At 39.9% G+C, this 72,089-nt stretch overlaps 1 protein-coding gene and 1 pseudogene across 2 annotated transcripts; both read left to right on the plus strand.

Moving 5' to 3' along the window:
* Window positions 1–17,397: 17,397 nt before the first annotated feature.
* On the plus strand, window positions 17,398–48,985 carry LOC148010070 (polyadenylate-binding protein 2-like). 2 transcript variants are annotated; one of them, XM_087672427.1, is made up of 10 exons: window positions 17,398–17,821; window positions 45,460–45,709; window positions 45,901–46,019; window positions 46,095–46,751; window positions 46,834–46,911; window positions 47,098–47,187; window positions 47,340–47,483; window positions 48,010–48,210; window positions 48,291–48,476; window positions 48,568–48,985. In XM_087672427.1, the coding sequence occupies exons 2-10, from the start codon at window positions 45,472–45,474 to the stop codon at window positions 48,802–48,804; spliced, it is 1,950 nt and encodes a 649-aa protein (XP_087528553.1). In that variant the 5' UTR covers window positions 17,398–17,821; window positions 45,460–45,471; the 3' UTR covers window positions 48,805–48,985. The 2 variants fall into 2 exon arrangements, with proteins under 2 accessions (XP_087528553.1, XP_087528554.1); XM_087672428.1 differs by having other exon boundaries at window positions 17,399–17,821; window positions 48,294–48,476.
* Window positions 24,280–27,420, plus strand: LOC148010071 (uncharacterized; annotated as a pseudogene).
* Window positions 48,986–72,089: the final 23,104 nt, after the last annotated feature.

Consider the following 72,089-nt stretch of genomic DNA (forward strand, 5'->3'; position numbering starts at 1 on the left):
TGAACAACTATAAGAATGTAGGACACAGATGTACTAAGAACAATAGAGTAGTCCATAGCCAATCTAACTACAAGAGTGATGTCCAATCTAGCATCTACTTCAATTTTATAGTAGACCAAATGGAGAGGGTCTACACCTCATATTGTACAGCAAGTACCAATGAATATTTTGTTGCCAGTTATGGAAGAAAATAAATCTAATACCAAACATGTTTTAACATGATTCATGTCCTTTCGGTGTTAAGAATTGCTAGCATACTGCAAAATAATGTTTAGATAATTGTAAATTGTAGTGGTCTTTTTTTCTCTAATCATTGGACACTTGCTTATGAAAATGTTTGCTCGAACTATGTACCATTTCCTCATGCATATATGCAATTTCACATGGAGAAAAAACTCTAAATGTACAAGTCCAGTTCTTGAATCACTTTAAGAATGCATAAAAGATGTAATGCATATTCTAAATTACAAGAATGCTATTGCCACCAAAATAGGTATTAGAATCTGGACCTACATTTATGGTATTTACTCTATGGAATTTAGCAAAAACCACAAATGAATTCTATTGATTATATAAAAAAAGCATAAGCCTCAATCTGCAAAGCACTGGCACATTGTTGTCTAGGAATATCTTCAAAGGACTATTGTGGAATGATTACGACAATGAGCTCAAGAGTTGGCCAAGCATGGAGAGTAGAGGAGGAAGGGCATCTGGATTGAGGAGGGGGCACCCTTTGTTTCTCCATCGTGTTCGTGTGTGTGTGTGTGTGTGTGTGTGTGTGTGTGTGTGTGTGTGTGTGTGTGTGTGTGTGTGTGTGTGTGTGTGTGTGTGTGTGTGTGTGTGTGTGTGTGTGTGTGTGTGTGTGTGTGTGTGTGTGTGTGTGTGTGTGTGTGTGTGTGTGTGTGTGTGTGTGTGTGTGTGTGTGTGTGTGTGTGTGTGTGTGTGTGTGTGTGTGTGTGTGTGTGTGTGTGCACGCATGTGTGCGTGCGTGCGTGCGTGCCTGTGTTTGTGTTCCTCTGAGGATCAACCTACTCTCATTGTAAAATTATGCAATCTAACTATGCAAAAGTTGAGTTATCTTGTATAAGTATTGTGGTCTTGACATAGGCTTGGATGATCTAATGAAGATATTGAAGTCCTTGTTCAAACCCATAGTAAGTAGCCTTGATAGTGCACTGTCACTTCAATGCATGAAATTCATTAATTTATCAAAAATATCTTAAAGATAATGCCCATTAGCTCTTCTTATACCTTGTGACTAATTGCATCTCCAACCAATATTTGAAGGAGTCTAGAAGTTAAATATAAGAGAGTAGAGTAATCCATGACGTGAATGAGGAGAGGCATAGCTCCCTGCTAAAACATACTCATGCCACAAAATGTATTATTAATGGAAGTTGATAAACCCATGTCGCTTACCAAGAAATATTCCATAAAATTGTTTTATTTTTTATGATTTGGAGTCACTTAGGCAACCCATTAACACTCCACATAGCTGCTAATAGCCACCTTTATGTTTCTTCGCTCCATTGCTTGCATCATATCACGTTCTGACACTCATTTCTTCCTCATCCTCTTAGCCCATATGAACAACAATTATGGTGAGAGAGAAAGACAAAACCGAACTTTTGATAAAATGCATCATTTCGCACAATTTTTGTGGCAATTGAAGCAAAGAAAATCAGCACCTCATGGTCAAGAGGGTTTCTAATGATTCAAACTGCAAACAGAACATGATTTTTGTGGTATCAAGGGGTATGCTAAAAAAATGCCCCTCTCCCCTCTCAAATTGTGAGTTTTTGGTTCTTGATAAGCTTAATTACAAAATAAGTTATTCATGTACTTTGCATTCACATTGCCAGCAAAGTGACAAGTGGTTTGGCTAAAATCGGAGGACTAAACGAACTCAAATTCAAGATCTAACAACACAGTTGCATTCTTGGTGTCCTTTTCTACTAACTTGGCCTCTTGGACACTATTTCCTACTTTCGGATCAAGTAGCTGGTTTATAACATGAGAGTTGTGTCTCTTTAAATGGGATGTCTAATAAACTCTGATTGACAAATCGATGCTTCCAATGCATTTTGGGCCACCTACCTTTGCTTAAGAAATTTTGATGCCTCTTTATTTTTACCACAAATGCTTCATTTTTCACTTCAATTTTAGTGCCTAGTCGCATCTCTCAATCATCTATCTAAATTGCCATCTAAGCTTCATAGCGGTAGCAATGGGTGGATAGAGCCATCTTTCTATTGTTTTGTTTGGAAATAAAGAAATTTTTGTTCTTCTTTTATTTGCTATATATTCTCTATTCCTTGTTTAGATCTTGTACACTATTGTGTAATTTTTTACAAAAGATAGGTTCAAAGAGTAGCGAATGCATGGATGTATGAGCTTTTTTCTCCTTCTTAACCTTACCATAATCAACTACCCTCCCTCTCTACTCATTTTGCAAGAAGAAGAGAAACGAGACATATACAGCCATGGGGTGTGGTCGGTCGACACCTAGCATTAGCACTAGTAGGGGTGACACAAGGTTACGCCCAACAATTGTAGAGCAACACCTAATTTTAGGTGACACTACAACCATTTGATCCATGCTAGAACTCATCTAGCAAATTGATTTGAGTCTAACTTTTTCTCAATAAATTGGTGTAGGATGTGCACATGATAGGGTTATGTCAAACAAGGCATATCATGTGCACATGTAGAATGCACACATGATAGGGTTGTGTGAAAGAAGCCACGCAAAGTTAGCAGTTGTGAGAGAGAAAGAGATAAAATATTATTTGCATGATGGAGCTATGTGGAAGAAGATGTTGGATCAATAACCCTCTTATCATGTAGGCAATGAAATTGGTAATCACTCACACACACACACACACACATGAATGTGATGATGTATAAACTTTCCATGAGCATAGAGGATGGATTGGAACTTTAGGTATCGTGCAAGACTCTTACTAATAGAGGAGTATTTCATTAGCAAGAGTATGGACTGAGATTCGATTCATTATAGTCCTTGAAGAGATGGTGGAGGGAGTGTTAGGTAGTTGAGGGATCCATAAATATGTGCAATATTGTAAGGGTTAGGGTATGTGAAGCATAGGGGGGAGGGGGGTGAAGTAGTATTAATAGTTGGTTTTGGCAATGAATAGGAGTTGTAGTCCTATGCAAGAAAACAACCGGAGAAGCTAAACTATATACCCTAGTATAGTAATGTATGTTGGTGTACCAAGAGGGGTGTGTGTGTGTGTGTGTGTGTGTGTGTGTGTGTGTGTGTGTGTGTGTGTGTGTGTGTGTGTGTGTGTGTGTGTGTGTGTGTGTGTGTGTGTGTGTGTGTGTGTGTGTGTGTGTGTGTGTGTGTGTGTGTGTGTGTGTGTGTGTGTGTGTGTGTGTGTGTGTGTGTGTGTGTGTGTGTGTGTTCGTGTGTGTGTGTGTGTGTGTGTGTGTGTGTGTGTGTGTGTGTGTGTGTGTGTGATCCTCTAAGGATCAACCTACTCTTATTGTAAATTTATGCAATCTGACTATGCAAAATTTTGAGTTATCTTGTGTAAGTATTGTGGTCTTGACATAGGCTTGGATGATCTAATGAAGATATTGAAGTCCTTGTTCAAACCCATAGTAAGTATGCTGAAAAAATGTCCCCCTCCCCTCTCAAATTGTGAATTTTTGGTTCTTGTTAAGCTTAATTATAGAATAAGTGATTCATGTACTTTGCATTCACATTGTCAACAAAGTGACAAGTGGTTTGGCTAAAATCAGAGGCCTAAACAAACTCAAATTCAACACAACTACATTCTTGGTGTCCTTTTCTTGTGACCTGGCCTCTTGGACACTATTTCCTACTTTTGGATCAAGTAGCTGGTTTGTAACATGAAAGTTGTGTCTCTTTTAATGGGATGTCTGATAAACTCTCATTGACAAATTGACACTTCCAATGCATTTCGGGCCACCTACTTTTTCTTAAGAAACTTCGATGTCTCTTTATTTTTACCACAAATGCTTCATTTTTCACTTCTTGACATCTCTCAATCATCTATCTAAATCGCCATCTACGAAGGCTATCATCATGAGCCTTCTTCATGTATAAACACATATCCATATCACAATGATATATCCTTGTGAATGCATGAAAGCATCAAACTTATGGTACCATTTCTTAAGCATCTACTTAAGGCCATAGAGGCTCTTTCTCAACTTACACAGTTGGTGTTCCCTACCTTCTTTCGAACATCAAGAATAAGGGAGGAAGATTGTCCTTAAATTCAATTCCCTATAAAAACAAGTAGCTGAAAATAAAATGAAAGTCATTTAACTAGGTGGACATGAAAGTCTCCTCCTTTATACAAAGTTCCATGAGTTGTTTCAGCCAATATATCTGACAGACAAGGCTCTGCTTATCATAGACATAGGGAATCTTGTCTCATAACTTCCATGCTTCATAGTGGTAGCGACGGGTGGACAGATCCATCTTTCTATTGTTTTTTTTTGAAAATAAAGAAATTTTTGTTCTTCTTTTATTTGCTATATACTCTCTATTCCTTGTTTAGATCTTGTACACTATTGTGTAAATTTTTACAGAAGATAGGTTCAAAGAGTAGCGAATGCATGGATGTATGAGCTTTTTTCTCCTTCTTAATCTTACCATAATCAACTACCCCCTCTCTCTGCTCATTTTGAAGGAAGAAGAGGAAGGAGATATATACAGCCATGGTCAGCCCCCAAATAATGAGCTTGAAGGGGAGGAGGAGGATCACAATTGATGTTACACATATTCATGGTTGTAGCACTACCAAAGAAGCCACTATTGCTTGTATCAGCATTAGCCATATGGATCCCTTTATGACTAAAATGAGACTAGCTAGTCAAGCTAGAGGTTGCTATCATCACAAATCTCCATAGCGATGGACATAAACAAATGGAAAAGCTAAATCGATAGAATATTGCAGCAAATAAGTCATCCAGTGCATTGCACACTAGAGGCAGGTCTCAAAAAAATGAGAAATCTGACAATAAAGGACATAGTAAATCTCGTGGGAAAGATGTTGAGTGTCATTATTATGGCAAGAAAAGACACTTTAAGTGGGAATGCTACAAGTGGAAGAAAGAGAAAGGCAAGGGTAAGAAGACTGATGATACCAAGGATGAGAAGAAGGACAACTAGCCTGCAAAGAAGAGAAATGTCAAGATAGAGGAAGTCAATGCAATTGGCCCATGAGAGTGGTAGGGGCAACAGTGATGCACTCTTTATCTCTTCTTGCTTTAGTGCATACTTGTTGATCACAGATTTTGATGATGACATGCACACTTGGATCTTGGATTCAGGTGCTTCTTTTCATGTCACACCCCATGGTGAGTGGTTTTCTAACTACAATGGTAGGCATGCATGGTGTTATCCACTTAGGGGACAACTATGCATGTGATATTGTAGGCATTGGCAATGTGTAGCTGACATTTCAGTATGGTTCAATGTTTATCCTTCATCATGTGAGGCATGTACCCTAGCTCAAGAAGAGCTTGGTAAGCACAGGGTAGCTAGATGATGAAGACTATCACACTAATTTTGGAGATGACAAATGGAAGATATGTAAGGGATCTAGAATAGTTGCTCATGGTTCTAAGAGTGATACCCTCTATTCATTGCATGTATCTAGTGTGCATGACCATGTTGTTGCCATTATGGACTAGCCAAGTGTTTCCTTATGGCATGGCTAGTTAGGACACATGAGTCAAATTGGAATGAAAGTGCTTTCTTGTTTGGGTTATTTGTCGTGTTTGAGGTATGCTGATTTTGACCATTGTGATCATTGTGTCTATGGTAAACATGCCCAAACATCACATAAGAAGTCTCTTTTATTGAAATCTTCTCCTCTAGAGTTGGTACATTCAAATGTATATCAAATGTCAGGGTTGTCTCTAAGGGAAAAGAAGTACTTTATCACTTTTATTGATGATGCTACACACAAAGTCTGGGTGTATCCTACTCGTCCTAAGGATGAGGCTTTGGATAAATTCAAGAAATTCGTGGCGTTGGCCGATATGACAGGTAAGACACTCAAGTGTCTACGCTCTAACAATGGTAGGGAATATGTCTCTAAGGTATTTCAAGACTTTTGTGACAATAAAGGGATAAAGAGGGAGCTCACTACCCCTCATATTCCACCCCAAAATAAAGTCACAAAGCATATGAATAAAACCATTTAGGAAAAGCTCCGCACTATACTATCTTATGCTGCATTACCCCATGATTTTTGGGTAGAAGCTATTATGACAACTGCTCATTTGATTAATCGGTCAACACTAAATAGGTCTTTGGGGGGAAGAGTCCCTCAAGAAGTGTGGTTGGGGCAAGCCACCTTCGTATGCTCATCTGAGAGTGTTTGGCTATGAGGCATTTGTGCATATCCGTAACAAAGAACGCAACAAACTTGAGCAAAAGTCCTATGAATGTATTTTCTTAGGATATGGCGATGAGGATGAAATGGGGTATCGATTATGGGATCCCAAGAAAAGAAAACTAGTACATAGCAATGATGTTATCTTTCAGGAAGATTGCATGCACAAAAAGCCCGAAAAGATAAAGGAGGTCAAAAGGGTTGTATTCTGGGAAGATGTACCGATTGGACAGTAGAGAATTCCCACTAGACAATAGCAAATATCTACTATGGATAGCCCTGAAAATATAAGGAATAATGTTGAAAATGATTAGCAAACAGCTAATTTCCCATGATGTCCCACAATCTCAATAAGATAACGCGCAATTAGGACAACTAGAATTGACATGACAACATATTGAAATTTCAAGACAGTAAGTTGTAATGCAGATTTGCAGGCCCAATAGCCAACAAATGCAAAATCTTTGCTCCATAGGTTAACCGAACCTTCAAGGCAGCCTGATAGGTTTTGTTCCTGGTGCTCAATATATTGCAGTTTATATCATGTTGACTGATTGTGGTGAACCCTCATGCTTTAAGGAAGCAATGGACAGGAAGGACAGCCAGAAATGGCATAAGGCTATGCTATCAAAGATGGAATCTCTTAAGAAGAATGGTACTCGGGACTTGGTGCATTTGCCTAAAGGGCAGAAGATACTACCATGGAAATGGGTTTATAAGATGAAAGTCATTTATGGTTCCTTGCCAAAGTACAAAGCATGGCTTGTTGCAAAGGGGTACAAGCAAGAATATGGAGCTGATTTTGATGAAATATTTTCTCATGTAGTCAAAATGACTACTTTGCGAGCCATTGGTTGAATCTGAGGATATGGAACTCATGTAGATGGATGTAATGATTGCGTTCTTACATGGTGATCTACATGAGGACATCTATATGTAGTAGCCAGAGGGTTTTGTGGCAAAGGGGAAAGAGAAAACCGTATGTAAACTCAAAAGGAGTTTTTATGGGCTGAAACAAGCACCTCGAGAGTGTTATCATAAGTTTGATACATTCATGCAGTCTCAAGGCTACAACATGAGTCAAGTGGATCGTTGCTTATACACCAAGAAGGCAACAGATGGCAACCTAATACTGTTGGTTTTGTATGTGGATGACATGCTGATTGCAAGGAGAGATGTTCATGCCTTGGACACCTTGAAGAAAAGTCTACATAGGAGCTTTGACATGAAGAATCTTGGTGAGGCAAATCATATACTTGGGATGTGGATAATCAAGGACAAGTTAAAGGGTCTTCTTTATCTATCACAGTAGGAGTATGTATCCAATATTTTGTAGTGTTTCCATATGGAGGGGGGGAAAGCCATTGGTATTCCATTGCCTCCATATGTGAAACTCAGTGTAGAGGACAACTTTGCATTTGATGATGAAAAGGCTGAAATGGCCAATATTTCGTATGCTTTGGCTATTGGTAGCTTGATATATGTTATGATTGCTACAAGTCATGACATTCCGTTTTGAAGTGGGAGTGGTTAACAGGTACATTACAAACCCTAGCAAAAAGTATTGGGAAGCAATGAAGGGTATATTGAGATACCTTAAGGGCACAAGGGATTTGTGCATCTGCTTTGGGAAGTAGAAGGCATCTACGATTGGCTTTATGGATGCAAACTATGCTGGTCATTCAAACTGTAGGAAGTCTACTTTAGGGTATGTATTCACCTTTACAGGAGGAGCAGTCTTGTGGATATCTAGGCTATAGAAGTGTGTTGCATTGTCTACTACAGAGGCAAAGTATGTGGTTGCTCCACTGAGGCATGAAAGGAGGCTTTATAACTCTCATGTCTGGTGGGTGAGCTTGGCATTACAGAGGTTCCTATCCTCCATTGTGATAGTCAGAGTGCTATCATGTTAGAATATAATCCTATATTTCATGCAAAGACAAAACACATACATGTGAAGTATCATTTCATTAGAGAGATACTTGACATCAAGCATTGAGTCAAGGTAGAGTCAAGGTACATGCAGATGATAACCCTACAGATCTTCTCATGAATGGTCTTCTAGCAGAGTGGTTTGCTCATTGTCACTAGATGATGGGAGTTGGATAGGTTTAGGTTTTCATCTTTGTACATACTTACACTTAGTTGATTCTTTCACTACCTTCAAGCACACTGCCTTTAGGTGGGACGTAGTTGGGAATAAAGGGCCATTGTGCCCGCACCCACAGTGGGTGTGAATGTCCCTTTACCAAATGTTGTACTATATACCTATCTAAAATGAATAAGTGGTACACATTGAAGTACCTAAGAAGATAATTGTGTCTCTATATATATATATATATATATATATATATATATATATATATCTCTCTCTCTCAATCTGCATCTCCATTGACACACCCTTGAACCTCCATCGAAGATTAGTCTACAACATGGCCAAGTTACTTGCCCTCAAAATCAAAGATGTCCTTGGCTGGTATGTGCATAGCATGCAATATGGGTTTGTCCATGGTAGGCATATTCAAGATGCAATCCTCAATATTATACTAGGCATCGATCATGCCTTGGCCTCTAAAGATGACTATCTAATGCTACTAAACATGAATTTTGAAAAGACATATGACATAGTTAGTTGGGAGTTTGTCTTAGCAGTCCTCTAGAAGGCAAGATTTGACAATCGGTTCTGTAATATGATACATGCTTTATTCTCTAATGCAACTACCATTATTGCCATCAATGGCTACACCTCAAGCAACTTCACTCTGCATAGAAGCATTAGGCAAGGATGCTCGATCACCCCTCTACTCTTTGCAATAGTCACACATTCCCTCTTGTGCTATATTGATCATGTCATAAGGGTATCGACACTATGCCCCTTACCTCTCCCCGATGGTAACTACATCTATTCTCAAATGTTTGTTGATGATAATTCTAATATTGTTCATGTGGACGCTCTTTAAATAGATACTCTACTTAGCATCTATGATGAATTCTCTTCCCTATCATGATCTAAGATAAGCAATCAGAAGTCTAAGCTCTTATTTCTCTCTTAGGAAGACTCCCCCCTTTGGATAGTATGGTTTCAGGGAAATTTCGAAAGGGCAAGCAATTGGATTAACTCTTAAAGCTTGTTTTGACTAGTTCCTCAATAGGCTTCAAGGGAAGACAAACTCTAGGCTCCCTCTTACAGCTGGTCTTGCTAGAAGATTGGTGTTGCTCAAGAATGTCATATCCCCCCATCATGACCTTTGTTGCCTCTATTCTCCCCTTTTCCAAGGCAACTAGAACAGAATTGAAGGGCTTCTTGGGAAAGTGATGGTGTTATGGTGACTCTAAAGGCTAGCCTACTATATTGTGGGAACAAGTAACCTCCCCCATAAGTGAAGGGGGACTTGGGCTAGAGCCCCTCAAAGAATGGGCTCAAAGGCTTCTTGTCTCACAACTCCAAAGGGTTGAGATGTCTCAATCTTGGTTTTTGTCCTAGTTAGCAATTGGATCACTATGGCTAAAATCTATGGTAAAGTCTGGCCCAATGTTAAGTGGTTTGATGTTTTACTTGCTAGTCCACATATTGTCTTTTGGCAATCCAAGACTACTAGCAAAATCATTGTTGCATGGTAGGACACTTGCTCTCAAGGCTCATGGAAGGGTGGATATGCCCATAAGGAAGGTGTATCTCTAGCCTCAAACATTTGGATTGCATCTCTTGGTTATGAAGATGGCTTTATCTCGGCAATACAAAATTCTCATCTCTATCACAAGATGCAATGTAAAGGGTTAGGATATTGGTATGATATTTGGGATTATCTCGGCAATACAAAATTCTCATCTCTATCACAAGATGCAATGTAAAGGGCTAGGACATTGGTATGATATTTGGTATTAGAGTAGTGTAGGTACTTTTATGACCCATGAACAAGCTGCCACTCATTTTGGGTTGAGTGTAGGAAAGAAGTGGCCTGGCTACAAGAGGTGTTGGAAAAAAAAAAGGGGGATGGCCCACCTCTCCTTGCATGACCAACTAATCATTCTTGAAGTACTTGAATATTTCTCATGGCAAGCCTTTGTTTGTTGCCAAAAGAATGAATGAAAGATTTCAAAGAACTCAATGCAAGGTGGTTAATAAGGACAATGGAGTCTCGACGAAAGGAGGACCTTGGGGGGGCTTTAGAACATGGAAAAGGAGACTCAAAAATGCTTAGAAGGCACCTCCCTCTTATAGGATCAACACCCTATTGTGGAGAGTTACAGCTAACAAACTAGCCACTAAGGATAGACTATCTAAGGTTGTTCATGTCTCACCCACATGCACCCTTTGTAGGAGGAGGAAAGAGACAACTAAACATGCTTTTTGGGATTGCCATGAGGCTCAAGCCCTATGGAGGTAGATTAAGAGTACCATGAAGGAAATGAACATGCATTATACAATTGGATGGAAGTAGATACTGTTAGGGGACTGAGGCAATCTAAATGAGGTCTCTGAAAAGATCTGGAGCACCTTAAGAGGAACCACCTTGCTTAGTATATGGAACCTCAATAATGATATTGTTTTTGGTAGATCCAAGCCAATGTATGTCTCCATTGATAGTCCCAGCAGTAACATCTTTGTTGATGTTGATATTTTGTTAAAAAAGATGGCCAAGTTGGATGAGGCTCTTAAGCCTGCGATCAAGCTTTTTAGAAAAGCACATCTTAATGCTTATCCCCAATACCCAATACTAGGATAGAGGGGCTAATCATAGAGCACTTAACTTACTACATGATTCTCTCTCTCTCTCTCTCTCTCTCTCTCTCTCTCTCTCTCTCTCTCTAATTTTGTAGCCCTCTTGCTTCAAATATGTTCGCAATATGAAGGAGAAATAGCAAAATAGTTATTTGTTCTCATGATGAACCATGGCATTGTGCCTAAGGCCAAACGTGAAATCACATTGCAAAAAGTGAGCCTTCTAACAAAGAACATAGAATGGTGAAATGTACTACACAATGGATCCAATGACAAAACAAGGGTTTGAACCCCCATCATGGTGTGCAAATCGGATGATGTATGCATATGTAGCAAGCGTCGAAAGGTCCCCAAGAACAAAGAACTCTACTTTAAGCTCAAAAATCAAGAGAATAGACTTGCACGACATGAGGCAAAAAGACCAATTGGAGACAATCTCTCCCCATGCATTGTGTGAGTGCTCCACAAAGCATGTATTTATTGATTTATTCATCTCAAAGCTCAAAAATAGCCTAATTTTAGAATTAGCATGTTTTAGCTTTTGTGTTTGCTCTTGTCCAAATAAAGAATAAAGTGGTTGGGCGGCCCAAGTGTCGGGCAGTGCCCAAATACAATGTCTAATAATGGATATTTAAACCGTGCGCCCATGCATAAACAAAATAAATAGATATATGTCAAGCGCTTCAATAAATAAGTGCGTCTAAATAAATATTAGCGCCACGCCTTTAATGATAAAATGCATGCCCATAAAAAATGATAATTTCTTCTAAGTAACTTGAATACATGCTATCGCCCAGTACTTCCTAATGCCAATGCCGCCTGCTCTACACATCAACTGAAGCATTCACAATTGTTAGAAAATAATATAATTAAATAGACAAAAGTGAATGCCTAGCAGTCTTCAACTACAAAATAAATAAATAGGTTGGAACTTTGTCCTAACCTTAATTTAATACGAGTAAGCACTCTAAACTCATAAATGTCCATTAATTTAAATATGTATTTTGCAAAGTCACCCATTATGGAATCACCCACTTGCACATTAAATTAACGTGACACTCGAAAAGGACAAGCGTCCCCGTCAACTTTTTGCACAAGGAATCCACATTGTGTATGAGCCCCATCAAATAAATATAGTTTTACGGAATCCACTGCAAAACCTCTCGGAATCCACCGTGGAATATGCCTCCTCGTATCATAGATAGCAATTGTCCTCAATTGCTATTAGCTCAATGTGGAGCGAGTAGTGAGGGGTAAGCACTTAGGTCTTGAGCGTGAATCCATTGGGCCTCTTCAACATGATGATTTTTAAACTTTACCAAATATCTAGAATATCTACGGCCAGTTCTAGTGGTCATATAATCAGTGTCTAGAATAGTTTTGGGTTCAAGGATTTCGGTTTCTTCTTCTAACAAAGAACGGTTTTCATAGACAGGGTAGATAGGTAGTTAGCCTTTAAAAGGTCATAACACAAACAAATATGAAAAGTATTGTGGATTTTCTAGTGTTGGGGTAATTCTAATTTAAATGCATTGTCATTGATTTTGTGAATGATTTTGAAATGTCCATAAAATCTATGAGCTAACTTCACAACAGGGTGTTTCTCAACACTTCGTAATCTTCTCTTTTCAATGCATAACCAAACATAATCATCAACTGTGAAACTCATAGTTTTTCTTGTCTGATTAGCTTGTTTTGTATATGATTGTTGTGCTTTCGCAATCATGTCTTTGACTTCAACAAAAATAGTAGTATGCATATTGGCAATATCATCAGCAGCTTTAACTTTATTTAACAAGGAGGTAATAGGTGTTGGCAATCTATATCCATAAATGATTTCAAAATGTGCTTTCCGTGTAGATGTATGTGGGGTGTTATTGTATGCAAATTGAAGTAAATGCTAGTGTGTATCCCATGTTTGTGGTTTTGAAATTGTGTATGCACACAAAATATCCAAAATTGTACTGTTTGTAGCTTTTGTTTGCCCATTTGTTTTAGGATGAAATGCAGATGAAAAATCAATATTTATACCTAAATTAGCAAACAAAGTAGTCCAAAAATTATTGCAAAATCTAGAATCACGATAAAAAATAATAACTTTTGGCAAACTATGGTTAGTGAAAACAGTTTTAAAAAACAATTGAGCAGCTTGAGATGCAGTTAACGTTTTCTTGCATGGAATGAAATATGCTTGTTTTCTAAATCGATCTACAATAGTCTAAATCATATCATGATTATCTTGGGTGTTAGGCAAACCAATAATAAAATCCATTGAAATATGTTCCCATGGTCATTTTGGAATTGGTAAAGGCATTAATAAACCATATTACTTACCATAGTGTCACTTAACTCTTTGACAAATTAAGCATTCAGATACAAAGTTAGAAACATCAGATTCCATCTATGGCCAGTAAAAATCTTCAACCAATATATGTAAATTAGAAATAATACCTCTATGGCCTTGATATGGGGAACAATGAATTTCGTGCAACACAAATGATCTAAATGGAACAGTTACACATAACCTTTTTTCATAAAACATAAATCCATCAGAATAAGACAATGAATCTATTGGAATCCAGTTATTTACAACTATTTTATTCTAATCAACTTGAAAACTGGGATCTTGATCATAGGTATTTTTCATAGGAATAAGGGAATCAAAAGATATCACAGAGATATTATGAATAGTTTGTCTTCTACTCAAGGCATCTGCAACAACATTTTCTTTTTCGGGTTGATATTGGATAAGTGGGTGAAAACTTTGAATAAAAGCAACCCATTTAATATGACGGTCAGAGATTTGTGGCGTCATGTACTTCTTATGTTTCATTGTATCTAGTGCCTAAGAATGTAGCCTTGATGCAATAATGAGTCGAAATAGTATGTAAATTCAATTCTTTGACCAATTTTGTAGAAATAAAATCGTGTATGCTCCCGTCATCATGTAAAACAATCTTTTCTCTACCATGCACATGACATTTCATCGTTAATAAATAATGATGATTTGGCATACCTGGTAAAGTATCTGAAGTAGTACCGATATCATCATTGTCTTCTGTGAATTTTGGCATTTCTTCATGGTCTTCACGTTCAGTTGCTCCCAAGTAGTTGATGTGAACAGTTGGCTTTTTGGATTGATAATTCACCGCTAGATGTCCAGGTTGATAGCACTTATAGCAGACTATGGATTTGGCTTTGGAAACATTATTGGTAATAGCGGGAAGTTTAGGAATGTTGGAATTTGGCTGGAAAGATGGCTTAAGATTTGGATTTGTGTTTGTTGGTAAAGCAAGGGGTCGTGTCCAAGATTTACGGAATGAAGATGGAACGAAGTGGTTTTGATTGAATCTTTGAAAGTTAGAATCGAATTGCTTTGTACCAAAGTTACCGTTAGTTGGGAATTATTGTGATTGCTTCTCTCGTCCTCAAATTTTGTCTTCAGTATCATGGGCCAAGGAAATTGCATCCTCAAGAGTCATTGGGTTGAATATGTTCACTTCCGCATACAAGTGACCAAGCAAACCAGACATAAACTTGTGCTTATGGATCGTCTCAGGTACATCTTCAAGCATTCGAAGTTGCAATAAGGCATTCCAAAAACGTTCAGTATATTGTGAAATAGGCTTGCGATCTCTTTGTTGCAGAAGATCCCATTGTTTGATTGCTTTTTCGTGGAATTGAGGCGGAAGAAAATTCTGCAAAAATTTCTGTTGAAATGTCCCTCAAGTAGTAGGACAATCAATGCTTTTGTGGACAACAGTCCACCATAGCAATGCTCTGTCCACTAAATGATTCGTGACACACTTGAGTTTGTTTTTTTCGACATACTGTTCTTCATGGAAATAATCATCAAATTGACTGATAAAAGCGAGAATTGTCTTTCCATCGCGTAACTCATTAAAAGTACGGAATTTAAAATTTCTTTTACTTATCTTGGCTTCTTTCCGGATAGATTGTATTTCGAGTGTCGCATCGATCGTGTGTCGTATAACATCTTCGGGTTGCAGTCCATCTTGATTGGCAGTAGATCGTTGAAGAGTGGTTCATTGAGCTTGCAAAGTTTGACATGCTCTTTCGTTCCTCTTGAAGCTGCATCATAATTAGGTCCAATTTTTGTTCCATCATTAGTTCTGGTAAATCACATTCAGCCATAAAATCTTCCATATTTTGATCGGTTATCCTGCAAAATTTCAAATAACCTCACACACTCGAAATCTTATTAACAGGATGAGTGTAGCTCAAAGTCGGGCTTATAAGGCTTGCTCTTTTTTTTTTTGGCTTTTTGCGATATTTCTTCTTTGCGGATACGGAAGTTGATGAAATACTTCTTCGATAAATACTTTGCCCGTGTAGACTGCGTATAGCAATCTACTTGTTGGAAATTATCTCTGTCACAGCATGGATGTGAATAGAGGCTTGCAGGGAGGTTGAAAACGAGTTCGGGATGACTCAGTGTGAACATCGGCTATGGAGAAGATTTAAGCTTGAAATTTTGAAACTTTAGTAATAGCTTAAAACCTTAAGCTTTAGCTTTTAGAGAAAAAATCTTTAACTAATTATTTGGTTTGTGTTGGGATGAGAGGATGTTGACATCGACATCGTTGCCAAAGAGTGCATGTTGTCGTTGTCGATGTCGAATTCTTGAAAAGCTTAAGCTTTTCTTAAGCTTTTGAAGCTTAATCAACTTAAACTTAATAAAGCTTCTTCTATGTTCTCTGTTATGTCCAAGAGACTTACAAAGGATCTTCTTGGGTGGTCCTCCGCTACTAGTAGAGACTGGTCCTTCGCAATCCAATAGCGTAGCAAGGGGTTCTTCACCGCCAGGAGCACGCTGGTATTGACAGATTGTTGCAAGACTGACTGTAGAGCACGCTCGTTCCAGGAGCTTTGCCTTTGCGTAAAATGGTAAGCGATTGGAAGCCCTTAATCTCAGCTTTGCTCTAATACAATTGGTGCGCAAATCAGATGCCATATGCGTACGTAATGAGCGCCGGAATGTCCCCACGAATAAAGAACTCTACTTTAAGCTTAAAAATCAAGAGAGCAGACTTGCACGATATGAGACAAAAATACTAAATGGGTACAATCTCCCCCCATGCCTTGTGTGAGCGCTCCACAAAGCATGTATTTAGTAATTTATTCATCTTAAAGCTAAAAAATAGCTCAATTTTATAATTACCATGCTTTAGCTTTTATATTTGCTTTTGTTCACATAAAGAATAAAGCGGTTGGGCAGCCCAAGGGTCGAGCAGTGTCCAAATACAATGTTAAATAATGAATATTTAAACCGTGCACCCATGCACATACAAAATAATAGATATATGTTAAGTGCTTCAATAAATAAGTGCACCTAAATAAATATTAGTGGCATGCTTTTAATGATAAGACGCGCGCCCATAAAAAATGATAATTTCTTCTAAGTAACTTCAATACACACTATCGCCCAGTGCTTCCTAATGCCAATGCCGCTTGCTCTATACATCAACTGAAGCATTTACAATTGTTAAAAAAATAATAAAATTAAACCAACAAAAGTGAATACCTAGTAGTCTTCAGCTACAAAATAAATAAATAGGTTGGAACTTTGTCATAACCTTAATTTAATACGAGTGAGCACTCTAAACTTATAAACGTCCATTAATTTAAATATATATTTTGTGGAATCACCCACTTGCACATTAAATTAACGTGACGCCCAAAAAAGACATGCGTTTCCGTCAACTTTTTGCACAAAGAATCCACCTTGTGCACGAGCCCTGATAAATAAATATAGTTTTACGTGCTATGAAATCACCCACTTGCACATTAAATTAACGCGACGCCCGAAAAAAATAGACGTCCCTGTCAACTTTTTGTACAAGGAATTCACATTGTATATGAGCCCCGATAAATAAATATAATTTTACAAAATCCACTGCAAAACCTCACGAAATCCACTCTGAAATATGCCTCCTTGCATCACATTCCTACCTAGTATATCCACCTTGCCATAAGCCAAATATCTCTTAGACATGTTTGTATAGTTGAAGTGCACAAAATGTTTTATAACATAGCCCCACCATACCATGAATATGTTTCATTATTGGCACCCGTTCTCCAATCGACCCCTTTACCCTTGGGGTGATGTAAATGAAATATAATATCTCGCATTTGAAAAAAAGCCCTACCACCCATGGCTTGAATTAAATTGCCGTAAGTCGGGAACATGGTTGTGGAAAACCGGCTAATTTTTTATTATTACTAGCTTAAATGTGGTATAAAAGGGCGAAGAAAGTTGGACGAAGGTGGAGTAGCCAGGGCACGCTGACCTCCCCTCAAAACCCCCCCGTCCTCTGTTCTTGCTTCCGTCCCCCGCAGGTTCTTCTGCCTCTGAAGGCCTGTGCTCCTTCTCTCTCTCTCTCTCTCTCTTCTTCTACTTCCCCTTCATTCCCTAAGAAAAAAGAAAAAAAAAGAAGAAAATAACAGAGAAAAGGATAACACGCAGATCTCTTTCTTTTCTAGTTTGCCTCTTCCATAGCCATTTCTCTCCTTGCATTCCATTCTCATCTCGAAAAACAAGAAAAATTTCACGAAATATTCAGAACGCAGGCCTTGGCTTCTTCGTGCACGGAGTTCGGGGGTGAAAAACCATAAAATCTACTCAATAATTCGGCCGCCAAGCCTCGGATTTTTGGGTTTCTCATTCTACACTTTCCAGGTACTCATGAGTTTCTAACAGGTTGCTCTTGTGATCTGTGCTAACTTGCTTTATATGTGTAGCGACTGTGAATGTTAATTTCAAGTTGTGTTAGCGTTTTTAGGGTTTTGAAAATCTTAAGACTTACACGCATCGTGTCTGCAAGCGTTCGAAGCATAATTCATGAGCGGTTTTTGTAAGCATTCGTAGGGCTTCTAGTTTGCCGTGTCTTTACAGCGGAGCTTGCATACCTTACTCCCACAATTGATTAGGTATAGGGTAGTTGTCTTTTTTTACTTCTACAATAAGTGTTAGTGTTTGAGTTCGTTGTTAGGATGGCAGTGGAAGCATGTGGGAACCAGTGTGCAAAACCAGAAAGCAACGAGCACAACTGTAAACTAAGAGATGCAATGGCAGTGGAATAACTGCACAAAGACATGAGAAAATGAGCGAAGCTGTGCATATAGAAACTTAATGGCAGCCCTTAAGAGTGGAGCATGAAGCAGTGCCATCAAGGGCAGAGGAGGGAAGGAATTGAAGTGTGAGAGCAGAATAGAGTTACATCCTAAGGTGAAAAGCTGTGGATGATACAGGTGGCAACACTAATAGCTAGCTAGGGTAAAGGGGCCAACTATAGAACACGTCTGGAAAAATATATATGTTTGAGGGGATTGCATATTTTGCAGTTTTTTTGAGATTTGAATATATGAGCATGTAGGGGATGTCAAGAGAAATTGAACAAGTCCAATATTAAATTTTTTATTTGCAAAATATCTTAATTTAAAAATACAATTTTGAGAGGTAAGGGTACTTGAGAGCTAGTAATGTAACACTTCTGGGCAAACATTGAGTGACACTTAAGCAAGATTCTCGGCATACACCTTTTTTTTGTAACATCATTGGCCCCAAGGTGTTTGCTTTTTGATACCCATTCCATAATTGCCCCCCTTCCCATAGGTATTCTTTTCTTGTGGATTCAATGTTCCTTGTTGGATTTTGATTTGGACAATTTTTAGGATGTTTTTCTTGAAACACCTTTACTTGTTTAGGATGTCAAGTTGGTGTTTCCTGTGGATTATAAGTTTGAATGGAAGAAATATGGATTTCTTTTAGTTGTGTATTCAAGTTGTTATTTGGCCTTAGTTGGTCTTAGAAGCAACACATTCAGGCACGACTCATGAATGGACAGCCTCTCTCATGGCTTTATTGCTTGTTTGTCAAAAAAAAAAAAAACCATTGGGAGATTACCTGGAGTCTTAGTAGAGAACCTTGATCCAAAAGATTGCCCTTGAGGTTATGCAAGCCTCTATTGCATGCAACTTATGATCTTCTGGTAGGCTTTATTTCAAGTCTTTTGCGAGACCTTTTGCTCAATTTCTTAGACGACCTTTTAATTTTCTTGAAAGCTAGACTCTTAGTTTTCATGGGATGATTCCATTGTTGAGGAGTCTAAGTGTCAGTAGAATTGTGTTTTCTTTGTTTTCCTTTGTGCTTATCTATTGTTTGTGAGCATCAACCAAAGTTTGGTGAGGATGTTTGAAGCTTTGACACTCTTTGTCTATCGATGTCTTTCTTGTGGTAGTAGCCTTCATCATTGGCACATTAGGTGGAGACTAGAGTTTTCTAACCTTGCACATATTGGTCCTTGATAGCCCATGGTACAATGACATTTGTTTTTGTGAGAGTGCACAATGGAAAAGAGAATCACGAATGCGGGGAGAAAAGGAGTGAAGAAGAGAAAGTAGGAGAAGAAGAATGATTTCCCTTGAACAAAGAAAAAAACCGAATACAATGAGGATTGATCAGTCATTGCACATAGCCCAGGGTGTCAATGAGGGCATCAGACGAGGTTGAATAATGATGATAGCATGTGTGATAGTGATTGAGACAAGGAATGTGTAGGTTGCCCTTCAAGAGAGAGATGGAGAAGACTACAACCACTGGACGGAGTGTGTTCTAGATAGAGAATGAAGTGATATACCCACTGACTGTGGTCGATATAAATAGTAGCATATCGACAAAATCTTAAATGTAGTTTGACTGCATTTGATGTGGTTGCAAAGATACTGATGTGGCACTTAGGTAGTTTGGGAAAAATAGCAGGCACTTTGGGGGTTTGAAATTATCCAGTAGGGCAGCACAACTGACAAACATTGAAATGCACGCAAAAATGAGAAGAGAACACAATCAGATCTTCAAATATCCTTGTCAAACTTTGATTAGGGCTCACAACTAGGAGATGACAAATTGACAATAAAGGTAGGCTAGCGCTCCCTCTGAGATTCTGGGAGTATTTGAAGACCTAACAATCTCATGGGATGAAGCATAAGCCTTGGGTAAGGGCTTCGTGAAGAAATCTGCCGCATTATCTGTTGTAGGATAGTAGACTATTGCTAACTTGGAATCCACGATCCACTCACATATGTAATGATGTTGAACCTTGAAAGTTGATGTGCTTCATGCAAGCATGAAACATGGGGTTCTTTACTTGATCTAAGGCACTTTGATTATCCACACTTAGCTAAGTGGGACCTGTTTGTATGACAGAAAACCAATCTTTGCCAACATCCAATGGAGCCAAATTGCCGCCATAGCTACAGAACAAAGGGCATGGTACTCGGCCTTTGTAGAAGAAAGCATCATAGTAGATTGCTTCTTGTGGCTCCATGAGATGGCTCTCGAGTCAAGGGAGAAAGTATAGCCTATAGCGGTATACTTGCCCAAGGATTCATCTACAAGGTACTTGAGCATATAGACCCACCTCACAGTAATCACTTTCCTCTTCTTTGGATGTGGAACGAACTTCTAGTTTGGTTTCACTCTATAGAATTGAGCTCCTTGTACATAGCATGTCGCCAAGTATCTTGTGTAAGAGCCTCATCAATAGTGGTAGGCTTGCGATCCTAAAGAATCTGTGACATAAGGGTGTAGTTTATGCAGAGTGAACTATCTTATTGGGCTTGCAATTTGGTTGATCTATGTGAGCTTATAGAGATAGTAGGAGAGTTCAAAACACTTGAGTCTTGCATAAGCTGGTGATACCGTTGTGGAATGTTGATAGGCTTTTATCCTATTGCGGAGATTGAGTAGCCCGTGGTATTTGCAATGCACTTGTTTGGTATGGAGGCTCCCCTACACTAGGTGAAGATAAATGCCCCTCATCCGAAGAGGAAGGCTTCTCTTTTGACAGTTCAATGTCTCCAGAAGAAACATGGGGGGGGTGGGAATGGAGTAGAAATACTCGAAGATGAAGAAGTAGAAGAAGGAGCCATCAAAGGAAGAAGGAAAGTAGTGGGAGAGGGAGGAGCCCAGACGAAGAAGTGTGGATAGGTAACTTGGAAGGAAGGGGAGGGTTTGATGGTTTGGGGGAGGGCGATAAGTCGAAGATGAAGAACCACAAGTAGAGGAACCATCAATAGGATCATTGGAGACCAAAGCCTCATCAAAGGTCATATTCCTACTCACCTCAGTATTTCTTTTCTTTGGGTTGTAGAGTCAATGGCCCTTTGTAGTTATATTGTAGTCTACAAAGATAAGCTTCTTCAACTTGGAGTTGAATTTGCTCCCTCTCTTCTTGTCCACATGGACAAAGGCTTCGCACTTGAAGATGCGAAAGTGGAAAATTGAAGCTTCTTTTCAAAGAAAGCATCATCAGAGGTAGAAGATTGGTGGCGGATGTGAATTGGAGTAGCCATTGCCTCCCCCCCATAGAGAGTGAGGAAGATCCCTATGCTTTCATATTGATCGGGCCATCTTTAGCATGGTTCAATTAGCATACTCCACGACACCCTTCTCGGATGGTGTGTTAGGATGCAAGTACTTTGTTTGAATGCTGTTATCCATGTAAAACTTAGAAAAAAAGTTAGAATAAAACTTGCCATCATGGTCTACTCGAATGCCTCAAACTTTGAAAGACGTTTGCATTTTCATAAACACCTTCCAATTGCAAAAGTTGGTGTCACAAGACTGTGACAACTATTACCTTTTTGTTGATTTCTTTATTACATATTTTATCTGGTTTTTCTTTTTGGAAGGATCCCTCTTGAAATCTAAACGCTGGAGTTGCATGGCCAGTATGTGGAACGGACAGGAATGTCTAGTGAGTCAAGACTGGACAGTTAAGGTCCAGTACAAGTCTGGAAGAGACTGATGGCACTATAGATTGACAAGCCTGGAAGAGACTTGTGAAAGTGTATATGGACAAGTGTGTTGAAGAACTAGCCTGGAAGAGACTAGTTCAAAGTGAAGATGGACAAATCTGCAAGAGATTAGTCCATGTGGAGTCATCAGTGGAAATTCACTTTCAAGTTGAGCTACATTGCAAATCTGGATATAGCGATAGTCTGCAAAGATGGTTAGAAGACTAGTGGGATGCATTGGAAGCAACTCCTAAAATTTAGGGAGTTACTATTTTTGGACCTCAGAATCAGTTCGCGTCATTATCTTCGTTTTTGCACGAGGATTAATCTTCTGGTTTGTGTCGAGGTCAAATTTCGCACCGAAGATGGAGAATTTTAGACCGGAAGGCTGAAATGGGAAATATCCTACAGTGCTGCCATTTGGCACACATGTGTGCACTTACCTCTTCAAAAGAGGGCTGGCGTGCAGTTTTTTGAGGGTTGGGGGCTCATTTGTGAAAGGGAGAGAAGGATTGCTGCAGATGGAGAGCTCTTGAGAGCTGGTCTACCTTGTCTATGATGCACAGAGGGCTGAGCTTGCTTCCTACTCTCTCTCTCTCTCCTTGACAGTATGGTTACGTTGCAGAATCAAGGGCCTTTCTTCTGATTCAGGTACAGCTGCGTGGAATATACTTATTTTGCATGAGGCAAGAGCCTCCTTTCTCCAGGAACAGGAGCAGTTGTATGCTGTCCCAGCAGGGACAGGTGAGGGTGGTAACCTTACCAAGCAAGTGCCTGAAACAGCACTAAACCAGAACTGATTCTGGACTGTTCAGAGGGTATTTCAGAGCCCAATTGATGTCAGAATCAAGGGGCACTTGGCACTGATGATGCAGGGCAGTACATGGATTAATATGAGCTGAAAACAGGTTTCAGAACAGGTTTGAACCAGTATTTACTGTGGGCTGAACAGTACAGGGAACAGTATGAGTTGAAAATAGGTCTCAGAATAGGTCTGAACCAGTAATTACAGCAGTCTGAAATGGTCAAATCTGCACTCCAACCAGAAGATTCAGACTTGGGCAGAGTTTCCCCTCCTGGTCGGCGCTTGTTTTGGGTCAGTAATTGTACTGTTATGCTACCAAATTTCACCTAGAATAGGTGAATGACAGCCCATTGTAATTTCTCTCTTTCTAAAAATAAAGAAATGCCGCAAGGGGCGCCTAACTTAGGGGCCAACAGGGTGTCTGTGTTGCAACAGGAGCATTCTAGCTTCCTGTATTTCTTCTTGATTTTGTGTCTTTAAGTTCAGGTAAAGTGGGCGACTGTTAATTGGGTGAAAGCATTCATGTATTTTGGTTGTACACTACCGCCCTTCCCAGTGAACAGGCCGGTTTCATGGTTCCATTGCTGGGATCGAATCACTTTCCCCTAAAGAGTGAGCCAGGGTTTGTTTGGGTGTAAGACACAGAATTGTGCATTATGGCTGATAGAAAGGAAGACACCAGAGAGGAAGCGTCTGCATCATAGGAGATCCCTGTTGTTCATGAGGTGGGAGAGTCTTCTAGACCTCCATAAAGAAATACCGCAAGAGGCGTCTAACTTAGGGGCCAACAGGGTGTCTGTGTTGCAACAGGAGCATTCTAGCTTCCTGTATTTCTTCTTGATTCTGTGTCTTTAAGTTTAGGTAAAGTGGGCGACTGTTAATTGGGTGAAAGCATTCATGTATTTTGGTTGTACACTACCGCCCTTCCCAGTGAACAGGCCGGTTTCATGGTTCCATTGCTGGGATCGAATCACTTTTTCCCTAAAGAGTGAGCCAGGGTTTGTTTGGGTGTAAGACACAGAATTGTGCATTATGGTTGATAGAAAGGAAGACACCAGAGAGCTTTAATGAAATTTAAAAAAAAACCCATAAAATCTAAAAAAAGATTTTATTGGTTTTATGGTCCTCGAAATAGGCCAATCAAGCATTACTCGTATCTTCTCGAAGTCAATCCAAATGCCATCAATTGAGATGACATAACCAAGATATAATAACTTTGTGTGAAAAAATTAATGCTTGGATAGTTTAGTAAACAACTGCTCTTGTTTGAATAGACATAAGATGATACGCAAGTGTTTTGGCATGCTCTTTTAAGGACTTACTATAAATAAGGATGTTGTTGAGGGAAATGAAGTTACAAACGGAATAAATCATTCATAATTGCATCACAGGAGATCCCTGTTGTTCATGAGGTGGGAGAGTCTTCTAGACCTCCACAGTTTGTTACTCCTCCTGTTATGGTTGAGCCACAAGTTCCTACGGCTTCTTCTATGGATGAAGTCATTTTCAAGACTCAGTTAGTTGCTGCTATGAGTATGTTTACTCAAGTGATGTAGAATCCAAGGTTTTTGGCATTTTTGCAACCCTCCCTTCCTTTACAGCAAGTTGGGCAATTTGCAAAGATTTCGGATCCAGTAGAGGTCCAAGATAAGGGTAAGCATGCTGCAGATTCAGTGGAAACACCAAGGCAGCTTGCGGAGTGAATGGAGACTCCAAGATTGGTTCCGACTGTCCAGGAACAGGTGGCGGAAACGCTAGTTACACAGGCATTGCAGTTCAGCCTGCCACTTTACAGCAGTTAAATGTTGGTTTAAATGGACAGGAAAATAGTTTTCAGGCTTTACCACAGGTTTTCCCACCGACCTTTGTACATCCTGGGTACTTTGGAGGTGGATCTGTATTTCAGAGTATGGCTAGTTATGCACCTGGAAACCAGATTTATGTACCAGGAACAGTGTTTGGGGGTGCACAGGGTTTTATGCCAAACCCCATGTATGGCAATATAGGCATGCAGCCTGGATTTCAGGGTGTTCAAGGCAGTTTTGGCATGCCACAGGGAACTTTTGGTATGGCTGGTTATCAAAACCAGCAAGTAAATATTGTGTCTACAAGCCCTGTAGTCAGTGGTCCGGCAACTCCTATGCCACCTGTTAGTGTTCCTATGTTACAGGCATATCCTACGGATCCTTTGATGGCTCATGAGAAGCCAAAGCCATACAAGGAAGGTGGTGCAGCTGTACAGTTTGACATCTTTCGAGGATTTGAAGATAGGACTAAGGCTCTCTTTTTCTTACAGCAGTTTGATGCCGCATTTGCAAGAGGGAACTTTACAGAGCCTTCTAAGGTTCGGAAAGCTACCACTTTTCTTAAGGATAATGCTAGTCAGTGGTGGAGTACACTGTTGATGCAAGAACAGGCTCCTGCCACTTGGACTTACTTTAAGCAAGTATTTGCTTCTGCTTGGTTGACCAATGAATTTGAGATTGATGTTATGTCAGCTTGGCACAATTTGGATGCATCTAAATGCAAGAATTTGGAAGACTATAACAAGAAGTTTTGGCAGGCTTTACTTCCAGTCACTTCTTACAGGGTTGTGCCATTGACCGAGCAGATAGAGAAATATTGCTGCGGGCTGCCCAAGGAACTCCGGAATTACTGTACAAAGACAAAGGTCACCACTTTGACTCAGTTAATTGAGAATGCCACTACAGGAAATGCATTATTGTTGGGACAGTCAAGTGGTTTTGGGGGCAGCATTAAACAAGACAAATCTGAAAAATTTTCAGCAAAGAAGCCATTTGGTAAACAAGTTTCTCAGATTTCTCAAAGCACTGGTAAATCTTGGCAATTCAAGAAGAAGCCAGTCAAGTTCTTTGGACAGTAGCCAAAGGACCAGAAGAAACCTTTTGTGCGCAAGTCTCTTGAAGAGAGAAAGGCTTTAATGGCTGAGAGGAAATGCTTTATTTGTGAGCAGACTGGTCATATTGCGTCTAATTGTCCGGATAATAATAAGAGATCAGCTGATGATGATAAAGAGGACAGGAAAGGAAAGAAGCCCAAACCTTCAGCAGGTTTAGTGCTAGATATGCTGGGAGACAAGCCACACTCGGATGCTAATGAGCTTTGCAAAGCTTGGGGTAAAGTTAGGGATCAACATGTACTCATTTTCTTTGATCCAGGAGCTAAGGCAAACTTTATCTCACCAGAGTTGGCTTCTACTTTGGGCATCAGAGCAGATGAGATGGGCTACATAGCAGAGGCAGGGTTGGCATGTCCTGGCCACTCAGAGTCTGTGACACCTATTCTTGGAAAGCTGCGTCTTCATATACAATCTTATGTTGATGCAGAAGAATTTTATATCATGCCACTTGAAGGCTGTGATGTCTTGTTGGGAATAACATGGATGTTCAGAAAGCATGGTGTGTTGGATGCCTTTAACAAGACACTGACTTTGGAACATAGGGGAAAGACTTGTTAGCAGAGTATTTGTCAGCTCATGTGTGAGTCTGAGCTTGATCTGGGCTGGGCATTTTTTATTAGGTATTTTAGGTATTTTTCTGGTGTGGCATTTTATGCCATTGGGGCATTTTATGCACCAGTCGGCCAGCATTAAATGCTGTCCGACCAGCATTATTGCTCCCCACTTTTTCAGCCTATTTATACTCAGTGGCTCCTCCTCAGTCAGTCACTTCATCTTCACCATCTGCAGACTCTGTGGAGAGAGGAGCCAGTGCCAGTGCCCACGCAGCCAGTGACTCACTGTTGTATGCGACTGTCTCGTGTTCAGATATATGGATTCCATTTCCCGTGCATACATCTGAGTTCTCATCTGTATCGTGTTCTTTCTTTTCTCTTTTTGTCTTGTGTTTCAGCAGTTTATTTCAGCACATGTTTATGCTTCCACCGCTGCTCCACTTCTGACAAGACTCATGTGCTTGATGTGAAGCTTAAAGGAGAGTCTGTACCTGTTGTATCAGCTTCTGCCATTACATCTGTAATAAAGAATCATCTTTCTGCGTACTTGAGTTTTGCACGTGATGTCAAGGATAATGATGAGTCAAATTTCTCTATGTTAAATAGAGACAGGTCTGCTTTCTTGTCTCAGTTCAGTGATTGTTTTTCTGACTCATTACCATCACAGTTGCCACCAGAGAGGTCCGAGGATCATGCGATAGATTTGGTGCCAGGCAGTAGCCCGCCAAATAGACCTCCGTATAGGGTTAGTGCAGCCCAACAGAAAGAGATATTGAGCGAGGTGAATGAGCTCTTAGAAAAAGGGCTGATTCAACCAAGTTCATCTCCCTTTTGCTCACCAGTGCTCTTAGTGTAGAAGAAGGATGGCTCTTGGCGCATGTGCATAGATTATCGAGCGTTGAACAAGAGTACCATCAAGAACAGGTTCTCCATTCCAAGAATTGACGATATCCTTGACCGTTTGGAAGGAGCGTCAATTTTCAGCAGGATAGATTTGAAGAGTGGATACCATGAGATCAGGATTAAGCAAGAGGATGTGCATAAGACTGCATTTAGGACCACGTTTGGTCTCTATGAGTTCTTGGTAATGCCATTTGGACTTACTAATGCTCCTGCTACGTTTAATCGAATGATGGACATGATTTTTCGTCCATACAAGTAGTTTGTTGGTACATTCTTTGATGACATGATTGTCTTTTCAAAGAATGAATAGGAGAATAGAGAACACTTGAAAGCCGTCTTTGATGAGCTTTGCAGTGGTAGGTTGCTTATCAATGGCAAGAAGAGTGAGTTCTTCTTGGAATAAATCCAGTTTCTGGGGTTCATAGTATCAAAGGATGGTGTCCGAATGGATCCTGCTAAGGTTGAAGCAATTAGAACATGGCCAGATTTGAAGACTGTCCATGATGTTAGAAGCTTCTTGGGTTTGTGTTCTTACTACAGGAGGTTCATTCGCAATTTTGCAGAGATTGCTTCACCTTTACATGCTTTACAGAAGAAAGGAGTCTCTTTCCAGTGGATACAGAAAGAGATTTCAGCTTTTAATCTTCTTAAAGTAAAGATGACTTCTAGTCCAGTGATCATTCTGCCAGATCTTAGGAAGTCATTTGTTGTCCAATGTGATACCTGTGGCAATAGCATTGGTGTAGTGTTAATGCAAGATGGCCGGGTAGTGGCATATGAAAGCAGAATCTTGCGAGGGCCAGAAAAGACTATGCAGGTCTATGAGAAAGAATTGCTGGTTGTGATTCATGCGCTTTCTTGCTGGAAACACTACCTACTTGGGGCAGATTTTGTTGTCCAGACAGATCATCAGACATTGCGTTATTTCTTAACTTAGACTAAGCTGTCAGAAAAGCATATGCGTTGGGCAAACTTTTTGTCAATGTTCCATTTTCAGATTGTGCATGTGGAAGGCAAAAAGAATGTTGTGGCTGATGCTTTGTCAAGGAAGCCACAAATTTCAGCTGTGTCAATTCCTTATCATCATCAAGCTTCCTTATCATCATGAGCTTGATGATATGAAGGAACAGTATGTTGATGATGAAGGTTTTGCAAGGATCTTTGATCAGCTTGTCAATGGACAACACCATGAGCATTATCTTCTCAAGGATGGTTTCATGTTGATGCATGGTAAACTATGTGTGACTATGCCATTGAGACGGAAAGTTATGACAGAGAGTCATTCTCCACCGTATGCAGGGCATCGTGGTATTGATGCAACAGTCAAAGCAGTAGAGACATTCTTTTATTGGCCTACTTTGAGAAGAGACGTGGATGCTTTTGTGCGGCAGTGCTTGATCTGCCAGAAGGTCAAGTTTGATAGGCAAAAAGCACTAGGGCTTTTACAGCCATTGCCTATTCTGGATAAACCATGGGAAAGCATAGCTATGGATTTTATCTTTGATCTTCCAAGGACACAGACAGGAAATGATGGGATATGGACTATTATTTGCAGGTTTAGCAAATAGGCTCATTTCATTCCTGTCAGGAAGAAGATAAAACCAGATCAGATGGTACGTTTGTTTATGTGCAATGTCTTCAAGTATCATGGTATGCCACAGTCTATTGTCAGTGACCGTGATCCATGGATGACAAGTCTATTCTGGAGAGGCATATTTGAGAACATGGGCACAACGCTTAAGTCCTCATCGTCATTTCATCCACAGACTGATGGACAATCAGAAGAGGCAAATTCTACTGTCTTGGATCTGCTTAAGTGCTATGTGTCAGAGCACAAGTCAAAGTGGGAACAATATTTGCCTTTGGTCGAGTATGCATACAATAATACTGTGCATCGTCAATAGGCAAAGCCCCTTTTGAAATTGTTGAAGGTGGTAAAACGGTTCCTCCCATTTTGCATACAAAGGATAAGATCTTTCAGGCAGATCAGTATGTGCAGAGTATGGGTGAAATGTATCAGAAAGTTAAGCATGCCCTTGAAAGGACTCATGCAAAGCAAAAGAAAGTTGATCATCACCTTCGTGAATTGTTGTTTTCACTTGGTGATTGGGTATTGTTGCGGTTTGAAAAGGCACGCTTAAAGAAGCAAAAAGGCAAGGAAAGTCTTTTCACTAAGCTTAGTATGTGATACTATGGGCCTTTTCAAGTAACAGAGAAGATTAGTGATGTTAGTTATAGGCTGAAATTGCCTGACAATTGGAAGATTCATAATGTTTTCCATGTAAGTCTTCTTAGACCTTATGTGGGTGATGTGCCAGAAGATATGCCAGCTGAGGAACAGCCCGAAGTTGAGGAACTTGATGAAATTCTTGTTCCAGAACAGGTATTGGCACACAAGGAAAGAAAAGTGAAAGGCAAAGTTGCTAGAAGGTATTTGGTTAAGTTCAAGAACTATCCAGCTATAGATGCTAAGTGGATGGATGAAGGTGAACTTGCAGAGTCACCTAATGTGTTGGAACTTTACCTTGAAGCATTTCCTTGCAACCTACCTTGACCCCTTGTATCTCTAAGCTGAAATAGATTGTCAAAGTGACAATTGCTTAAGAAAGAAATTATGTACAGAAACAGATTTTGTACAGGTTAACACTTATTGTGTCCATATGGTTTTCTCAGTGCTAAAGAAGTAAGTATTACTTGCAAGAATACAGTTTTACTTCTATTGAATTGAATACATGTTGTAACAATGGTTACTCGATCGGGCATGTATTCTGTGAATTGACTCAGTGGGGATATTAATTTGATGTACCGGCCACTAGATCTCTAGTTAGGGTGATGTGGAGTCATCAAATGAGAATCTGCCACTATGGGGATATCATTGTGGTGTACTAGCCACTATATCTGGAAACAGTGATGTGGAGTCACATGATGATAGTTTGCCATGTTTCACAGTTAGAACATACATGTGTTAACAGTGTGTTCAGTTCACAATGTTGACTAATAGCATGTATGTGTTGTACATGTGCTGCCAAGTGTAAGTTCACTGGGTTAGCTAGAAGCATGTATGACATTCATGCAAACGAGGACGTTTGCGATTTCGAGAGGGAGGTATGTCACAAGACTGTGACAACTATTACCTTTTTGTTGATTTCTTTATTACATATTTTATTTGGTTTTTCTTTTTGGAAGGATCCCTCTTGAAATCTAAATGCTTGAGTTGCATGGCCAGTATGTGGAACGGACAGGAATGTCTAGCGAGTCATGACTAGACAGTTAAGGTCCAGTACAAGTCTGGAAGAGACTGATGGCACTGTAGATTGACAAGCCTGGAAGAGACTCGTGAAAGTGTATATGGACAAGTGTGTTGAAGAACTAGCCTGGAAGAGACTAGTTCAAAGTGAAGATGGACAAATCTGCAAGAGATTAGTCCATGTGGGGTCATCAGTGGAAATTCACTTTCAAGTTGAGCTACATTGCAAATCTGGATGTAGCCACAGTCTGCAAAGATGGTTAGAAGACTAGTGGGATGCATTGGAAGCAACTCCTAAAATTTAGGGAGTTACTATTTTTGGACCTCTGAATCTGTTTGCGTCATTATCTTCGTTTTTGCACGAGGATTAATCTTCTGGTCTGTGCCGAGGTCAAATTTCTCACCGAAGATGGAGAATTTTAGACCGGAAGGCTGGAATGGGAAATATCCTACAGTGCTGCCATTTGGCACACATGTGTGCACTTACCTCTTCAAAAGAGGGCTGGCGTGCAGTTTTTATGCTGCAGAATCAAGGGCCTTTCTTTTGATTCAGGTACAACTGTGTGGAATATACTTATTTTGCATGAGGCAAGAGCCTCCTTTCTCCAGGAACAGGAGCAGTTGTATGCTGTCCCAGCAGGGACAGGTGAGGGTGGTAACCTCACCAAGCAAGTGCCTGAAACAGCACTAAACCAGAACTGATTCTGGACTGTTCAGAGGGTATTTCAGAGCCCAATTGATGTCAGAATCAAGGGGCACTTGGCACTGATGATGCAGGGCAGTACAGAGATCAATATGAGCTGAAAACAGGTTTCAGAACAGGTCTGAACCAGTATTTACTGTGGGCTGAACAGTACAGGGAACAATATGAGTTGAAAATAGGTCTCAGAACAGGTCTGAACCAGTAATTACAGCAGTCTGAAATGGTCAAATCTGCACTCCAACCAGAAGATTCAGACTTGGGCAGAGTTTCCCCTCCTGGTCGGCTTATTTTGGGTCAGTAATTGTACTGTTATGCTGCCAAATTTCACCCAGAATAGGTGAATGACAGCCCATTGTAATTTCTCTCTTTCTAAAAATAAAGAAATACCGCAAGGGGCGCCTAACTTAGGGGCCAACAGGGTGTTTGTGTTGCAACAGGAGCATTCTAGCTTCCTGTATTTCTTCTTGATTCTGGGTCTTTAAGTTCAGGTAAAGTGGGCGACTGTTAATTGGGTGAAAGCATTCATGTATTTTGGTTGTACACTACCGCCCTTCCCAGTGAACAGGCCGGTTTCAGTTGGAGTACTCCTTGCTTCTATATTCCAGGAAATAAGGCCACACATAATGGTTGAAGTTATCAACGATCAACATCAAATGCTTGGCCTTTTCAATGGAGGCCGTGCCCATAAGACCACATAGGTTGGGTTGGACCAAATCTAGTGGTGTAGAAGCCCTACAAGTGGCAACTTGTGGATGGGGTTGTCTACTTGCTTGCCCCTCAAGCAGCTAGGGCAAAGAGAGAGAATGGGAGGGAAATTGAGAAGTCTCTCCACCATCTTCTTATGAGAAGCCTACTTGATAGCATCAAATTTGAGGCGTCGATATCATGCATGCTAAATTAGTCATGGCTCATGGGAAGTTCTTGTAGTTGTGACAGACCTTTATGAGACTTCAAGTCATAACGTGTCATGAGGCATAGAATAGAAATGGCACAGCACAAAGGTACACAAGATATATCAATAAGGAATCCTTTGTACTCATAATATAAAATGATATAACATTGAGACACATCTCATGATTACACCCTTGTGACGTTGCACATTTATGGGTTCATCATTGAGCCTTTGAAATCACATGTAGAAGCACGGCCCAAGTAGAGCTTGAGTGACTACTACTCTTTGTATAGGTGTTTTTGGCAACAATGCCATGGTATGCCTACAAAGCCCTTAACTCATCCCCCCTTAATGGATTACTGTCCTCCACAATCTAAGGGTGGTTTTCTTGATTCATTTTGGGATCTTAATATAGCTCATTTTGTCAAGTTGGTTAGTAATTGCCTGAGTAGGACTTGACTCATTAGTGGGGTCTTGACACAGCCTTTTCTATCAAGTTGGTCAGTATTTACCCGATTAGGACTTGACTCATTAGTGGGGTCTTGACATAGCCTTTTCTATCAAGTTGGTCAGTGTTTGCAACACTACAACTTGGGGGTCTTAACACAGCTTTTTCTATCAAGTTGGCAAGGGTCTACCTAGTATCATTTAGACTCAGTTTTTAAATTCTTTTTTATTCCAATCCACCCTCTACTCAATTACATTTGAGGAGTGGAGGCTTTAGTCCTAACTTTATTTGGCTGTGTGTATGGCTTTGTATGCCAAGCTTCATAGACACAATCCCAAGTTATGTTGCTGTTGGGGTCAGGATGTGGTGGCTCGGTTGGTGCCATGTTATGCCATGCCTTAAGGGAGACAATCCATTGGGTTGCTCCTTCTGCCACTCCTTTATTTCTTCTTGCCTTTGCCTTGGGCCTCGGGGACTTGGGTCAGTTGGTTCGTTTGCCAAGACGCTTTGCCCTCATCTCCAAGTCAAGTACTTGGGTTGTTCTCCTTGGCCTCTTTGTTGGATCTTTCTTGCTTGCCTTGAACTTAGACAAACAGGTTGGTTTAGCTTGTCTTTTTGCATGGAAGATGCGGTCTTGGTGCATGGCACCCCTTTGGCTCTTCTTAGCCTTATTGTTGGGTTTTACTCATGTCTACGCTCACACAGGAGTATTGTTGATCCGCACGTAGGACACTTGGGCACTTTTTACTCTCCGTGAGAGAGGTTTTTTTTCCCAGTCACATTATTCTTTATTTGTGTATTTATGCTACATAGCTTGGTCACTTATTGCACATAACACACATCTGTGTGTGACCGCACCTTAAGCCACTTACACAATCCTAAAGTTTAAGGGTTGTACTTTGTACTTTGAGTTACACACTTTGCTATCAATCAAGTGTTGAGCAATGACGGCGCCTCCCCCCCCAAACAACAACAACGCACACACACTGTCTCTCCATTGTCTGCATGCTCTTCCAAGCTGAGTTGAGCTGAGCTGCTTGGTGCCATCTCCACCAACAAGAAGTTACACAATTTGCCTTCAATCAAGTGTCAAGCAATGGCCACTCTCTCTCTCTCTCTCTCTCTCTCTCTGTCATGGGGACGCGAAATTTTGAGATGCTTTAATCTTGCTAGTAACATTTGATTAAGTTACTAATCAAATGTGCAAGGTTGTTTAGCACATGTGATGCACATGGCAGTTATTTCATGGGAACGGGCCAAGGACCCCAAGGATGCAGTGGGTGTTAAAGGCAAAAGTTGTGTTAAGTTATTCCAACTGGGTTTTGGTGGTCAATTGGTGTTGGGTTGGACCCTAAGACAATTGTTTGGCCATTAAGTGTCAGTGGTGACACTAGGGACTAGCATTAATTAATTAATTAATACTAGTTTAAGGGTCAACAGAGGTTGGGAACCACTATAAGTTGCAAATGGCCTAGCCAATTTCATTATAGATGGGCATGTTTAATTTTGGGCAGGGGCAAAAGGGCTGAAATTAATTTTCAGAATTAATTAATTCTGAAAAATTCATTTAATGGCTGAAAATGCATTAGGAAGGTTGCCACTTGGCAAAACTTTCCCATGCAACTAGGGAGAAGGCTGTTGGAGGGTGGTGGAAGCTGAATGGCAGCCATTCGGAGCTTGGTGGAGGCAGAGGAGGTGATCAGATTTGGCTTTGAGAGGTGACGACAACAGATCGCGCGCCGCGATAGGACAGGGGGCAGCGGGTTTTCTCTTCCACCTCAAGAGAGGCGGTGGTAGGAGAGGAGGGCTCGCTAGCTGAGTTGGTGTTTTACCCCCACCGTCGGGTTCCGTCCCTACTTGGAGCCGTCGGGTCCCATACTTACCTGGTGCGCCAATTTGGAGCTGGCACGTTACCAGTCGGCAACGGTGCTCATCAATTGTGCAGCTGTCCACGTCAAATCGAAGCAGTAGCACTAGGCTAATGTGGGCGTTGCTAGTAGGGACGGTGGACGGTAGGATTCGAACCTGCGTGGGCGTCGCCACCAGTAAAGGCGGACGGTGTAAGACGTGTCGTGCGAAATCCCGCCTTAAAGTGACAATAGTGGTCACAACTAGTTCATACGTGACTTGGCGGGGGGGAGGGGTGTTTAATCCCATCTTCATCCTGTGTTTCTGGCCGACAAATCTTATTCCCATGCGATCGGCACAATCTGGAGGAAAGCCGAACTGTTCCTCACATCTTTTGTTATCACTAAATTGTTAAAAGCCAGATGGGCCGAACTTCTCCAAGAGTTTGACTATGAAATAAGGTATAGAAAGGGAAAGTACAATATAGTGGCTAATGCACTCAGCAGAATGCCCATCATAAATGAATTGAGTTTTACTCAGTTCACTTCTGATTTACTTGTATCCTTAAAAGGAAAATGCCAGGTTGATCCGGCATATTCCAACATATGGGAAGCAATAAAAAATGGGGATCCAAATGGAAGAGCCTCCATTGAGGAAGAAACATCTCAGGATGTTCAACAAGGAAATGGAGCATCAGGGGTTCCTCAAATCGGGTTCAAGTGGAAGAACTTTACCATTTATAATGGTTATTTACTCTACAAGGGTAGGGTATGTGTCCCGAAAAATGAAGAACTAAGGCGTCAGATACTCTTTGAGTGTCATGATACCCCTAGTGCGGGACATCCAGGAGTTAATAAGACTTATAGTCTTATTAAAAGGTAGTTCTATTGGCTTGGAATGAATAAGGACATCCTTGACTATGTGGTCAAATGTAATAAATGCCAAGTTAATAAAGCTGAAAGATTGAAAATGGAAGGACTTCTCCATCCATTAGAGATTCCTTTGGGAAAATGGGAGAGTATCTCCATGGACTTTATTGTCGCGTTACCCAAAACACAGAGGGGGCATGACTTTGTGTGGGTGATTGTGGATAGGTTAACCAAAATGGCTAGGTTTATTCCAACTTCAACTGATGTTAAAACACCAGAATTGACTAGATTGTCCATGTAAATTACGTGAACGAACCCTGTTCTCTAAAAGGCTTAATTAAAGAAGCTGATTTTAAATGTCATACATAAATGTGATAGGACCTAATTAGATAACTAAAGAACGCTATTAAGGGAAGCAAGTGGTGGGCGAAACCCCGGCGGATTTGTCCTATGGCAGGGTGGTCCCAGAGAACTGGGAGGCTTCTCACAAGGTTTTACCGACGACCCTTGGAAATTGTTAGGATAGGACCTCGATTCATGCCATTTTAGGGGACCGGAATGGGACTATGCCCTATGGGCAGAGAGGTTGAGCAGCGCATCCCTGTCTTTTTCCATTCTCTTTGAACCAAGTGTGGTATGGGTCAGCTTCAGCTTGGGTATCTCTGCGTAAAGTAGGATGTGTAGGACCCGACGCTAGAATGCTGTCACGAGACCTTGGCCACTATGAGCCCAGATTTCAGGTTGATCCTAGTGGGTTCGCGGTTGTAAACCTTCCGTTGTAAGGCGGACTTGAGAAACCCCGGGCGGACAAAACCCGCAACATTCCATGGGATGCAATGGTTGGACAAGGACCGCATATGGAAATGTATGGCACAAATCCCTATGGTATGCAGCAACCAATGCATGGAGTGCTAGGCCCAATGTATTCGGCTATGATTGAAAATATGCAAGACCCTATGTATGGTGGCATTGGCTTGATGCCTGGGGCACAAAGTAGCATGTTTGGTACTGTATCTGCACCCCCGAATGCTTATGGGGCTCAAGGAATGAATGTTGGTCATGCAAATGCTCCGTTTGGCGTTGGTTTTGATGTAAATTCAGCAAATGCACCCTTTTTGCAACAGCCAGTGTATGACAACTTGACACCCAAAGGGGCAGCAAAAGACTATGATGAGGGTGGAAAAGGAGTGAAGTTTGAGTCCTTCAGCAGTGTACAAGATAGGTTGAAAGCTTTGACTTTCATTCAGTAGTTTGATGCAGCCTATTAAGGGGGGAACTTCACGGAGTCCTCAAAGATTCGAAAGGCAGCCACTTTCTTGAAAGGGAATGCATTATAGTGGTGGTCCACTCTTTTGATGCAAGGTAGAGCACCGTCAACATGGAATATTTGCATCGAATTGGTTGACAAGTACCTTTGAGGTGGACATCATGATAGCTTGGAATAAGCTGGATGCCAAGGAATGTAAGAATTTGGAGCAATATAATAAGAAGTTTTGGGATGTATTGCTATCTATTACTTCTTATTGCCCCGTACCCCTTCATGAGCAAGTTGAAAAATATGTTTGTGGGCTGCCCAAAGGAATCAGGGATTTCTGTATTAAATCCACCGTGTCTAGCATGTCTTAGTTTATAGAGACTGCTGCTACAGCCGATGCTTTGCTGCGCGGGAAGGATTCGGGCTTCCTAGAGAGTGGGGAGAAGCCGAATAAAAAGTTGTTTAAGGCTGAGAAAAGGGGCAGATTTGAAAATCCGCTTGAAAAGAGGCCAAAAGAACAAAGAAAGATCTTGAAAACTTTGGCACAACGTAAGGAATTGATGGCTGCAAATAAATGTTTTATTTGTGAACTAGAGGGTCACATTGCGAGGGATTGTCCCAATAGGCAACAAGCTGGAAAATTAGAAAATTAGGGAGATTCTAAAGGAAAGAAGCCTAAAACATCAATGGGTTTGGTGCTTGATGTTGTTAGTGATCAGCCCAATGATGATGCTACTGAGTGGTGTAGAGCATGGGGCAAAATTAGGGATCAACATGTATTGATTTTCTTTGATAATGGTGTATGAGCCAACCTGCAAGAGAGAGGGAGGGGAGGTTGTTGGTCTGATTTGCAGCCATTGGAGGACCTTCTGAGACTGCCAAGGTGCAGGAGAAGACCAATCAACAGCAGGAGACAGCATCTACAGGCTATTGAGACAGGGCAACAGTAGTAAATGACTGATTTTTTTCAGTTCTTTGTATCTACAAGCTGTTGTGTTAGGGCAGCAACTGCATTTGATCAATTTTCAGTCATTTACTGCTGTTGTCCTGTCTCAACAGCTTGTAGATGCTGTCTCCTATTGTTGATTGGTCTTCTCCTGCCCTTGGCAGCCTCAGAAGATTCTCCTATGGCTGCAAATCAGACTGGTAGCCTCCTCTTTCTCTCTCTTGTAGGCTGAATTTATATAAATGCTTCCAGCCTCTAAAGACGTTTTTCAGTCTTGTATGGGCATTTTTGACAAGTGGCAGCATTTTCAAATGGTTTTTTCAGCATTTTCATAATTAAATATTGAAAATTAATCTAATAATTATTTCGGTGTCCTGAAAAATAATCTGGTTGGCTAATAATTAAATTGGCTAGGCAACTTCCATTCCCAAGTGTCTTTGGGTCATCTTTGACCATCTGATTGGTGTTAGCTACCATTAAACGCCACTTCTTTAGTGTCACCAACTGACACTTATGACCAAATGGACGACCTAGGCCAGCAACTGGCACCAGGTACCACCAAGTATCTGTGTGACATAACTTATAGTAACTTTTGCCTTTGACATCCCATGATTTCTTTGGGTCGCGGACTCGTAAATTTACTTTAACCCCAATTGCATCTCACATGTGCAACATTTACTTAATCATGTGATCAAAAATCAATCCATATGTTAATTAAGGTTTCAAAAATACATGTCCTCATGACACATGGTATCAAGAAGAGTTTACTATCTATTGGTCAGCTTGACTTACATGGTTACACTACATTGTTTGGTGGTGGTTTGTGGAAATTGAAAAAGGGTTATATGTTGATTGCAAAAGGAACCAAGAAGGGCACTTTGTATTGTTTGCACTGTAAAGCTTTGAATGACAAGTTTCTTGCAGTTGCCGAAATTGGTTGTCATTTGGAGTTGTGGCATAAGAGATTAGGCTATATGAGCTAGAAAGGACTTGATGTCCTTACCTCTTTGAAGAGGGTTGATGGAAAAGGCCCTAAACTCGACTTTTGTAATGACTGTCAATTTGAAAAGCAAATGAAAAATTCCTTTTACTCTGGTGTCTCTCGTAAGTCCAATGTCTTGGACTTAGTGCATTCTGATGTATGTAGTATGCCCGTGAAATCATTGGATGGTATTGCATATTTTCTCTCTTTTATTGATGATTGTTCTAGGAAGATTTGGATTTATTTGTTGAAAAAGAAAAGTGAAGTGTTTGCTATTTTTAAAACTTTTCATACATTTGTGACCACTTAAATAGGTAGAAAGATGAAATGCTTGAGAATTGATAATGGGGGTGGCTGAAAGATACAATAGGACTTTATGTGAAAGAGTGCGGTGCATGCTGTCCGCTGCTAATCTCCCTCGTGAATTTTGGGGAGAGGCACTTAAAACCGCTGTTCACATTTGCAACCGCTCTCCAAACAAGTCCTTAAATAATGGCATACTTGAGGAGGTTTGGTTTGGCAAATCGGCCTTTGTAAACCCATTTGTTTGGAAGAGGTTTTCTTCCTTTGGGCAAAGACACAAGATCCCAAGTATCGTTAGCGTACAGAGATTTAATCTCTTCCTACCTAGCTAGCTTCCACTTACTGCTGAATTTGCACGACTTGGCCTCTTTATATGTAAGAGGCTCACCCTCATCTGTAAGTATCACATAGTACAAAGAGGGATTAGACCTATGTGGCTGCCTTCTTAAGCTTGTAGACCTGCGTGCCCAATGATCTACATTTTCAAGAATTGGGTCTACATATGGAGGTATGTTATTTTCAGCATTTATTGGCTGTTGTAAGCCATTTTCAACATGTTGTTCATGCTGTACAGAACCTTCATTTTCATTATCAGCACCTACATTTCCATAATCAGCAAGTCTATCTTGTTGTCCATGACCTCCTTGTGCTTCTATTTACTGTCCATCATCATCTCGCTCAAAAATAATTGGCTGGTCATCAGTTTCAGCCTATGGTACAACACCATAAGGCTCATCATCTGAAGTAATAGGTGGCTGCAAATTCTAAAATTTGACATTTTTCATGTCTTCATCAAAGGCTAAAGTTCTTTTTAGCAACTTTGTCTCATTAAACACAACATTACGGCCGCGAACAATTTTCTTGGACTAAGGTAACCACACTCTATAGCCAAATTCACCCTCATCACCATAGCCCATAAAATGCCTTTGGTGGATTTTGGGTCAAGTTTGTTCCTCAGCTCATCTCTAACATGCACAAAAGCATCACAACCGAATCTATATGAAACAGTGCGAGGGCTTTGTAGTTCCTGGAAAAGAGCAGTTGGTGTGTAAACTAAAATGAAGTTTGTATGGGCTGAAGCAAGCAAAAGTTTGACACTTTAATGCTCTCTCATGGGTTTACACGCAGCCATGCAGATCATTGTTTGTACATGAAAAAAGATACAGATGGCAGCCCCATCATACTTGTTTTGTATGTGGATGATATGTTGTTAGCTGGGAAAAAAAAGACTAGCGTGGATGCTCTCAAAGATCAGCTGAAATCAGCTTTCTCCATGAAAGATTTAGGGAATGCATAGCATATATTGGGCATGAGGATTCACAGGGATAGAACATAGAAATTGTTGTTCTTATCTCAAGAAAAGTACATTGAAAAGATACTAAACGGATTTAACATGGTTGAAGCTAAGCCTTTTGCGGTGCCCTTACCTCCATACCTTAAGCTTAATAAAGCCAACAACCCAAAAGATGACGTGGAAGCCAATGCTATGAAGGGAGTCCCTTATGCATCGGCTTGTGGCTCTCTTATGCATGCTATGGTTGCTACTCGTTCAGACATTGCTCATGCAATGGGAGTTGTCAGCAGGTTTATGTCAAATCCTGGCAAACCACATTGGGAAGTTGTCAAGTGTATTCTTCGATACCTAAAGGGTACACAAAGAAAGTGTATTTGCTATGGGCAGGGTGTGATGCAGACATGGCAGGTGACTTGGACACTCGCAGGTCCACTAGCGGGTATGTCTTTACAGTTGGTGGTAGGGCCATTTCTTGGTGTTCCAGGTTGCAGAACATTGTAGCATTGAGTACTACTGAAGCTGAATACATATCAGCTATTGAAGCTTCTAAGGAAGCTATATGGTTGAGCAGACTTGTAGAGAATCTCGGCATACTCTAGTGTTGGGATGTGATAGCTAGAGTGCTATGTATCTGGCTAAGAATGCCATGTATCATTCACGCACAAAGCATATAGATGTGTGATATCACTTTATCAAACAGATTCTTGAAGGTGGTCTAATCACATTGATCAAGATCAAAACAAAGGACAACCTTGCAGATGTTCTCACTAAAAGTCTAATCAAGGCTCAACATGAGCATTGCATACGACTAGTGGGAGTTGGTTAGAGGTTCACTTCGGACCTTTAAGTGGGAGGTTGTTGGGGTGTAAAGGCGCTTTTATTCAGTATTTAATTGTACATGTGAATGCACCCTTATGTGCCCTAAGTATAAATACATTTTATTCTTTGTGTACCAACACATTGTTGGTACACCCAAATTGTATCGTACTCTCTCTCTCTGTCACTCTCACTCACCTGCTCACTCCTTGAGCTGCAACACACTCGCAACACAATGAACAACATAGTGAAATTTGAGTTTTTAGTAGCAGTGTGGTTTCCTCTTTGGCTGGAAAATTTGTGTCCTCGTGTTGGCAGTGATACCATGTAACAATGCACAACGGAAGAGAATCACGAACATGGAGAGAAAAGGAGAGGAGAAGAGAAAGCAGGAGGAGAAGAATGATCTGCAATGAACAAAGAAGAAAGTTGAGTACAATGAGGATTAATCAGTCCTTGCATGCAGCCCAAGGCATTGGTGAGGGCACTAGATCAGGCTGAATAATGATGATAGGACATGTGATACATTGACAGAGACAGTTATAGAGATGGAGATGGAGAGTGTGCAGCTGGCTGTCCATAATGGAGATGGAGAAGACTCTAGCCACTTGATGGAGCACCTGCCAGATAGAGAATGACGTGATTTGCCCATTGATTGGCATTGCTATAGACAGCAAGATATTGACAAAACTGGCCGACTATTGCAGCTGGCTGCATTAAATGCAATCCGACTGCATTTAGTGCAGCTGAAAAAATGCTGATGTGGCACTTGGGCTGTTTGGGAGAAATCGCAAGAACTCTAGGGGCTGAAAATCATCCGGCAAGGCAGCACAACTGACAACACTGAAATGCACACAAATTGAGAAGAGAACACAATCACAGCTCCAAATGCCCGTGTCAGGCTCTCGGCTCACAACCGGGAGTTTACAGATTGACAAAATAAAGGCAGGCTAATAGTTTCTCTTTGCTAGTGACAAGAAAGTGGAAGAGCCCACCTCTTGAGTATCAGGTAATACTCTAGATGTTGCCTCTGCTACACTTGTTTGAGTGCTTTCATTGATTGCCTATATCCAAAGCCTCCGGGATAAAGATGCAATACCTTAAGTGAATATGCTAAGTCTACTTCCTTTCATCCATTTTGTATCCATTGGTGAATAATTTTTGAACTTCATTGGATAAGGCAGAAGGAATAATTTGGAACTTCATAGGATAAGATAGAAAGCTTCGCATAGTCATCTCCTACCTATGAGCCTCATTCTGAGTCAGATGGGGATATTACGAACTCTGACATTCGGTCTATCATGTGTTTTGACAAAGGAGGCAGGTCTTTCTAGAGCGCTCATTTCTTTTCGAGTTGGTTTTAGGTGTGTTCACACTGGTTGGTTAGTTCCTGGCTTTTGCATTTCTTTTTTAGTGCATTTGGATTGTGTTTACTGGTAAGGATGGGGGACTTCATCATTTATTGGCAATCAGCATATTTTTGATTATTTTATTCAGTTAGCCAGCATTCATGTCTCCTGTAGGAGCAGGTTGGCCAGATTGAGCTGTTTTTGGCTATTTATATCCAGCCCCCACAGTTGGCTGGTCATTCTGTCTTGCTGTCTTGCAGGTTTTCAGTGTGCTCTTGACATCTAGGTCATTCCTTTGTCTTCCGATGCTACCATCCGTCATCAGCCTCATTAGCCTGATTTGGTGCCCTCATTGATGGCTTGGGTTGTGTGCAGGGACTGATCAATCTTCATTGTATTCAGCTTTCTTTTAGAGTTCCATTCTCTTCTTTCATTGCAGTTTTTCTCTTCCCTTCTCTTTCTCTCTCTTTGTGTTTGTGTTTCCTCTTCCGTTGCGCACTCCCATGGTTGTCCCTTGAACGGATTGTAGAAATGCAGCAGGAGTTTCTGGTGATGTCAGAATGATGGGGGCAGTTGAGTCATGAGTGACAGCTTGGAGTGGTGAATGTGCAGGTGTGGCTGAGTGCTGATCGTCACAGTTGATTGAAACAGAAATAGAAGGCTTGACGCCAGCAGGGTGGCCTGCCAAGATGTTAAATGCATAGATTGCAGCAGGTGTCGAAGACATCTAAGCAGCAAACTCAGCGTTGTAGACATTAGGTGATATCTGGAGGATGGTCGCTAGGTGCTGGATGGTCTGAATCAGTTGCAAACACAGGGTATCTGATGAAGGCAGACTGCTGAGTGACATGCACAGCTGGCGGCATCTAAAACACAGCTGAAAAGTGGTGGTGGTAATAATAATAATAATAATAATAATAATAATAATAAGCAGCATTTTTCGGGCTGGTTTATAGAGACTTAATTATGGGTTAATGAAAACCCTAAATTTAGTGATTTAGCACCACCTACAAATGAAACTCTTTGGATTGAAAGTGGGTGGATGTTGAGAAGCAAGTGGTTGCTCCTCACTTTACTGTGATGTAGATTGTTGTCGTGACTGTAGATAATCCTCAGTCCAACATGGTGGGCTTGTTTGGTATTTGCCTCCTTTCCACAAATCTCAAGTTGACCTCCTGAACCAGCCTTTACAAAAACAATACAAACAGATCCAATAACATAAATAAAAGAACAAGGGGAGTGAAACAAGCCTTCTTGCTTAGATAGGGTGGCGAATAACCCGATTAAGCACTAATTATAGCAAGCACTAAAATTCACATATATTGAAAATATAAATGTTACCACTTAATCGTAGACATTGGACACCTGGTTGGCCCCAAAACTAGTGCCCCTTCCAATATTTCTTTAACGTGTGTTGCTAAAGGTTGAAGCATGGTTTTTTTATATGCGTATGTTTGAGCAAGCAAATGTTTGAAAAAATTGGAGTATGTTATTCATAAGATACTGGTTCTATCGGTCCTAGTATGTTTCAGATCACATACTTTGCAAATGTATGAAAAGTATGAAAGTATGTTATCCATAACAATATCTTGTCAACTTTTTTCAAAAACAGTCCAAAGTGCACAGAATCAAACTGTTTCAGGTTAATTTTTCCTTTGTCCTTTGAATCTGATGTCTACAAATGTATTTGAGAATCAGTATTGTTTTGTCAAGTTTTCACATTGTAACGTGTGCTTCAAAATGTGTATATATCATGGGAAAATGTGGTTAATTGAATGTATACTAGTAGAAAAGTGTGTTAAATGTTCATGTATGGTTCAAATTTTATGAAGTTCTCACATTGTAATGTTTGTCTTACAATGTGTATGTGTCATGGGAAAATGTGGTGAATTAAATGTATACTAGTAGATAAGTATGCTAAATTGTCAGGTCATGTATGGTTCAAATAGTATAGGTGAAACATGCTTTTTTCATACTTTCATACCCTTATGTGTATGCATATGAAAAATGCATGAAAAAACTATGGGTTGATGTACACTGAGATCCAACTTGATCTCCTTCAATCTTCAATACATCTTGCTGTTCATAGTAACCGGCAAGCCTTCAAACCAATTTTCCCCTTGGTTTGGTTGGGGGTTGCCTCGGTCATAGTCACTTAAGTTTTGTGTAGGGTGAGAGATGTCTGACTGCTCATATGCACACAACACGTTGTACATATTTTGCCTTTTGTATTCAACATTCATTCTCTGCAGTCTTGAGCATTCTCCTCTCTCTGTCTCTTCCCCTCCCCACCCCCCCTGCTGCTGGCATGTTCATTGTTTTCTTTCAGTCCAGTCATATGCTTCCACATTGCATCACTCTGAAAAATCCATATACCAAGGCTCAAGAGAGTCTACAAAGGCATGGGATGTGGGCAACCAGCAGAGTGCTACAGTCTTCCTCTCTCCAACAGGAAGTGGAGTGTGCATGTATGACTGAATAATAAGTTGAGAAGAGAAGCCTATAAATAGGCCAAATTAATACAAATAAATGATCAGGTGGGCTGCATAAAATGCTCCAGAAATCAGGTTGGCCAGCATTGAATGGACTTGACTCTCAGGTGAGAAATGCCTTCTGCCTGTGAGCTCTACAATCAGGATACGTACAATGCTAACATCCAGTGGTTTTCCTCTACTGGAATTTCAGAAAGTGCATATCAAATGTTAAGCTAGTTACAGAACCCTAGCGGATCAGATTAGAATAACAGTTCAAGCAGTCATTCGGAGTACTGCACTTGAGGATAATTTGTAGTCTTTAGAGAGAGAGAGAGAGAGAGAGAGAGAGAGAGAGAGAGAGAGAGAGAGAGAGAGAGAGAGAGAGAGAGAGAGAGAGAGAGAGAGCGAGCTGCCATCCTTCCTATTTGGGTTATCAAGCATTTTAGGCATTTTACTGGCTGACCTAATTTATGCATCATTAACGATTGGGAGAGTCTGCTGTCCATGCATGGGGTTCCATAATGTGCATGTTTGAGGTGCTTAATGGGATTGTGACCCTGCCCACATGTGCAGATGATTACAGGAGATCACCATACTGCTATACATCCAGCTTTAGTCATTTTATTCCAATGGGCATATAACTTGGCTGTGTTAATTGACAGCATGCCTCTGCATATGAGGAATAGTCCATAGATTCATATTTATTTGCTTGGATCAAGACACTCTGTAATTTTATTGTTATTATGTGTTGTTAATGGGATAAGTAGCTAAACCGTACAATGCATGGTTCTGTGGCATCTATGATGCTCTTGTAAATTGTAGTGTTCCTTCCCATGGGCTTGTGATGTGATGTGCTAGCTTTTTAAAAGATCACCTTTTTCCTTTCAAGCTAACAAATTTGAAATTTTGTAGGTTTCTGCAGCAATGGCTCAAGTTGTGCAAACTCAAACAGCTCCCAACATGGCTGCCTCAGTTCCTAGTCCTAGCCAGTATACCCCAACTTCGTTGTATGTTGGAGACCTTGATCAAGAAGTCTCTGAATCAGAGCTTTATGAGATTTTTAATCAAATAGGACAGGTGGTCTCCATTCGTATTTGCCGTGATTTGATGACAAAGAAATCGTTAGGCTATGCATATGTGAACTATGGTACTCACCAGGAAGGTACTATATTATTGAAGACTTTGTTTATTCTTGTTGCGGCAACTTGGTTTCTTGGTTGTCAATGTGTTTTTCAATCTGTTATTTTTATGGCTTCAGCCTTTTTAGGGAAGAATAGGCATATGAAACAGGTGATGTAGTTCATAAAGTGTGGGTTAATTAGAAATCTCAGGATGGATGGTATGCACTTGCAGCTTCACAAGCCCTGGAATTGTTGAATTTTACTCTTGTGAAGGGTAAGGCCATTCGTATAATGTACTCTCATCGTGATCCTAGTGTTCGCAAGAGTGGGGCTGCCAACATTTTTATCAAGGTAAGAGTTTTCTGGGGGTATTTGATTATTGTGTTGACATTGACTGATCCATTAATAAGTGCTTCATGTTTTCAGAATCTGGACAAAAGTATTGACAGCAAGTCATTGTATGATACATTTATTGCTTTTGGCCCTATTCTCTCATGTCGAGTCGTCACGGATGAAGCAGGAAATTCCAAGGGCTATGGATTTGTCCAGTTTGAGAAGGAAGAGGCTGCTCAAATTGCCATAGAGAAAGTAAATGGCATGCTCTTACATGACAAGCAAGTTTTTGTTGCGCCTTTTGTCAGGAAGCAAGAGAGAGACCTGGCAAATGCTGGAACTAAGTTCAACAACGTGTATGTCAAAAATCTTTCAGAAGCAACTTCAGATGAAGAATTTCGGAAGGCTTTTGAAGTATTTGGACCCATTAGTAGTGCTGTTGTAATGCGGGATGCAGATGGAAGATCAAAGTGTTTTGGGTTTGTTAACTTTGAAAATGCTGATGATGCTGCCAAAGCAGTTGAAAGCATGAATGGCAAAATAATCCATGATAAGGAATGGTATGTAGGCAGAGCCCAGAAAAAATCTGAGCGGGAAGCAGAGTTGAAAGCAAAGTTTGAGCAGACACGTAAAGAGAAAGAAGAAAAATTCCAGGGTATAAATCTGTACCTGAAAAACCTGGATGATATTATTGATGATGAGAAATTGAGGGATTTGTTCTTGGTGTATGGTACTGTCACTTCATGCAAGGTAAAGGTCTGCTGTACTAAATCTTCTATCACCGAGTTGTGTGCCTTGAGTGCATTAATCCTGTCACAAAAATCTGTTGTAGGTGATGAAATCTCCTAATGGTCAAAGCATGGGTTCTGGGTTTGTCACTTTCTCATTACCTGAAGAAGCCATGCGAGCGGTAAACACCCTATCTAAAGTCTTATGCTTGTGCCAGTTTTTGAGAAGTATATGGTTGAGTTCTGTTATATGCATCTTGTTGCATTGCAATGGGTGGGTAATCAATGCTTTCTGCCTGCAGTGTCTCAGTAAGGTTGGTGATTGCATATAATTGATAACTTGAAAACTTTGCCTTTAAACTTTGCAGGTTAATGACATGAATGGGAAGATGGTGGGAAGTAAACCGCTTTACGTTGCTGTGGCCCAAAGGAAGGAGGAGAGAAGAGCAATACTGCAGGTCAGATCTTCTCTTCCTTGTCTTAATTTCTGGGTTGTCTTGCAAACCATTGTATTTTCCATTTTGCTGGTTCATTGTATAATATCATTTGGCTAATGGTTGTGGTAGATCGTGACCTGGGCAATAAAGTGTTGTCTGTTTTCCTATATCAGGCTCAGTTTGCGCAGATGCGGAACATTGCTCCTAACCCCGGTTCCATACCAGTTAATCCACCACCCATCTACCATCCCGGTGCTCCTGGCATTGGCCAACAGCTGTTTTACGGGCAGCCAGCACCTGGTTTGATGCCTTCGCAGGTAGAATTAAGTATGAGTTTGGCAAGCAACATTGCTGGCTTCCTAAGTTTTTCAGTTAACCCTTTGCATTTCTAATTGTGTGGAGTGACTATCATGATGACTATACCATAGTGGGAATTTGAATCCATAATACAGGAGTGTAACCTGGAGTTAATCAGTGGGTCAACATAGTGCACACAGTCAAAGCTCATGTTATGGACTGACTGCTTTTTCTTTAACTTTGAATGATGTTTGTTGACTGTGGCTAGAATATTATAAAAGTGTGATACTCGATGTTTTCTTGTCAGTTTGAGATTGCCCCGTACAGTCTGGCTTCTTTGTAATGGTTCTGAAGTATGTTGGTAGAGGTTACATCTACTGTTCCTTTTCCAGAAGGTGCTTCTGTGCTGGCATTTTGGGTAGTCATATGTTTTAACTTCAATATCTGGGGTCCTAAGTTGTAGAAAACATTTGGACATAGATAAGTTTCCTATGGGGTAGAGATGTGGTTGTTTTTTTAAAAAAATTTAGCTGTTTTTTGTTACAGGCAAATGGATTTGGTTCTCATCCAAATGGGTTTGGTTACCAGCAGCCTTTGGTACCTGGAATGAGGCCTCAATCACATGGTGTGCCAAACTATTTTATGCCAGTTGTGCAAAGGCCCGGTCTTCAAGGTCAACGTGTGGGAAATAGGAGGGGAGCTGGTGGTCCTTTCCAGACTCAACAGCAACAGCCCCCACCACAACACGTACAATATGAAGTGCCTTAGCTGTGGTTAGTGTTCGTGTGCAATTTACTTCTGAGCTGTTTTCTAAGGTTTGTTTTCAGCAGGTGTTTCCCAGGAGTGGCAACCGCTCCATGCGATATTCCCAGTTCTCAAGAACCATGCCTGATGCACCTTTACAAGGGCTCAATTCCCTTGAAATGAGTGCTGGGAATACATCCAATGTAGGGCTTATGATGCCTGCACTTGCATCTGCACTTGCATCTGCTTCTCCAGAACAGCAGCGAGTGGTAACATTTTACTCTCGTCTCACCTATTACATTTTGTTTTCAGTGTTTTGCAGAATTATCTAGCATTGAGGGGTTTTTGAATGTCATACAGATGCTTGGTGAACAGTTGTATCCTCTTGTAGATCGATTAGAACATGATCATGCGGGCAAAGTCACTGGTATGCTCCTCGAAATGGATCAGACAGAAGTACTACATCTTATTGAGTCACCAGAGGCATTGAAGGCGAAGGTTGATGAAGCATTGGAGGTGTTGCGGATGGCCCAAGGTGGTAGTGCTGCAATTGATCAACTTGCGAGTCTCTCTCTTAATGAGCCACTTGCAAGTTAGGGTGCTCTGACCAGCACCTTGTCCATCTGAAAACATGATTTATGTTTATTGGCAAAAGCTTGAATTGGGGTGATTTTTTGATGATTTGTGATAAATGTTTTGAGCATTAAGGCTCACTTTTTGATGTTAAACAATCTAAACTTCAGGCTTTGGTAGTTTAAGTGTACTTTTGACAATTTGATATTTGTGTTCTAGTCTCTCTACTTTTTAAGCATTTTTGTGTTGGGCTGTTGCTAGTAAGGCTCTTGATCCTTGTGACTTTACAATTGTTTGTGATGCAAAATCATTGTTTTCATTTCACACATTCATCCCTTCTTACTTCTATAGCTCGTCATATCTGTTCCGTGCTCATTTAGTGTTCGCATATTGACAGATGTGTTATATTTTTAAATTTCAATTTATCGTAGCAATTTGTTGCTTCCTACTTAGATTTGATTTTGAATTGTGTTTGTTGTATTCTCCTTGGAAAACATGATAGTTACTTGGGTTCCAAATGTATCTATTTTTCTGGGTTTTTGTCTCATAGATCAACTTGTCCTCTTGTAGACATCAATGCAATTGCATGTGTAATGGGTGATTGTATGAGTTATGAAGTACAAAAGTACCGGGAGTCGCACGACTTTTTGGATGCCAGAAAGGGTTAGTGTAAAGAAGAAAACCTTGTCAGCTTCTAGGGGGCTAGAATATCCATGGTAAGAAGGCCAATGCTTGATTGCCAATAAGACTTAATCAAATGGTCAAAACGATTCTACATGGGAATAAAATAAATGCATTTCAAAGTCCCATTGTACTCAGCCCCAAAGCTCATATTTAAAATACAAGGCTACTAGTGCTTGTGGTTCCATCGGTCTTGCCAAATTTGGTTTGCCAAAACCCAATTGATGACTAATAGTTGCGATATGGAAGGAGTCATTGGTAATGTGCAATCTCTAGCTTCCTAGCTAGATGATCTTTTTGTTGTGTCTATTGTACTTGCAGTTATGATAGCCTCTCAGTTCCAAGTGTGTTTGTCTTTATCTCATAGATTGTCATGTTCTCTTGCATTATTACACCTTTTTTTTTTCCATAATAGGCAATTGTTAATCACAAAAAAGTGCACTATGTTGATTCTATTAGTTGTGAAGTATGTAGAGTATTAAGTCACATGATTATCGGGTGTTGGATAGGATGCTTATAGAGATAACATGCTAGGGAGTTGGATAATCCTTGGTAAGAAGATCCACATATTTGATGGTGTTGAAATGCCAATGAACGAGACTTCTCAAATGGCCAGTGATCTGGGAATTAATCAAAAGAATGTATTTGGAGTCCAATTTAGCCCACATGTTAAAAACCATAATATATGTGAGGCTACTAGTGCATGTGTTAGCTTGGAACTTTTTAACTTGGTTTTTCGAATGGGGTGCATGGGAATAAAAAGAGAAGACATTTTGGAGTTTAGTAATGCCCACAACCCAAAAGGTATAAAATATGTCAGTCCTCTAGTGCATGTGGCAGCTTGAACTTGTTAGCTTGGGTTTGTCAAAACCCAATCTCTTGGGTGCATGGTGCTCTTGAGATCCGAACACCAATTGTAGATAGTAGAAATTGTATGTATTGTATAATTAGGTAAAGTTAGAAATCTTTAGTGAGAGCTCTCATTAGTTGATATCCAAAAGAATTAGGTCTTATTGGTAACGGTTCATCTCGAGTTTCCTAGCTAGATGTTCTTTTGAGATGTGTTGGTTGTACTCAGCAAACACGAGTTTCTTGAATTCAAACGGATCTATTTTTATCTAATAGGTCTATTTGTCCTCTTGTCCACATTAATATAACTCCCTCCTTGCCTCCCTCCCTCCCTTGTCATTGTGCGTGATAGATAAGTGTAGTATGTAAAGTATGAGTTGTGATGTAAAAAAGTCACATGACTATTGGATGTTAGATAGGGTCATTAAAGACACGATACAATGCAAGAACCTAGACCATCCTTGCTAAGAGAGTCCGCATACTTGGTGGCTCTCAATTGCCAATGGAGGCTTTTCAAATGCCAATATGATTGTGCATAAAAAAAACATGGATGCAATCAGGATGGTCCACTTATGCCCCACAATCCAAAAAATGTAGAATGTGAGGCAACTGTTGCATGTGGGGTTACACAGATCTTGTCAATTTGGGTTTGCCAAAACCAAAATGTGGATGGATGATGTTGCCAAAAATCAAATTTTGAACTCGACACTGGAAACCATATCTATCTTGCTATTGGGCAAAGCCAGAAACCTATGGTGAGTGGTCTCCTTAGTTGTGATTTGAAAGACATGATCCATTGGCAATGTTGCATCTTGAGAGGGTAGCATCAAGTGGGGGGCCACTATCCATTATCATGGATTTCCACCAACCTCTGTTCTTGCATCAACCCAAGGAAATGACCATGGAAAATGATATATTTGATTTGCACATGCTCGGTGTAAGCTCAACTTCATCTTAATTTTTCAATTTCACAAAGGATTTCCAAGTTTGTGGAAAAAGGGTTGCTAAACAAGCAAAGTTTTTGAAATTGTTACCTAAAAATCATAATAGCATCTAGGGAGATGAAAAACTACTCTCATTGTGTGGAACAACTCCAAAGATTCTAGATATGATCCAATGCATCAACAGTAGGCCATGTCAAGTTTCTCCATCTTCTCTAACTTGAGGTGAGCTTTGTTGTTTTACATACCAAGAAATTATTTTGGAGCCAAAATTTTAGTTGACATGGATTGGCTTGCAATTGGTTAGTGTGTGGATGCCAAGAAAGCTCTTCTTAAGCAACACTCTCTAGGAATGAACAACAACTCAACAACAAGAAGGATTTTAGGCGTGCAGGTTCATCACCATTAGGTACATGCCACCATAAGGCTAGAATTTGAGTGTTGCCATGTGAATTGCCCCTATCTTCTAGGAAGAATTGGATGATGGTAACCCAAAAATACATGACATGTAATAAAGATCATTAAGGGTTTATCATGTGTGTTTCCACATCTTAAATGGCTTCTCAAGTTACTTTATGTGTATATATATGATCCAAGTGATGCTTGAGAATGTAGAGTTCGTTTTCCACAATAGTAATTCATACAAGTTAGTCTTGAACCAGGGCGGTAAGGGCAAGCAATAGAAAATAATGGGAAACATAATTGTCTAAGAAACCTTCAGGCACGCATGAAAAGGCCATGCATGTGATTTCTACTAGACATTTGTCCACACCGAGTTGAAAGCCAATCAATGACACTATCCACTACAAAAACAGAATATGTTGCAGCCACCATTGAGGGTTGCAAGGAGGCTCTCTAGTTTGATGGTCTAGTGGTAGACCTTCGTATTACTAATGTGGTCCATACACTACATTCAGATTCTATGAGTGCTATTGAATCGGCCAATAATTGGGTTTTCCATGCAAAGGCAAAGAATTCTAAGATGCGTTACCACTTTATTTGAGAGGTTGTCGAGGACAAGTCCATCGAGCTTGTAAAGATATCAACTAACCAAAATCTTGCAGATTTGCTTACTAAAAGTCTCTAAGCGAAGTGTTTTGCCTTCCTTAGGAAGCTGATGGGGGTTTGATGAGATGATCTCTTTCCTTATCCATTATACTTTATGCATAGTTATTCTTTGTCACTTTTTCCTTGTTCTCTTCTTACTAGGGATACATTTTCCTTTAAGTGGGAGGTTGTTGGGGGTAAAGGCACATGTGCCTAACCGCCCATGTATTCAAGGGAGACATTTGCTACTTGCATGGGCCACCTGATGTGGAGACACGATGTTGGGGGATTTTTCATCTATGACCAGAAGTCGTAGGGACTCATGTAAGAAGAGTTCAAGGTAGGGAGAGAAGCTTTCACTTATGAGAGATAAAGAGAAAGAAAAAGGGTTTCAAGATTTAGACACATAAGGAGACTTGTATACTTAAATCCGATCTATAGATGCCTCATAATGCATAAGTTTTTGCTTCTGAACCAAATATGGATCATATAATTGTATAAACATCAATTTTGAAAATTTATGCACAATGAAAATCCAACTATATTCATCTCTTCATGCATTGATTTGGATAATATACATAGCATCTATGGTTCAAAAACATGTTTAATCATTCGTAATAATAGTTCAATACATAACCAACCTATAAATAGAAAAACCTTGTACTTGACTTCTTTAGAACCCTTTCTTAATCCTCATATTAGGCTTTCATTCATGATAGTAAGGACCCATGGAAACGTTAGTTCAGTCCTCTAGATCACTTGATTCAAAATCAAACAAGTATATATATCAGTGATGAAAGTGTATAAAAATAGTGTTGTCCTATATTTTTTTGTATTAGGGTAGCAAACTTTTCTTATTTCAATCTCAACACCTCATTCTTTCAATGCATAACGACACTAGTTTAAAGAGGATTCAAAACAAACTACCTATGTTTGTTGTTTCAAGGCAACAAAGCATGTGTAATAGTAGTAAGAAATAGGATACCAATGCACTACTGTAAATCAGCTAGCAATTCCCTATTCTCAACCTCCGTAGATTAGTACTAATCATATTCAAAGAATCCATGAAGTATGCCCATCTTCAACCCAAAAGCAGATCTCCAAAACCTTTTGATTTTAGCCAAAAAGCACACGATCATGCTCTCACCAAAGAAGAGATATTTATGATAGCGAGTGCTGTAAGAGAGTGTTGAAATATCTTATTTCTAGCCACAAAGATCAGCCCAAAATTCTGTAGAGATTTGTTCTATTTTTTTCCAAAGTAGCCATATTCATAGCCTACAGTAATTAGCCCAAAGTATAACCAATATGACATGTAAATGGCAAACAAGAAGCAAGTAGCATGTAGTTTGAAAAAAATTGGTGTATCCTTGCTCTTTGTTCTTCTCTTGTTTTCCTTTCCTCATAATTTATAGCATACTCTTGTTTTCTTCTCTACTTCACTCCTAGTCCTAAACTCCACGAAGACATGTTTACACAGTGCCCTTTGGTCTTTTCACTCTTTATACATGCATATAAGATGGGTACTGTAATCTACCACGTGTCTAGTCCCTTCACTTAAGTCATATTTGTATTTTAATGTCTATCCTCAAAGACATACAACATTCACCCCCTCTAAACCTGCACATCCTTCGTTATGTACCATCTCTTTTAAACTTCAACATATTTGGGCTTTTCATATTTATTATCTTTCCATCTTTTAGGGTTTCATGAACATGCTCACTATTTAGTTCTTCTCCTTCATAATAGGTACTTGATTCCTTTTTTTAAACAACTTGATTCTCTTCTCACTTATAGGAACCTTTACTTTGTATCATCAAGCTCACAAAGAGAGTAGGTAGCATTGTCATGTACATGACTCATAGTGTATGGGCCAAACCATGTTTTTGCAAAATTTCTAAGAGTGACATGCTACTTATCAAGGCTATTATTAGCATATCATCAGTGCAAGCTCTATATCCTCATGTCTTCTCCTGAAATGTCAAATTTGTGGGGCAAAAAGCTAGACCATCCTTGTTAAGAGAATCGGCATACTTGGTGGCTCTCAATTGCCAATGGAGGCATATCAAATGCCAATACGATTGTGCATCGAAAAACATGGATGCAGTCTGGATGGTCCACTTATGCTCGACAATCCAAAAAATGTAAAATGTGAAGCAATTGTTGCATGTGGGGTTACATAGATCTTGTCAGTTTGGGTTTGCCAAAACCGAAATTTGTGGATGGATGATGTTGCCAAAAATCAAATTTTGAACTCGACAATGGAAACCATATCTATCTTGCTATTGGGCAAAGCCAAAAACCTATGGTGAGTGGTGTCCTTAGTTGTGATTTGAAAGACACGATCCATTGGTAATGTTGCATCTTGAGAGGGTAGCATCAAGTGGGGGGGCACTCACCATTATCATGGATTTCCACCAACCTCTGTTCTTGCATCAACCCGAGGAAATGACCATCGAAAATCATATATTTGATTTGCACATGCTCAATGTAAGGTCAACTTCATCTTAATTTTCCAATTTCACCAAGGATTTCCAAGTTTGTGGAAAAAGGGTTGCTAAACAAGCAAAGTTTCTGAATATGTTACCTAAAAATCATGGTAGCATCTAGGTAGATGAAAACCCATTTGCATTGTGTGGAACAACTCCAAAGATTCTAGATATGATCCAATGCATCAACAGTAGGCCATGTCAAGTTTCACCATCTTCTCTAACTTGAGGTGAGCTTTGTTGTTTTGCATACCAAGAAATTATTTTGGAGCCAAAGTTTTAGTTGACATGGATTGGCTTGCGATTGGTTATTGTGTGGATGCCAAGAAAGCTCTTCTTAAGCAACACTATCTAGGAATGAACAACAACTCAACAACAAGAAGGATTTTAGGTGTGCAGGTTGATCACCATTAGGTACATGCCACCATGAGGCTAGAATTTGAGTGTTGCCATGCAAATTGCCTGTGTCTTCTAGGAAGAATTGGATGATGGTAACCCAAAAACACATGACATGTAATAAATATCGTCAAGAGTTTATAATGTGTGTTTCCACATCTTAAATGGCTTCCTGAGTTACTTTATGTGTATATACATGATCCAAGTGATGCTTGAGTATGTAGAGTTCGTTTTCCACAATAGTAATTTATACAAGCTAGTCTTGAACCAGGGCAGTAAGGGCAAGTAATAGAAAATAATGGGAAACATAATTGTCTAAGAAACCTTTAGGCACGCATGAAAAGGCCATGCATGTGATTTCTACTAGACATTTGTCGACACCGAATTGAAAGCCAATCAAGAAATTGGTTGGCCAAGTCTTGCATGTCCACAAATTTTCAAGTGTCTCATAATACTACCTAATGTCAATATGTCCTATTGTAAAACTTAAGAGAGGTAAGTTATTAGCGTTAATGTGCAACAATGAAGTCAAAGAAAATGGCTCTTATGTGTCCATGGCTTTGCGAATATTGTCCCTATTAACATGAATGTATAATCTATGAAGGCTTGGCCTACTAATTGTTGCTGAGAGAGGAGGGGCAAGCCAATCACCTCACCATTTGTTGTGAGATGGGATAACAACGTTAGAATCAAATATGTTTAAAGGGAAAAGTATAAAGGGCTTAGAGGGAACCCTTTCCTAACAAATTTGGAAGGTAAAATAGTCTCCATAACACCTCTATTGAGCATCACTCTTGCAGAAGATCCCTTGCCAATGGTATATATTAAGTTTGAAAATTTTGATCAACTCCTCTTTTGCATGAGTTGGACCATAAAACACTAATCTAGATGATCAAACATTTTCTCTAATTCCTATTGAACCATCACCACCTCTTGATTTCCGTGTTCGAATAACTTTGTTTCATCTCACATTTAGGACACAATGTAGAGATTTCCTTCCTTTCTATCTTAACTAATATTGTTGCTACCATTGAATAATTCCTAATGAATAACAATGCACCTAAGCAAGTGCAGTTCTGTGTGTGTGTGTGTCTCCATGGTGTTGCACGGGGTTCGTGCGGGGATTTGTGGAAGTCGCTTGCCACAGGGACGCTTGGCAATATGTGAGTTTTATATTGTTACCTCCTTTGTTGACTATAACGATGATAAGATGATGTGACTTGATTCAATGATGCTCAAAATCAAGATAAGTTAGGTGGAGTGGTCTAAGGTGATCTGATTTACGCAGATCAAGGACAACACAGGGAGGCCAAGACATATTGATGAAGGGGGGAGGTAAATATATACAATTTAGAAGCAAGAGCATGACACGATAGTCATGAGGAGACACATTGAAAGTATTCCTATCATAAAGCATCTTATTAGTCAAGCATATGATTGTTCAGTGGCCTTATGCTTCGTCTGTCGCTTTGTCTTCGTCTGTAGCTTTTGCTTCGTTTGCAGCTTCTAGTCCTCCTCTGTCGCAGCAACGTCGTCCTTCATCGTCACCTTCCGCGTTGTCGCTCCTATTCGTCTTGCGTCGTCACCTTTCGCCTTGTCTTCTTCTTCGTCACCCGTCTGCCGTTCTGTAGAGCTCGCCGATGCCTCCTCGTGATCAAAGCTCTACGCTTTATAGGAAATTTCTGCCGCTCTCGGCTAATTTTTGTCATGTCAAGGTGGAGCTTTTTCCTACGAGAGCTCGAGAAAGCTTTACTATTACCGATATCCTGACATCAATGTTTACGTCAAGGATATCATCATTAAAGCGGACTGTCCATGCAACCAACTATTGACGTGAGATTTCTTTGGGACTAGAGTCGCTTTGACGACAACAATCTTGGAAGAAGCTCTGAAAATGAGGAGAGAAAACCTTGCTTTGTGTTGCGGAGTCTTGATAACTACCTGATTGTTTCTGCTTTCTTCAGGATGGTCTGCAGATTTTTGAATTGCAGGTCTCGCAGCAACCTTTTAGTATGTGGGCTAACACGGAAGATGTGCTTAAGTGCTTCTTATTTGTTGAGGGTCCCGGACAGTTTTCACAAGGTTCTATAGCTGCCCTTTGTGTTGCACTTTTCTTGCCCTTGGCATATCCAGTATTGGGTGCCTTTTTGGTTAGAAATATGCCTTTCTAAAAACTAATGTGGTAGCCAAATTCTGTCGCACATTATGCTTTCATTGGATCATGTAGGCATCAACTAGCGAGTAGTTTTTCCTTTGGAACAAGGAACTTTAGAAACCTTGCAAACATATTCTTGGATGTCAACATTTGTGAGAAGCCGTTTTGGCTGTAGGAACAGGAAGTTTGTATTAAAGATTGGTCAATGACATATTTGAATGTAGCTCATTCTAGCCATGATCTTTTAACAGTCTCAAAAGATTTTTGAAGGTACATTACAATGTTGGTCTTTTTCTATATGTTAGTCAAGTTGAGCATCACGAGTGTCTTGAAGGCTTGTGAAGGTGTGTAGTTCCTGGAAATGTCATGAGATTGAGTTTATTAATCCTTCTAATGTTGTCCTTGAATGAGTGTCCACAATTTACATCTCTTTCTTTTTCCTATGTCCAATCTTTTTGTCGGTATGAGAATAGATGATTGCAACAATGTCCATACTGTGACTACTTGTCCTTGATAGTTCGTTCAACTTGTCTCTGCAGAAGCTCCATTATGGTGTACTAACCCTTGGAGTCTTCAAAATGAACATTCTCTTCATATGAACCTGTTCTTCCATGTAATGTGCCCTAGAAAAATATGTTTTGGAATAGAACTTCGTGCCCAATCATTCATGCGGTATGAAATTTAAAATCCATGCTATGCAATCAATCGAGCGATGCTTCCAGAAAAAAATAAATGAATGCATTGAAGAAATTGTGCCTAGCGCTCAACGGAAAATAAATTTCTAATGACACTCACTAATGTGTTCAAATCCTTGGCAAAAAGAAAAAATCCACCCTTAGATTTGCAGTAGAATTTTCAAGGACATGCCACAAGACCTTAGATCGAAGTGTTTGTGGATGACCTTTATGTTCACTCTAGCTGGGAGGAACACCTCGAGAAGCTAATCTAGTTTGTTAAATGTGTGAATGGCTAGGTGAGAACTAGTATGAGCACCTTGTAGATCAAAGCTCTCAAAATAATAGTAGTTTATCCATCAATCCAATGTTGAGCTCATGGAGCATAACAATGTGGTGCTAGGGTGTTGCATGTGAGATTTCATGTGTGTGTGTGTGTGTGTTATTTATATAAATATATAGAGTACATGCAAATGTTCTGGTATGTTCATGAACAATAGCAAAGTAGAGTCTTATTTAGAAGGCCTAAAAAGGCATCCATGAGATAATCATGTGGAAAATGGTGGATAAGAAAGTGGGTCAAGTCTACACAAAAGAAGAAGAAGACATTGGAATTGGGGAGAGTGGAGGAGGTTGAAGGAAAAGACCTACAACCACATAGGGAAGCAGAAAAGAACACTTGTTTGAGGGAGAAGACGAGAAAGAAGTCACATTTGAAGGGAAAAGATCCAACCAAGAGGAAACAATGGACATCAAGACCTCGAAGCGTAAAGCCAATCCAATGAAGAAGAAGTGGACTTGAAAGGGAAAATATTTGAGAAAGAGGAAGCAATGGATGGCATAATCTAGAGGTGTGAAGTTGTTCCTAGTGAATTGAGTGGGTAGTATTTTCCCTTTAGGTTTGAAGCTAGTGGCTGTTAGGGGTAAAGGTGCCTGTGCCTAACTGCCTGTATATTCATTACATTGACAATACCTGCATACTTGTACATTGTAGCAAGTAGTGGGTGCCCGTCACTGTCACTTCATTATTTATTCTTTCAGTGATATTTGAATAAGGGAAGGCTGGTCACAAATTGTGATTGTTGGCGTTTTCACATATGGTGTCTCTCTCTCTATCTCTCTCTTGCTCTCTTGCTCCATTTGCCATAGCTCTTGCTTCCACTTGAGATCTATCTTTCAATTGGTATTACAACCAACCATTTGAGGAGCTTCTTCTTACTTTGCTTCAGCCCAAATTCAAAGCTTTAACTTGAGGGTTCATGGCAGCCATTGACACCTCTAAAGGCTATCAGAAACCCATCACACACTAGATGAAATCTAGACTCAAATAGGGTGTATGCTGTGTTCACACAAGGAGCACCACATCAAAATATCTAAATCAGTTCAAATTGTTTATAGACACATGGTTGGTTTGGATGTACCCAAGCATGCCACACGCCTTGTTTACATCATTGTACATGAAGCGACATGCACAAAAGAAAAATAACTCCCAATATCTTTGGTATGCAATTTCAAAAAAATTATGAAATTATTCATTGTATAGCCGTGTGTTCACATGTGAGAAAGCAAACATGAGAAAGTATTCTTTGTATAGCGATGTGTTCACATGCATTAAGTCTTTTCTTCTTTCGGCTTGTTGTAGCTTGCTCTATGCTTGTTGAGGAGCTTCCCTCAAGGCTTAGCTGAGCCTTGTTGAGTGCCTATTGAGTTGAGAAGAAACCCTTCTATCAATTTTGAGTGGATATAGAGCATGCTGTAGAAGTCATGGACAGTTATGGTAGCTTGACAACACTGCCGTATTTTGGCCGTAACTTTTGCATACAATATCGGATTTAGGTGTTCCATAGCTAGAAACAAAGAGCATGATGAGAGCTATGGATATAAACATAGTGCTGATTCCACATAGTTTTGGATTCTTTGTTTTATAAAAAATATAATAGTTCTAGTTTGGAAAACAAAAAATAAATTCTATAATGCATGTTTGATGCTTCGGGGATGCTATTTTGGTGCCCAAATGGTATGGTTATGCTTTTGGAATGCTAGTTGGATCATTTAGAGCTTGATTATCTCAGTTTTGTAGAGGTTTATTGGTGTCATAACAGTTTGGACAACAAGTATACAATAGTGAGTTTCATGTTTTGAATGCCTATTATTGTGCTTACATGGTATTTCAGGTATACTACATATTTATGGTGATGTCTAACATTGATGTATGAACATGGATATGGTTCTAATATGCTTTGGCACTTGGCCTTTAGCTACATTTGATGTACTTGGGCTTTGGTTAGTTTCTTTGATATTTTATGCTTACTTACAAGTATTGAAGCTTCATTTGACACTTATGCTCCTGGATGTATTTGTGATAGGTTTGGGATTCCCGGATGTGTTGTCAATGATATTTATTTGCTTCTGGGTTATGTATTGAACCTTGCTCAATGGGTTATGCATTTGACAAACAAGAAAGCAAGCCAAGCTCGCGGTGTTCTGGTAAGAGGAGCAGTGTTGCTTTCATTTTCTGTTTTGGGAGCAGATCTCTGCAGGTAGCACAGTCGGAAATTGCAGGAGTGCATTGTCTCAGGTTGAGACGCCCTTCGCGGTGAAGCAAGAGGGCAGTATATGTTGCGGGCGAGAGCTTTAGCTCTCGGCGACCCTGTTTTTTTGATTTAAGGCCATTTCGGGGCCTGTTTTGGAGGCGGAAGTTTTTTGCACGCACTCAGGAAAAGGCCCAGTTGTATGCTGTGCAGCCACTGTTCTACAGGTCGGTGAATAGTTACTGTAAAAATTGCATTGTATGCTTGTGCGCAGAGACATTGGGAGTTACAGAATCATCCCTGTTGCATGTTGATGCAAAATCGTCACTAGGAAGTGACTGTGTGGTCAAATACCACTTTCACCATTTTTGCAGATTTTCCCTTGTAAGGGTGAAGCTGTGGTTTTTGCAGTGACAGAATTTTTTGCAATCTTCTGTAATGGCATCTGATTCTCTTTCACAGATTGTCACTGAAAAGCTTGACAAGAACAACTTCCAAGCATGGAAGTTTAGAATGACGAATTTCCTTATGGGAAAAGGATATTGGGAATTTGTTGCAGGAAATGAAGAAGAACCAGTTCTTCCCGATGTTCCCAATCAATAGCAAATGCAGGCATTCAAAACATGGCATGAGAGAGCCAGGAAAGTTATGTATTGGCTGTCTATCAGTATTTCAGACTCTATGATTGTGCATATTCAGGATGCAAGTACGCCAAAGGAGGCATGGGATACTTTGTCAAAAATGTATAGCACAAATACGCAAGCCAGGAAAATGCAGCTCAAGCAAGAGTTGCATAATGTGCAAAGAGAAAGTATGAGCATCAACGACTACCACATGAAGGTGAAGAAGATTGCAGATGCACTTGCTTCCATTGGGTCGCCAGTGGAAGATGATGATTTAGTTTCCGTGACCTTGAATGGTCTAGGAAAGGATTATGCACAGTTCCGAACATCCATTTCCGTCCGTGAAAGATTTCCTGATTTTGAGGAGTTGATTGCTCTTCTAATTTCTGAGGAGCAGAGAAATGGTGGTGCATCTTCTTCAGGAGGAACTTCAAAAGAAGCTGTCTTCTACTCAAATGCTGGAAGAGGTAGAGGCAGAGGTAGAGGAGGCCGATTTGGAGGCCGTGGCAGAAATCAGAATATGCAGCAAACTCAAGAAAACCAGTCCTATGGAGGAGGACGTGGTAACTCTAGAGGCAGGGGGAGCCAAAGAGGTCGTGGTGGATGGCAAAGAGGTCAAAATGCAAACAGTAATGTTGAATGCTACTACTGTGGTAAAATGGGTCATATGGCTAAAGACTGCTATAAAAAGCAGAATGACATCATGAATGGAAAACTGCAACAAGGGAATTATGCATCTTCTAGCAGACAGGGTGATGACAGAAATGAGCATTTGTTTATGGTGCAGCACATGAACAATTCTGTGACAAGTGCAGAAGAAAGCAATGATGTATGGTATGTTGACTCAGGTGTATCAAACCACATGACAGGTCATGCAGAATGGATAAAGGATGCAAAGAAAATGGAAAAACCAGGATTTGTGGAGACTGGTGATGATACTGCACATCCTATTGTGCAGATTGGAAAAATTCCCTTATCTATGCAGGATGGGAAAAAGAAATACCTGTCCGATGTATTTCATGTCCCGAATATCACCAAGAATCTGGTTTCTGTTGGTCAAATGGTTGAACAGGGCTTGCAGGTCAGATTTAATCCTCATGGATGCTTTGTTGAGGACATGAAAAATAAAGGTCGCTTGATAGCAAAAGGAAAGAAGAAGGGCAGAATGTTTACATTGGATGCAGACATGTCTGAATTGAGTGCAGCAATGTTTGCACATGGGACCGGTGTAGTTGCAGATATTGATATCTGGCATAAACGCATTGGTCATGTTAATGTACAGCGACTTAAATCAATGCAGGCCCAAAATATTGTTGCAGGTTTGCCGAAATTCAAGGTTGCAGAAATGCACAAGGTATGTGAAGCCTGTCAGTTTGGAAAACAGGCAAGGAAACCATTTCCTAGACATGTTCAAGAGAGTAAGAAGCCATTGGAATTAATCCACTCTGATGTGTGGACTACTAAAGCTGCATCTCTTGGACGCTGTCATTATTTTGTCAGTTTTATTGATGACTACAGCAGAAAAGTTTGGGTGTATTTTATGAAAAAGAAAAGTGAAGTTTTTGGGCATTTCAACTCTTAAAGCTATGGTTGAAAAAGAAACAGGCCTGCAAGTAAAATGCCTAAGGTCAGATGGAGGGGGAGAGTACCTCTCAAATGAGTTTGCAAGGTTCCTGCAGGAGCATGGCATAAAGCAGCAATATTCATGCAGTCATACCCCACAGCAAAATGGAATTGCAGAAAGAAAAAACAGGCATATTGGAGAGGTATCTCGTGCCATGCTTAATGAAAAAGACCTGCCAGATTTTTATTGGGCTGAAGCAGTTGCTACAGCAGTCTACATAATGAACAGGACTCCCACTGCAGCAATACATGGAATGACTCCAGAGGAGAGGTATACTGGTAGGAAACCAGATATTTCTCATTTGAAAATTTTTGGTTGCATTGCCTATGTACATGTGCCAGATGAGTTGAGATCCAAGTTGGATCCAAAAGCTGAGAAGTGCATCTTTATTGGTTACTCTCTGCAGCAAAAAGGGTATAGATGCTATAACCCTTCTACTCGTAAGTTTACAGTGAGCAGAGATGTTGTTTTTGATGAGATGAGTAGCTGGTATAAACCAGTAAATGTGATTGATGATGTAGATGCACAAAATGGTAATGCTGCACAGAATTCACAGCAGCAGTCACAAAATATTAGTGGACCTGGAGCGTCCTCTAGCATTAGTTTACATTCTTCGCCATGGACAGGCAGATTGAGATCAGGAGAATCTTCTGAAGGCAGCGCAAATAGTGGTATGCAGGTATCACGAAAAGGAAAAGAGAAGGTAGATCAGCCCATGTTTGATGTGAATGCAGGTCACTCTTATGTGGATGGTGAATCCAGTGGCTCAGAACAGAGCATTGATGATGAGTTGGGTATTCCTTCTATTGTTACACCTGGAGTAAGGAAGACCAGGGATTTTTTGAGAGCACCTGGGAGTGAACCCACTTTGCGCAGGTCTACCAGAGTTAGGTATCCTGTGGATAAGCTGAAATATGATGGATTTACAGCCATTCACTATGCATATATGGTCAAGGTGATACAAGAACCAGAACCCACTTCTTTTGAGCAAGCCATGGGAAAAGAAAAATGGGAGAAAGCCATGGATGAAGAAATGGATGCCTTGGAAGCAAATGCTACATGGGAATTGGTACCTTTGCCTAAAGGTAAGAATGCAATTGGCTGTAAGTGGGTTTATAAGGTGAAGCACAATGCAGATGGTTCTGTGAACAGATACAAGGCAAGATTAGTGGTCAAGGGGTATGCACAAACATATGGCATTGACTATGAAGAAACATTCAGTCCGGTTGCAAGGATGGCAACCGTAAGAGCAGTCATTGCTATGGCTGCATCAAAGGGATGGTCTTTACATCAGATGGATGTAAAGAATGCCTTCTTGCATGGTGATTTGCAAGAAGAGGTCTATATGGAGCAGCCACCAGGTTATGTGCATGCTGTTCATCCTGAGTTTGTTTGCAGGTTGAAGAAAGCCTTGTATGGCTTGAAGCAAGCACCTAGAGCATGGTCTAACAAGATAGGACAATATCTTGTCACTATTGGCTTTCAGATTTCCAAGGCAGATTTCTCACTTTATGTGAGAAAAACAGAGAAATGTATTATGTTACTTGTCATTTATGTTGATGATTTGATTATGACAGGTGACAGTGATGAAGATATCCTTCATGTGAAAATGCTATTGAAGCAGAAGTTTGAGATGAAGGATTTGGGAGAGCTGCGTTATTTCTTGGGCATTGAGGTGATTAGACCACCAAGTGGGATACAGCTCTTGCAGAGGCAGTATGGATTGGACATGCTGTCCAAATATGGGATGACAGGCTGTAAGCCTATTTCAGTTCCTTTGGAGCAGAATGTGAAGCTGAGCACAGATGCAGGTGAGCTTCTGGAAGACCCTACTATGTACAGACGCATAGTAGGAAGCTTGATTTATATGACTATTACCAGGCCAGATTTGAGCTATGCTGTTGGATTGGTAAGTCAGTTTATGCAGGCTCCAAGGAAACCGCATTTGGATGCGGCTAGACGCATACTCAGGTATGTGAAGTCCACATTGCAGTATGGACTATTTTATGAGACTGGGGTTCAGATACAGTTGCATGGATACACTGATGCTGATTGGGCTGGTAGTATTTTTGATAGACGATCTACCAGTGGATATGTGTTCTCTTTTGGGAGTGCTGCAGTCACTTGGAGCAGCAAGAAACAGCCTACAGTTGCCTTGTCGAGCACAGAGGCTGAGTACAGGGGTGCAGCAATGGCTGCATGTGAGGTAGCTTGGTTGCATAAGCTACTTTATGATATGCATCAGTCCACAGATGGGCCAGTTGTCATTTATTGTGACAACATGAGTAGTATACACTTGGCAAATAACCCAGTCTATCATGCTAGAACAAAGCACATTGAGGTGCATTATCACTATGTGCGAGAGAGGGTTTTACTAGGTCTTATTGATCTAGTTTATGTCAGCACAGAGGATCAGGTAGCTGACATATTCACGAAGGCATTGGGTGCAGAGAAGCTGCGCAAGTTCAGAGACCTGCTTGGTGTGCAGGAATTGGGATTGAGCTCGAGGGGGAGTGTTGAGATATCGAGCTCCACTCGTGATACGCCAGGGTGACCGTTGTGTATTTATGTCACCCACTTGTCAGTTGCAGACGCGGTTGGTACACCGCCCATGAATAATAGCTACATGATAGCTATCCTTATCTACTCTAGTTCGTGGCTCAGTTAGTATGCCACCTTAGTTAGTTGAGTTTGGTTTGAGACCCATATAGAGGGTTCTTCTATTTCTTTGTAAAAGAGTTCTTTTGGCTTACACAACTAAGAAGAGGAAAACTGTTTTCAGCCTCCACCCTTGTGTGTCTTCCCCCATTGTGCAAGCAAGAAAGCTTCAAGCGAGACTCCTTCCTTCTCTCCCACAATCTTGACACATCGTTCAGTGTTAGTTGTCTATGTCTACCACATGTATGATTATTGACACACTACAGTTAAGACAACTTTTAGTGTTAGTTGTTCTTGGTTTTTTTTTTCTTGGTTGCTCATAGTTGGTTGTGGGCATATTGCTGTAGTTTATTACAGTAGCTTGTGTTTTTAGTTTTATGCATTCTATTTGAGGGCAGTTACTTGGATTCGACAGATATTTGATATCAGTTTTTAGACATCTCACCATTTGGGAAATTTCTCTTGCTTAGCCCTCAATTTGGCTATGATTTTGGGATTGTTTTGCTATCATTTATAGTACCTTGTTTGTCTTGGATTGTGCTTTTATTTCTTATATTATGACTGGTGAGTCAAATGATAGTCCTATCTTTAATAATGATAAGTTAGATGGCACAAATTATAACTATTGGAAGGCACAAATCCGGTAGGTTCCAGTGCAAAAATTGTGGATTAAGCCATTGAAAGATGAGGATACAAAGTCCGAATGCTTTGATGTGGAGAATTGGGTTGAATTGGATGAGTTATGCAAATGTATAATTATTTTATTGCTCTAAGAAAGTATACTATAATGTTGTCTTTGATGGGCAGATCGCATGGAAGTTATGAGACAAGATTCCCTATGTCTATGATAAGCAGAGCCTTGTCTCTCAGATATATTGGCTGAAACAAGTCATGGAACTTTGTATAAAGGAGGATACTTTCATGTCCACCCACTTAAATGTCTTTCATTTTATTTTTAGCCATTTTTTTCATAGGGAATTGAATTTAAGGACAATCTTCCTCCCTTATTTTTGATGTTTCAAAAAAGGCAGGGAACACCAACTGTGTAAGTTGAGAAAGAGCCTTTATGGCCTTAAGTAGATGGTGCACAGATCGGACGCCGTAAGTGCGCGTAGTGAGCGTCAGAAGGTCCCCAAGAACAAAAGAACTCTACTTTTTGCATACAAATCAATGTAGAAGACTTGCACGACATGAACAAGAGACCAATTGGGTGCAATCTCCCCCCATGCCTTGTGTGAGCGCTCCACAAAGCATGTATTTTATGTATTAATCATCTTCAAGCTCAAATAATAGCCCAAATTACAAAATAGAATGCTTTTGGCTTTTGAGTTTGCTTTTGTGCCAAATAGAAATAAAGCTAATGAGTGGCCGCCCAAGAAGTCAGACATACCCAATACAATGTCCAAATACAAATATCTAAATCGTGCGTCCATGCACATACAAAAATAATAAATAAATATCAAACGCCTTGATAAATAGGTGCGATAAAATATATACGCTATGCCTAAGGTACGCGCCCATCAAAATATAGATGATAACTCGAATACACGCTATCCTTCAATGCTTTCCACTGCCACTGCTGCTATCTCTACACATCAACTGAAGCATTCACAATAGTTAGTAAAATAACACAATTAAACCGACAAAAGTGAATACCTAGCAGTCTTCAGCTACATAAATAAATCAATTGGTTAGAAATTAATGCTAACCTTAATTTATCATGAGTGCGCACTCTAAACTTATAAACGTTTATTAATTTAAATATGTATTTTGCGAAATCACCCGCTATGAAATCACCCATGTACACACTTAAATTAACAAAACGCCCGAAAAGGATAGGTGTCCCAATTGACTTCTCGCACAAAGAATCCACTTTGTGTATGAGCCCCGGTAATAAAAGTTTATGGAATCCACCGTAAAACCTCACGGAATCCACCATGGCATGGAATCCACCGTGAAATATGCCTCCTGGCATAATACCCTCGGGGTGGGATAGCAATTGTCCTCCATTGCTATTAGCTCAATGTGGAGCTAACAGAGTGGAGAAAGCATTTACGTCTCTAGTGTGCATCCATTGGGCCTCTTCAACAGGATGATTTTTAAACTTGACCAAATATCTAGAGTATCTACGGCCAGTTCTAGTGGTCATAAAGTCAGTATCTATAATAGCTTCAGGCTCAAGGATTTCAGTCTCTTTATCTAGCAAAGGTGGGTTTTCATAGGCAGGGTGTACATGTAATTGGCCTCTAAAGGGTCGTAATAAACTAATGTGAAAGGTGCTGTGAATTTTCCAATGTGGTGGTAGTTCTAGTTTAAATGCATTGTCATTGATTTTGTGTATGATTTTGAATGGTCCATAGAATCTAGGTGCTAATTTCACAACTGGGTGTTTATGTACACTTTGTAATCTACGTTTTTCTATACGTAACCAAACATAATTATCAACTTTAAAATTCATGGCCTGTCTTTTCTTATTTACTTGTTTTGTATATGATTGCTGGGCTTTGGCAATCATATCTTTAACTTCATCAAAAATAGTAGCGTGCATGTTAGCAATATCATCAGCAGTCTGAATCTTATTTGATAATGAAGCAACACGTGTAGACAATCTATATCCATAAATCACTTCAAATGGTGCTTTCTTTGTAGCTGTGTGTGGAGTATTGTTATATGCAAACTGAAGTAAATATAGATGTGTATCCCATGTGTGTGGTTTTGAAATAGTGTAAGCACGTAAAAGATCTAAGATAGTACTATTAGTAGCTTCTGTTTGTCCATTAGTTTCAGGATAAAATGCAGATGAAAAATCAATCTTTGTTCCTAAGTTAGCAAACAAATTAATCCAAAAATTATTACAGAATCTAGAATCACGATCAGAAATAATAACTTTTGGTAAACCATGATTAGTAAACACAGTTTTTAAAAATAATTGAGCTACTTGAGATGCAGTTAGAGTTTTCTTGCATGGAATGAAATATGCTTGTTTGCTAAACCTGTCTACAACAGTCCAAATCATATCATAATTAGCTTTAGTGTTAGATAAACCAGTAATAAAATCCATAGAAATCTGTTCCCATGGTCGTGATGGAATAGATAATGGCATTAGTAAACCATACTATTTACCATGATGTCTCTTAACTCTTTGACAAACTAAACATTTAGAAACAAAGTTAGATACATCAGTGTCCAAATGTGACCAATAAAAATCTTCAGTCAATGTACGCAAAGTAGATATAATACCTCTATGACCTTGATATTGAGGACAATGAATCTCATTCAAAACAAATGATCTAAATGGAATTGTCATACACAATCTCTTTTCATAAAACATGAATCCATTATTGTAAGACAGTGAATCAATAGGAATCTAGTTATTTGCAACTAATTTATTCCAATAAGCTTGAAAAGTAAGATCTTAATGATAAGTATCTTTCATAGGGATAAGAGAATCAAATGATATCACAGAAATATTATGAATTATTGGTCTTCTACTTAAAGCGTCAGCTACTACATTCTCTTTTCCTGGTTGATATTGTATAAGGGGATGAAAACTCTGAATGAAAGCTGCCCATTTTATATGTCGGTCAAATATTTGGGGTTGACTAAGGAGATGTCTAATACTTTGTTGGTCAGTCTTGATCATAAACTTAGAACCCATTAAGTAATGTTTCCATTGACATAAGGCTTGTACTACAGCTAACAACTCTTTATCATATGTAGAATATTTAAGTTCGGATGGTTTCAGTTTACAGCTAGAATAGGCTATGGGATTATTATCTTGCATAAGTACGGCTCCTATTCCAGATCCACTAGTATCAGTAACTACTAAAAAGAATGGTCTATTGAAATCAGGTAGTTGTAATACAAGAGCATGGGTTAATGCATGTTTCAATAAATCAAAAGATTTTTGTTGATTATCAGTCCAGTTATGTGCAATACCCTTCTTTAAAAGTTTAGTCAAAGGCAAGGTAAGTAATGAGAAATTCCTTACAAACTTTTTGTAAAAGCTAGCAAGACCTAGAAAAGAGCGTAACTCATGCACATTTTTGGGTATGGGCCAATTCAAAATTGCTTCTATCTTTTTAGGGTCAACCTTAATACCTTCTGTTTGAAAGAATTCACTCTTTTCCGGATTAGCATACAATTGATTATCTTTTAACAACTTGAAAACTAAAGACAGATGTTCATAATGCTCATTCTCATTTTTACTGAATACCAATATATCATCAAAGAATACTATAACACAATGTTGATATTTCAAAAATATGCGATTCATCATTCAACTACATGTAGCAGGTGCATTAGTTAGACCAAAAGGCATCACTAGCAATTCATAATGTCCAAATTGTGTTCTAAATGCAGTTTTGAATATGTCAGATTTATCCAATCTCACTTGATGATAACTAGATTTAAGATCTATCTTACTGAATATGGCAGAACCTTGTAGTTTATCCATAAGATCATCTATCCTAGGAATTGGATATCTATTCTTAACTGTAATTTTATTCAGGGCACGATAATCAATGCACATGCGATAAGTATTATTCTTCTTCTTTACTAATAAAACAGGTGCACCAAATGGAGAACTACTAGATCTAATTAATCCTCTGTTTAGCAATTCTTCTACTTGATTTTGAATTTCTTTCTGTTCAATTTGGTTATGCCTATATGGTGCTTTACATGTTGGTTGTCATGTACCAAGAATTAAATCTATTTTGTGATCTTCAGGTCGTCGTGAAGGTGGTAGTCCAGGTGGTAAATCATCAGCAAAACAATCTTTAAATTGAGCAAGAAATTGTGTATGCCTAGGATGCATATGTTTTTCTTTAGCTTGAAGTTCATTTATCCAAATTAAATAAGATTTGCTACTTTTACGTAATGCACGTTTAGCTTGAGTATGAGTAAGCAGTGGAAAATTATTAGATGCGTGGATACCATGCAATGTGATTTGTTTTCCTTGAAAATAAATTTTAATTGAATGCGTGGAAAAATCTATGTCAGGATTATACTGATGACGCCAAGGCATACCTAGGATAATATCACTAGACTGTAAAGGTACAACTAGAAAATTTCTTCGTTCGATGTATTTACCAATTTTAATTTCTAAGTTGTGCACCTCTTGTGTTCCATTATATCTTGTGCCTAGGAATGCTGCTTTAATGCGATAATGTGTAGAAACAGTTTGTAAATTAAATTCTTTCACTAACTTTGCAGAAATAAAATCATGTGTGCTACCATCATCATGCAAAATAATCTTTTCTTTACCATGCACTAAACATTTCATTGTCAACAAAGAATGTGGAGTTGGCATACCTGGCAAAGTATCTGAAGGAGTAGTAATGCCGTCATCATCTTCCGTAAAATCAGGCATTTCCTCACGTTCTTCATCTTCCATTGCTCCAAGATAATTGATATAGATAGGTGGCTTTTTCGATTGACAATTGGCTACTAGATGTCCAGGTTGATGGCATTTGTAACACATTATAGGTTTGGCTTTAGATACATTGCTGGCAATGACAGGAAGTCTAGGAATATTGGGATTTGATGGCTTAGGGTTTGGATTGGTATTTGATGGCAAAGCAGGTGGTCATGTCCAAGACTTACGGAATGAAGATGGAAGAAAACGACTTTGATTGAATCTTCTAAAATTTGAATTGAATTGCTTGGAATCATAGTTACCATTAGCTTGAAATTGTTGTGGACGCTTGTCTCTTCCTTGAATCTTGGATTCAGTGTCATGAGCCAAGGAAATTGTATCTTCAAGGGTTGTTGGCTTGAACATATTGAATTCAGCATATTAATGTGCAAGTAAGCCAGACATAAACTTGCGTTTGTGAGTCGCTTCAGGTACATCTTCGAGCATGCGTAATTGCAGTAGGGTATTCCAAAAACGTTCAGTGTATTGGGAAATAGGTTCACGTTCTCTTTGCTGTAGAAGATCCCATTGCTTTATGGCTTTTTCATGGAATTGAGGAGGAATGAAATTTTGCAAAAACTTCTTTTGGAAACTCTCCTAGGTAGTGGGACAATCAATGCTCTTGCGAACCACAGTCCACCATAGAGATGCTCGATCGACTAAATGATTAGTGACACATTTAATTTTGTCTTTTTCAGCATATGTCTCTTCATGAAAGTAATAATCAAATTGACTGATAAATGTAAGTACAGTCTTTCCATCTCGAGATCCATTCATTAGGAGAAATATGGACTCTCTTTTTTGCCCCTTAAGAAGTGAATAAACAAATATAGGCCTAACCAATGAGAGAGCTGGGATTCCAGATTCATGTAACATGAATCTTCTGGCCATATCTTCCCTCAGCAATAAAATAAGGGAAAAGGGGAGTACAAAGCTGTCACTTCTTGGAAGTTTGTGCCTCGAATTTTCATTTTCTTATTTTTTATGTTTGACTTTTCTTTTCTCCCCTTTTCAGTTTCCCCCTCTTTTTTAGGTGGAACTCAAATTTGTCATATCTCTTTCCCCGCTTCTTTTTTCCTAACGAAATTTTACAGCCTCACTGTTTCTTGCCCTGTCTGTAACCCTGTAAAATTTCATTTGCTTTGCACAAGCACAGAGAGAGTTTCATTTGTTTTATGAGAGCAGAGCTTGTTTTACCAAAGCCCTAAGATTCTCTTCACAAAAC

The sequence above is a fragment of the Lygodium microphyllum genome, chromosome 30 (assembly GCF_053477565.2).
Source record: "Lygodium microphyllum isolate KBCC chromosome 30, Lygodium_microphyllum_v1.1.10, whole genome shotgun sequence".
Lineage (NCBI taxonomy): Eukaryota > Viridiplantae > Streptophyta > Polypodiopsida > Schizaeales > Lygodiaceae > Lygodium > Lygodium microphyllum.

Coding starts and splice junctions, on each gene's coding strand:
- LOC148010070 (XM_087672427.1), top strand. CDS start 45,472: ATGGCTCAAGTTGTGCAAACTCAAACAGCTCCCAACATGGCTGCCTCA. Junction 45,710..45,900: donor CTATGGTACTCACCAGGAAG/GTACTATATTAT, acceptor ATGCACTTGCAG/CTTCACAAGCCCTGGAATTG. Junction 48,477..48,567: donor CTCCAGAACAGCAGCGAGTG/GTAACATTTTAC, acceptor AATGTCATACAG/ATGCTTGGTGAACAGTTGTA.